Source organism: Coptis chinensis, chromosome 4 (assembly GCF_015680905.1).
Source record: "Coptis chinensis isolate HL-2020 chromosome 4, ASM1568090v1, whole genome shotgun sequence".
Classification (NCBI taxonomy): Eukaryota; Viridiplantae; Streptophyta; class Magnoliopsida; order Ranunculales; family Ranunculaceae; genus Coptis; species Coptis chinensis.
The window spans coordinates 74,045,667-74,117,755 of NC_141459.1; the positions used below are offsets into that span (position 1 = coordinate 74,045,667).

The 72,089-nt window shown below is 39.1% G+C and overlaps 2 long non-coding RNA genes and 2 pseudogenes across 3 annotated transcripts in view; 1 reads left to right on the plus strand and 3 right to left on the minus strand.

Moving 5' to 3' along the window:
- Positions 1-21,984: 21,984 nt before the first annotated feature.
- Positions 21,985-27,868, plus strand: LOC147504769 (uncharacterized). Its single transcript, XR_015193134.1, has 5 exons — positions 21,985-22,643; positions 22,938-23,086; positions 23,292-23,446; positions 26,817-26,886; positions 27,535-27,868. It is a non-coding gene; the product is annotated as an uncharacterized LOC147504769 (long non-coding RNA).
- LOC147504770 (expansin-A11 pseudogene) lies at positions 23,521-24,950 on the minus strand (annotated as a pseudogene).
- Positions 27,869-30,531: 2,663 nt separating the features above from the next.
- On the minus strand, positions 30,532-42,837 carry LOC147504771 (F-box/FBD/LRR-repeat protein At2g26030-like; annotated as a pseudogene). The gene is made up of 3 exons (XR_015193133.1): positions 41,658-42,837; positions 41,385-41,555; positions 30,532-31,079 (listed from the first exon to the last, which is right to left on the minus strand). The product of XR_015193133.1 is annotated as an F-box/FBD/LRR-repeat protein At2g26030-like (transcript).
- A 21,133-nt stretch (positions 42,838-63,970) lies between these two features.
- LOC147504772 (uncharacterized) overlaps positions 63,971-72,089 on the minus strand; it is a 13,089-nt gene continuing 4,970 nt past the window's right edge. The window contains exons 2-3 of the long non-coding RNA XR_015193135.1: positions 64,296-64,457; positions 63,971-64,108 (exon numbers count right to left, since the gene is read on the minus strand). This is a non-coding gene — a long non-coding RNA (uncharacterized LOC147504772). The remainder of the gene's footprint in view (positions 64,109-64,295; positions 64,458-72,089) is intronic.

The window sequence follows — 72,089 nt, forward strand, 5'->3', positions numbered from 1 at the left end:
TTTTCCCCAAAAACTTTACGTGAGAAAACCCACCGAAAAATAAGGACAACACTTATCTATTTACCTACGGGGCTTTTATCCTTATCTGATAGTTATCATCTATCCATTATCTATTTTCATTATTATTATTATTATTTATTTATTATTATTATTTTTTATACTAGGAAAACAAAAGAAAAAGCCGGGGTGTTATAGTACTCGTCGTCATCGGAACCCTAGTTCATCATCAGCTAACCCTGAGGATTCACAGTAGCAGCTTGTTCCTCTTAGTCTAAAAAATGACTCTGTCATTTATTTCCCTTATGCACTGTATTTTTATTTTTCTAGTGATGAAAAATGATATATCGTTTTATTTCTCATAATTTTGTATCTCCATCCAGTTTGAATGAGAAATTATTTATGTTATGCGATTATTGTCTTTCCTAAAATGGTAGCTTGTTCCTTGATGCACTGGGCCTACTCACTAAGCCCAATGGTCAATACCCAACGGACTGATCCAAACGGTGAAATACCCAACGGTCAATACCCAACGGTTAGATTTTCCATTATAAAACCAACTCTCATCTTCAACCTTCACTCATCCCCTTCTCTCACTCTCCTCAAATTCAACTTCACAAATTCTCATTTTCTTCAACATAATGAATCTAATCGAGCGATTGAAAATGGAGCAACGTGAATGGGCTATCACATTATTTGTAATAACAATGTTTATGATTGTTCTACTGTCGTTCATGCATAGCATGCTCCAGAATATCTAGATCTATGTAACCGACATTTCTCTTTCCCTATGTCGTTTTGTATATTAGTATGGTGTGTTAAATAATTCTCACACATTTGTACGGTTTACGTATTAAATGGAGAAGTTCCCTATTTTATATTTGTGTGTATTAGTTGTATTTTTAAATTTCTTAAAAAAAACAAACAAACAAAAAAACAAACAAACAAACAAAAAAACAAAAAAACAAAACAAATAAGAAAAATTAATACCTTACTAAAATAATTCAATCTCAACTCATGGTGTTCATAGAAGATCGTACACGCTACACGATACGCCTAAAAACCATCGAGCACGCTGCTCGATTATTCTTTTTATCTTCCATTATTGAGGTATGATCAACAATTCAGAAATTACAGCACTGTGAAACCTTCATCCGTATTTTCTAACAATGAAACATCTCATTAATTGTTTTTGGAAATCTAGCATGAAAAGACTTACTATGGATACCCATATTTGCTGTTCTGCAAAGTCCTAAATTATTATTAAGGGTAAATTAGTAAAGGACACTTGAACCTTAGGGGCGATTACGTACTGGGCCAGTCGGATAGACGGTTAGCTGACGTAACGTAAATTAATTTAACACCGACCGAGGAAATCCAATTAGTTCCGGAAAACCACTTGAAAAGTTCTTAGATTTCATATAATTGGTTACTTAGAATATACTAAAAATCGAAAAGAAGATAAATAAGAAGTGATAAAGTAATTCGATACGTAGTAAACTCGTGGGAACCTAACTAAATAATTTAATAGTCAATAAAAGTCCGTCACCGCAAAACCCGAAACCGTAAAATCGACAAGTCGCCGACGACAATATTGCCGCGAATTACGGTATCGCTGCGGCGAAACTTAAGGCGCTGCACGCCAGAGCGGGATTCAAAACCGGGTTGGATGCTAAATTAGAAGGTAAGGGCAGGATGGCCTTTTGACAAAAAAAATAGACAAAATCGCACCAAAAATCGCACAGAACAAGAAATCGCACCTCTTTAAAACCCTAGGAGAGAGAAACTCCCTTCTCCCCAAATTCAGTGATTCCAAACCAACAATTTAAACACCCAAACCTTAGAAATCGTGGAATTCGAAAGTGTGGAGATGCAAGAACTCTTGGAATTTAAATGATCGCAGAGAAAGGTGAGTCACGATTCGCCTCTATTAGATAATTAGCTTTACATTTTGATGGAATTGGATATATCGATTGTAACCGATTGTATTGGGGTGTTTAATGCCCATTGATTGTTGTTGGTGGCGATAGAGTGGAGCGATTTTGGTGGAGCAAAAATGAGCTAGGAGCCGATTTTTGTCACGACTCGGTAAGAATTTGGTTATTCATTGCAAATTCGAGAGATTCATGTCGATTTATAACCGTTAAGGTGAATTTCGAGAGATTTAATATGAATCGAAGGGTGTGGATTGGTTGTAGTTGAAATTTGGAATTTGAATTGAGATGTGATAGGATTGGCGTCGATATGAGGGCTGCCATGGCCCGAAATAGTCAGAGACCGTCGAGTAATAAAGGTCCCGAAATGGCCTCAGAGCTCTTGACAAGAGTTATAGGAAAAATTACCAAACCAATTTCTTAACGCCGAGATTTCTTCTCCGCTTACACTAGTTAAGAATTCCTCATTGCTCGATCAATTCTAACAACCGACGATATGTATATGATGTTATAGGAGTGAATTCGAAGTTGATTCGGTTAAGCTGGCTCGATTTGGTTAAGTGGGCTTGAGGAGAAGGAGCTTGCTAAGGTAGGAACCTACATACCAATATATAGCATGCTTATTTTCATGCATGATTTGAATTGTTTAAATAGGAAATAGATAGTTCAGCAGAATAACCATGCATGTATATATGATATTCATGTTTTGCAATCAGATTTTCTCGATATAAACCGATATATAGATAGCTTTCGTGGTGAAATGGTTTTGGTAAAATCGGGTAGCGGGATTTGTTTTCGGTATTAAAAGAGAAAACTGGTTTTGGGAAGGGTTCGCCTCTCTTGTCTCAGTAAGGAGACAGAGAGATGGATTTTGTATGTGGGTGAGGATTACCCGGTTGTTTGTAAATATGTGTAAGGTTCTGGATTGTCCCCGGGATAGAGTTCGTTGTTATTTACGATGATTCGCTGTTTGGGAATCATCGGTTGTCATTTACTATGACTGGCCCGTTTGGGAGTCATAGGTTATATGTGATCGATGGGGGACATCCCGGAACTCACACATACAGGACCAACAGTTTTAAAAGAAAATCTAAATATGTAGCTATAGTATTTGGAAAACAATCGGTAATAATGAGTATATATATAGATATTACTATGCTTATCACGAGGGATTTAGAAAAGGAATTGTGAATTCCTAAAAAGAAGGAACCGTTGTCGTATTTTCGAGATCGCAGTCATTTCTAGATTCCAACCGTAGTGTACACCTTTCGAGGTGGTGGGCCACCTTTAAAGGGATGCATCAATGGATGTAGTCCCGAATTCCTTTTCTACTTTTCTAGATAACCATGCTTGCGCGGTCACGCAGATGGTGATTAGCTTGTGTGGGGTTACATGCTACCTCGATGAGGTTTAGACGCCGGAGTGAGTGAGAGTTTAGTCCACTCGGATGTGTGTCGATCCCGAAAGCAATCTGCAGTCGCCGAACGGTTGACCACCGTAGTTAGGTGACGTTCGTGATGGGGTCGTGGTCACAGGCCCACCCGAGCCCTAAAAGCTTTGGGGATTTTGTGTGTACGAACACAACAACGGCATTTCAGCTCCCTCACCGAAAATCAGAAAACAACGTTGCATGGTTCACAATTGGAAAGTATCAATCGAGATTGCCCGCGGATCGGGCCGAAAATACTACCGCATTCCCCTCACCATTCTAAAAGGATGCAAATGACCACAATAGTTGTATGATGATTGTGAAAAACTATATTTTGTATATCAATGAAGCATGTCGAGATGATTTCTGCTAGTTAGTGATGTATATATACATAGTCACAATATTTGAATACTATTATAGAAACCCTACATGTTTTAAATGTTTTCTATAAGTAGACTATTTATTGGTTATGTGTGTTTCTACTGGGCATTGTTGTTGCTCATCCTACTTAACATTTTAGACGAGCCAGTTGCGGAGGAGGCTTTTCCTAACCCTAGCGATGAGGGTTATGGGGATTTGGGAGGATTCCCTTATGCTTGACGAGACACAGAGTCAAGTTTATACTTTTAAATCAGTATAGAGATAAGCTAGGTTATTCTTTTTGTCAGATATAATGAGCATAGCTCTTTTCTTTTGGTTGTATATTTATAGAGCTCCGCTCCTTTTGATGTATTTATTTGATGTATTCGAGTAGCGCTTACACTTAAAACAAGGTGGATGTATATAATGTTGTTTAGAAGGTTGGGTTGTATATATATGGTTGTTGGAAGGTTGTAGTTTAGGATTTCCGTGTTATGATAGGTTTATGACGGGTTTTAGGGTTTTACGGGGTCGATTAAACAAAGGAAACTCTGCCGAAATTTCGGTAGAATTTTGATGGTGTCAGCCTCGAGATTCACTCCTCGTTCTTGAGATGTGTGATGGGGTCTCGGGGCGTGACAGAAGGTGGTATCAGAGTGTCCACTATTAGATCCGTCTGAGGAGTCGAAGTGGGGAATCGGTCACACGACGCGTTCGAAAAGTTTCGTCGGAACCCGATAAACCCTAGATACACTACCCCTAGTTAGTACGTTAAGCGTTAATAATAGCTTAGCAATGTCGAGACGTCGTACGGTTAGTCATCTTGTCACAGCGGAGAGCGCGGACACGAGTCAGAAAAATTTGACGAATCGGACACTATAAGGTCGGAGTGAATTTTCATTTCGAGGTGGAGGCTTAACTTGCCCTCCTTTAGGAGCGACCGCTGGCCATCTCTTGAAATTCTACTCGCGCTCATTTTGTGCATGTGAGTTCCATAGTATGCGACTGCGCCTCTTTGCATAATTTTGAGAAATCTCTCTCTAATGTATCATACAATCGAAGTTGGCTCTTTGTGTATGTGCGTAATAGTCACCATGGATCCGAAAGTACTAGTGGTGATGATGCTACGGATCGTGGTCGAGGGACCGAATGGATAGGCTCCTCACTATGATGAATCAAATGGCTCAAGCCACGTAATGAGATGAGAGTCGATCAAAAGTTTGAGGGCTAGTCGAACGAGCCCCAACCTCTTCTAACATCCACTGTTATTCCACCTGGTGTAACACCAGAGGTAGCATCCCCAACCACAGTGAGAGTTGAGGAGTTCAGGCCACCAGTGCAAAGTCAATCAGGTTTTTCTGCTTGCAAATTTCATCAGGTTACGTCCACCTGAATTTGTGGGGTCTTCTGAGGTTAAAGTAGTCGAAGACTGGTTGTTAGACATGTCTAGTATGCTGGACTCCATGATGTGTACTGATGCGGAACGGGTTACTTTGGCTGCCTTCATGCTTAGAGGTGAAGCCAAACACTGGTGGATCAGTGTTAAGGATGTAGAGACATTTCCTATGAGTTGGGCTAAGTTTGAAGAACTTTTCCTTTTGAGGTATGTTACAGAGGCGGCGAGAGATAAGAAGCGAATGGAATTCCTCAAGTTAGAACAAGGAAACATGACAGTGGGGCAGTATGAAGAGAAATTCACTGTTCTTTCACGATACGGGAAAGAGTTGATTTCCACGTAAAAAAAGCTAAGGCTAGGAAATTCATTGACAGCTGAAACCGTGATATGCAGAGCAAGATGTCGGTCCTTCGATCGATTCTTATGCCGAGGCTGTGAGAAGGGGCTCAAGGTATTGAAAGAGTGGATGATCGGGCTTATTGCTACAGAGGCAAAGAGGTTGGAAGCGGTAAGCGATTCGGCATCTCGTGGGTAGGCGGATACCGGGAAAGAGGCGTTTTACCAAGGTAGTGGTTCGTGGTCGCAATGATGTATAGGCCAGTCATTCAAAGAGCACAACAGCTGGAGGGCACCAGCCGTACATTGGGGGTTTGAATGTGGTTAGGCCAGCCACGAGTCTACCAGTCATGGTAGACCGATGAGTGGATCACGAGGCCACCGAGGGTACCTCCTCCTCTTCAAACCAGAGCACCAAGTCGCAGAATTTGAGGCCCGTGGGTCGAGAGCTAGATTGCAATCTGTAATACCACGAGTACACAGTCGGGAGAGAGAGTGTGGTTTGCTATAGTTGCGGTGAAGCCGGGTATATCAAGCGGTTTTGTCCCAAGTCCACTTCGGGGTGGAACAGAGACCACAGCCAAGGTGTATTATCTAGTGCCAGAGGAAGAAGTTGTGGATCCCGCATCACCAAGAGGAAGCCACGGTATATAATGTTATGGGGCAGATATCGCTACCGATCAAGTGGTGGAAGGTATGATATGTTTGTTTACTCATAAGGTGCATGTCTTGTTTGATACGGGTGCTACTCATTCCTTCATTTCTAAAACTATGGTGGAAATTCTTGGGTTGGAAGTAGTTAATACAGGGAGGAAGCTTATTTTATCTACTCCTCTAGGAAAGAAAACTATGTTCTTTGAAGTTTGTCACCATTGTGTGATAAAGATAGGTGATAGGGAGATGATAGTCGATCTAACGGTGATAGACCTAAAAGATTTCGATATCATCGTAGGGATGGATTTGTTAGGGAAGTACCATGCCCATGTAGATTGTTATGCCAAAACAGTGACGCTTAGAGTACCGGGACAGCCTGAGGTTGTGTTTGAGGGGATTAGAAATACGGTATCTCGAGTGGTGAAGGCCAAGTCCGACTTCAAGTATGATAGATAATGGATTGTTAGTCGGGTCTTAGTCTCCAAGGGCGGGTTCGAATCTTCGAGCTTTGTTCCCTCAGAAGTTAGTGAGTTCTGCGTTGTTCCCGAGATGCATTGCCGGGATTGCCTCCCCGGGCGTGAGATAGATTTTGTAATAGATCTAATGCCGAACGTCGCCTATTTCGATGATTCCTTATCGAATGGCTCCTCTCGAAATGAGAGAACTCAAGTCCCAATTAGATGAATTGAAAAGATTGGGGTTTATAAGGGAAAGCCACCACCTTGGGAGCACCAAGTGTTATTTGTGAAGAAGAAGGATGGGTCATTTCGCTATGTGTGGATTATCTGAAGTCGAATAATGTGACTATCAAGAAAAAATATCCGTTGCCTAGGATCAATGACCCATTTGATCGCTTAAGGGGTGCAAGTATTTCTCGAAGATAGATCTCGCAAACAAAGTTACCATCGATGAGAATTCGAAGAAGATATACGTAAGACGACTTTCGAACACGGCTAGGGCATTTTGAGTTTTGGTGTTACCATTTGATTGACCAATGCTCCAAATGCATTTATGGATCTCATGCACCGAAAGTGATGTGGAAATACTTAGATCAATTTGTTATCGTATTCATAGATGACATCTTGATTTATTCCAAGACTAAGGTTGAACACAAGGAACACTTGAGGATTGTCTTCCAAACATTAGTTGATCATCACCGTATGCCAAGTTCGCCAAGTGTGAGTTCCGTTGAATGAAATGAGGTTCTTAGGGCATGTCAGATCGGAGAATGGAATCAAAGTTGATCGCTCAAAGATAGAGGCAGTGAATAATTGGCCGAGACCGACGTCAGCGACGGAAATCAGAAGTTTCTTGGGATTGGCAGGGTATTACCGTCGTTTTGTAGAAGGATTCTCTAGCATAGCGTCGTCCTTAACTAGATTGACACAGAAGGATGTGAAGTTTGAATGGACGGAGGCATGCGAAAAAGCTTTCCAAGAGCTAAAGACGTGATTGATAACATCGCCAGTTTTGACTATTCCAGATCCGGAGAAGAGTTATGTGATTTATACTGATGCCTCTAACACCGGGTTAGGATGTGTCTTAATGCAAGAAGGCCAAGTGATAGCGTATGCGTCTAGACAATTGAATGCCCATGAGAAGAATTATCCTACTCATGACTTGGAGTTAGCGGCGATTATTCATGCTCTAAAGATATGGAGGCATTATGTGTATGGTGAGAAGTTTGAGATATTCTTTGATCACAAGAGTCTCAAGTACTTGTTCTCGCAGAAAGATTTGAATATGAGGCAGAGGAGATGGGTTGAGTACATGGAGGACTATACATTCACATTGCAATACCATCCGGGTCAAGCAAATGTAGTTGTCGATGCATTGAGTAGGAAGCGAGAACATGTTTGTGCTCAGATGATGATGAAGGAGTGGCAATTGCTGGAGTCTGCTGCTTCTTATGGTTTTGAAATCACGGGAAATGGAAGTGGAGATCCTCGAAGTGCTGTTATTTAGCACGGATAGCTGACGCAGAAAAACACCTTAGTCCAGGGAGATTGTGAATGCCCGTAATACATCGAAGGATGGATCTAGGTACCGAGGATATGTGAATAATCTTTGAGGATGTTGATTGGGAAAAATCGAGGACGGAAGCATCGATTCGGAGGAAGAATTTGGGTACCTTTTGATCACTCTTTGCGGAATAGTATCTTGAAGGAGGCACATAGATCGGCATACCATTCATCCCGGTGGTACCAAAATGTACGAGATCTGCATCGCCGGTTTGGTGGCCGGGCATGAAGCGACACATCATGGAATATGTTAAGAAGTGTGCCACATGCCAACAGTGAAAGCCGAACACCATAGACCACCCGGTCTTCTTAAACCTCGGAGATTCGGAATGGAAGTGGGAGAATATAACCATGGATTTTGTATCCGGGTTTACGAGGACCGATGAGGGAATGGATTCTATATGGGTCATTGTTGATAGATCGACCAAGTCCGCCCATTTCATACACCATTAAGACTACTTACTCTGCTGAAAAGCTAAGTAGAATCTACGTGGCGATGTACCGAGGTTGCATGGGGCACCACTCTCTATAATTTCAGATAGAGGTACTCAATTTACGGTTCATTTTGGAGAAGTCTTCAAAGGGAATTGGGGACCAAACTGAAATTCAAGACACAGATTTCATCCGCAGAACGATGGGCAATCGGAAAGAGTCATCCAAATCATAGAGGATATGCTTCGGCTTGCGTGCGGTTGATTTTGGGGGTAGTTGGAAGACTCATTTGGCGTTGGCGAAGTTTGCTTACAACAACAATTACCAATCTAGTATTGGTATGGCACCGTTTGAAGCGTTGTATGGCAAACCTTGCAGAACACCTCTCTGCTGGACTGAAACCGGAGATAGTATTATGTTGGGGCCAGAGATGGTTAGTGACACCACCGAGAAGATTAGAGTGATAATGAATCGGTTGCTCACAGCCCGTAGTCGTCGAAAAGTTATCGCGGATAGGCGTGAACGTCCCTTGGAATTTTATGAAGGTGACAGGGTATTCTTGGAAAGTATCTCCGAAGAAGGGCATTCAGAGGTTCGGGATGAAAGGGAAACTTGCACCTAGATACGTGGGACCATTCATGATTATTCAGAAGATCTCTGAGCTAGCTTATAAGCTCGAGCAACCAGAAAGGCTATCACGTGTCCATAACGTGTTCCATATCTCGATGCTACGCAAGTATGAGCCGGATCCACTACATGTTGTCGATTTGGAATCATTGGAGTTGGAAGAAGACATTACCTATCCGGAAGGGCCAGTTCAGATTCTAGATGCTGAGAGAGAAGAGATTGAGGTCCAAGGTCATTCCATTGGTAAAGGTTTTATGGAGAAATCACAACGTGGAGGAAGCAACATGGGAGAAAGAATCCGATATGCGGCAACAATATCCAGAATTGTTCGAGGCCTAAGGTATGATTTAATTTCGAGGACTAAATTTTCTTTTAAGGAGGGTAGGATGTAAAGTCCTAAATTATTATTAAGGGTAAATTAGTAAAGGACACTTGAACCTTAGGGGCGATTACGTACTGGGCCAGTCGGATAGACGGTTAGCTGACGTAACGTAAATTAATTTAACACCGACCGAGGAAATCCAATTAGTTCCGGAAAACCACTTGAAAAGTTCTTAGATTTCATATAATTGGTTACTTAGAATATACTAAAAATCGAAAAGAAGATAAATAAGAAGTGATAAAGTAATTCGATACGTAGTAAACTCGTGGGCACCTAACTAAATAATTTAATAGTCAATAAAAGTCCGTCACCTGCAAACCCGGAAACTGTAAAACTACACAAGTCGCCGACGACGGCGGCCGCATCCCGCGATCGCGTCGCGTCTTGGGCGCTGCTGCACGCGAGGGCGGGGGATTCAAAACCGGGTTGGATGCTAAATTAGAAGGTAAGGGTAGGATGGTCTTTTGACAAAAAAATAGACAAAATCGCACCAAAAATCGCACAGAACAAGAAATCGCACCTCTTCTTCCCCAATTCGCACCTCTTTAAAACCCTAGGAGAGAGCAACTCCCTTCTCCCCAAATTCAGTGATTCCAAACCAACAATTTAAACACCCAAACCTTAGAAATCATGAATTCGAGTGTGGAGATGCAAGAACTCTTGGAATTTCGTCGGATCGCAGAGAAAGGTGAGTGCGATTTCCGTCTCTATTAGATAATTAGCTTTACATTTTGATGGAATTGGATATATCGATTGTAACTGATTGTATTGGGGGTGTTTAATGTCGACAGTAGCTGTTGGTGGCGATAGAGTGGAGCGATTTTGGTGGAGCAGCGAGCTAGGAGCGATTTTTGCTGCTGACTCGGTAAGAATTTGGTTATTCATTGCAAATTCGAGAGATTCATGTCGATTTATAACTGTTAAGGTGAATTTCGAGAGATTTAATATGAATCGAAGGGCGTGGGATTGGTTGTAGTTGAAATTTGGAATTTGAATTAAGATGTGATAGGATTGGCGTCGATATGAGGGCCTGCCATGGCCCGAAATAGCCGTAGAGACCGTCAGAGTAACAGTGCCCGAAATGGCCTGTAGCTCTGTTGACAGTACTTATAGGAAAAATTACCCGAAACCAATTTCTTAACGTCGAGATTTCTTCTCGGCTTACACTAGTTAAGAATTCATCGCTGTTCGATCAATTCTAACAACCGACGTATATGTATATGATGTTATAGGAGTGAATTCAAGTTGATTCGGTTAAGCGGGCTCGATTTGGTTAAGTGGGCTTGAGGAGAAGGAGCTTGCTAAGGTAGGAACCTACATACCAATATATAGCATGCTTATTTTCATGCATGATTTGAATTGTTTAAATAGGAAATAGATAGTTGCGTAACAACCATGCATGTATATATGATATTCATGTTTTGCACTGTATTTTCTCGATATAAACTGTATATATAGATAGCTTTCGTGTGAAATGGTTTTTGGTAAAATCGGGGTAGCGGGGATTTGTTTTCTCATTAAGAGAAAACTGGTTTTGGGAAGGGTTCGCGTCTCTTGTCTCAGTAAGGAGACAGAGAGATGGATTTTGTATGCGGGTGAGGATTACCCGGTTGTTTGTAAATATGTGTGAGGTTCTGGATTGTCCCCGGGATAGAGTTCGTTGTTATTTACGATGATTCACCGTTTGGGAATCATCGGTTGTCATTACTATGACCCGGCCCGTTTAGAGTCATAGGTTGTATGTGATCGATGGGGGACATCCCGGAACTCACACATACAGGACCAACAGTTTTAAAAGAAAATCTAAATATGTAGCTATAGTATTTGGAAAACAATCGGTAATACGAGTATATATATAGATATTACTATGCTTATCACGAGGGGATTTAGAAAAGGAATTGTGAATTCCTAAAAAGAAGGAACTGTTGTCGTATTTCGAGAGGCAGCGGTTAAGCTCTAAATTCCAATCGTGGTGTACACCTTTCGAGGTGGTGGGCCACCTTTAAAGGGATGCATCACTGGATGTAGTCCGGGAATTCCTTTTCTACTTTTCTAGATAACCATGCTTGTACGTGTCACGCTGTATGGTGATTAGCTTGTGTGGGGTTACATGCTACCTCGATGAGGTTTAGACGCGAGGAGTGAGAGTTTAGTCCACTCTTGGATATGTGTCAGGATCCCGGAGCAATCTGCAGTCGTCGAACGGTTGACCACCATAAGTTAGGTGACAGCCCGTATGGGGGTCGTGGTCACAGGGCCCACCTGAGCCCTAAAAGCTTTGGGGATTTTGTGTGTACGAACACAACAACGGTATTTCAGCTCCCTGCAGGTAAAATCAGGAAAACAACGGTGCATGGTTCACACTGGAAAGTAATTGAACCGAGATTGCCTGCGGATCGGGTCGCTGAGTACCGTCGTTCACCATTTCTAATAGGATGCAGCGGCCACAATAGTTGTATGATGATTGTGAAAAACTATATTTTGTATATCAATGAAGCATGTCGAGATGATTTCTGCTAGTTAGTGATGTATATATACATAGTTACAATATTTGAATACTATTATAGAAACCCTGCATGTTTAAAATGTTTTCTATAAGTAGACTATTTATTGGTTATGTGTGTTTCTACTGGGCATCGTTGTTGCTCATCCTACTTAACATTTCAGACGAGCCAGTTGCGGAGGAGGCTTTTCCTAACCCTAGCGATGAGGGTTATGGGGATTTGGGAGGATTCCCTTATGCTTGACGAGAGACAGAGTCAAGTTTATACTTTTCAGTATATAGAGATAAGCTAGGTTATTCTTTGTCTGTATATAATGAGCATAGCTCTTTTCTTTTAGTTGTATATTTATAGAGCTCGGCTCCTTTTGATGTATTTATTTGTTGTATTCGAATTAGCGCTTACACTTAAACAAAGGTGGATGTATATAATGTTGTTTAGAAGGTTGGGTTGTATATATATGGTTGTTGGAAGGTTGTAGTTTAGGATTTCCAGGTTTATGACATGTTTTAGGATTTACGAAGGTCGATTAAACAAAGGAAACTCTGCCGAAATTTCGGTAGAATTGTGATGGTGTCAGCCTCGAGATTCACTCCTCGTCCTTGAGATGTGTGCTGGGGTCTCGGGGCGTGACATGTTCATAAAGGTATGTGTCAAAACAACACATGAGTCACTTGTGTTTTCACATAGTAATTCCGGATTTAACTACACTTGGAATCCGGATTGGTACAGACTCATAAATTGGCTATAAATCTCTTCTTTTCAACCATTCTCATTTCAAGCATTCTTCGCTATCCTTCCCTCCGTAATACTTCCAAATGGATCACCCAAGAAAAATAATGCTTGAGAAAGACTACCTGAAAATGTTTGATGATGGCCGGTTTTCTCCTTATTTTGACACAGAAATTGTAAGTCGAGGATGGATGCCTCTTCTATACCATTCAGCAGTTGGTTATTCCCGAGAATTGGTTTTGATGTTCTACCAATTTAGTGGTCCTAAAGATGGAAAATTCTACTTCAATGCCTATGGACAACGATTTGAATTGACTAGGGAAATTATCTCCGACATACTTCAAATTCCAATAAATACACAAGAGTTCCTTTTTCAAGAGTCAACATTTGATTCCGTCAAAACTTTACTACGAGCTACCGTATCTTGTAGCGAAGTTGGAAATAGACATCACGTTGCTCTTCAACGCTCTTTGAAACAAAATCAACGAGTTGTGCTCCACTGGTTGGGACACAATGTGGTAGGTACATCACACCAATCAGAAGTCACAAAGCCTCAACTTGACCTACTTTGGATTTTGCAGACTCAAAGGGATAATTTTTGTCTAATCCAACATCTCTGGAACGCGATCACCAGGAAAACGAGAAGGTTAGCACCTATACCTACTTTAGTCACGAAAATTATGATATGTTGGAGTTATCCAGTAATTTCTCTAGAGACACCCCTTCAAAGAGCAAATATTAGTGCACTCCACACTGACTACTCCGTTGGTTATTGGACTCCTGATAGTCTGACAGATGAACAGAACGACCCAAGCTTAAACTCTAAACATTTCTTTGATGAACATGCTATGCTAAACATTTTTAATCCCATGGAAGGCATTCAATTTCTTCATCAAGGCATGCGGGAACTACACACTCGTCAGGAAATAATCATTAAAACTCTTAAGGATTTCCAAGAACGTCAAGCAATGCATGATGTTGAACAGGAGGAAATCTTAGAAAATCATTCTCAGTCCTTGCAATATCACGCTCTCCTAATGGAGAATCAAACGACACTCTCTACCAGCCAAGGGAACATTCAAATGCAGCTCAGCCAACAAATTGAAGAACTAAACAGTGTGGTGCACGATATGCGTCTCCAGAATCATCATAATAATCCGTGATTTTCTTATTGAATAAAAATAAAATAATAATATTAAGTCAATAAATAAATAATCGAATATATCATTATATTTTTCGTCATATTATGAATTTTGTTGTTATCTTTGTGTCTTCTTTTGTAAGAAATGCCTACTAGAATTATTATAATTCACGTTGTGACAAGAACAATTTTAACATGTGATTTTCAATGTCATTAAAGGAGGGTCTATTTTCTTCCATACTCATTTATCCATCCAGTTTGATATGGAAGACACACCAGCTTTCAACCATGTGCATGACTTTTTTTTAGACGGGTTCACAATCATAGTTGGTGGCACACATCATATTTTTTCTAAACAACAGCCTGCCCTAACTTTGGAGAAGCATGGTATTACAACTTCCATAATTCTTACATGTCCTTTTATTGGCCAACTTTTTGCGCAACATACGGTGATGGTCTTGAAATTAAACAAGTAGGAATTGAACTGATATAATGGCGAGCCATCACCATTCCCTTAGCAAGCATGACCATGAACATGGGGACTGCGATGTTGTTTATACTCCTGAACATCATGGGAGATTGGCATTTTTCTACGGCCAATAAGGCTACCTGTGTAGTATTCAATGCACTTGCTCAAGGTCATACATTCTTTGATATCTTAAACTGTGTCATCTCCAATCTGAAACGAGCTTGAACTGTTCAGGATCAGTATATACTGTTGCCAGTAACTGCTTGCCGAATCATGAAGGCACATTTCCCACAGTTTTCAGCTACATTTCATGACTGGGTTAAGGTTGATTCTATGTGCCTGGCAAACAAAATAATCCGCTCATTGAGGTTTCGGTAATGGAGACGTCCTGCTAGATACCTGAGGCATGTTCGTTGTTACACGAACGACGAAAAATTGTTGGCACATTTGAACAACTTCAGAGAACAACGATGGGTAGAAATTTGGCAGCAAATTATCTTTTAGCGTGATGCTAAGGAAATGCATTTCATTCAAGAAGACGCCAGACCAGCAAGTCCTACTAGATGGTGACTTTGTAGGACATTGTACATATATCTAGTTATAAATAATAATGTTTCGTGTGCTATTGTTTTTCATTATTTCTTTCTGAATAATATATTATGTTCTTCAATCTTTTTGTTCCAGCAATCCAGCCCTAATTTTGCTCAAGGTTCTCAGGTACTTTCTTTCTTTATCTATTGATACTTCGAGGACTAAGCATCATTCAGTTTGGGGGTGCTTTAAACCTGTAGCAAAAATTAGGCAAATTGTTGCATGTATATAGTTTTTATTTTCTTGTTAATAATTGTACTTAGTGGCAAAGTCTTGTTTCCTTTTCAATGATAAAAATTGTCTAGAAATCTCACATTAGTACCCGAATTAGGATTTGTTTTTAAGAAACTTAAGATAATACGTATGCAATAGTTTATATATCTTTTCATGAACATTCATGCACTGAGTATCATCGATTATACATAGCAGTAAGTTTCTGGAACCCACGGTTAGTTACTTAAACGATCAATCCTGTGAGAATCTAACCAAAAAGCCTCGATATGTGTGATATGTGAGTAATGACATAGATGAGTAGTTTTTTCGAATAGAGAAAATCACGCATCTACTTACTTGATCACCATCCGAACCCTAGGCGAGAATTTAGGCCATCTTTGGATAGACATAGCCAAAAGTTCATACCTGTTAAAATTTTTACTGCTAGTCAATCTACTAAACCTTTCATCAAACCTTTCATTTTCACCAAAAATCCCTTACCTGTTTAGTAACCCTAAATAAATTAAACCTACCCAAATGAGGAGTATGAGAAATAGAATGAAATGTAGAAAAATAAAGAGAAAGACTTGTCCCAAATAAAAGTCAGATACCTGCTTGTATTCAAAAAAAAATAAAAAAAAATCATCATCAGTATCCTAAGGCTTAAGAACAAGGTTGGGAAACTCAGTTAGAAGAAGGAAAGAAAATAAGGATTTCTCTAGTGTAAATATCTTGGAGACCCTATTCTCTCATACTCGTAAATTTTGATTATCCATTTCCATTTTCTTCTACACCATCACCTACGCCCCATAATACCTAATAAAAACCTCTAGCTCAATTAGGAGTAGGAAGGTGTGAGAATAAGTAGTAGACATGATTGATCAACTTCGGCTCCTGAGACTGTCATTGAGTATGTGAGGAAATGTGTGCCCACTGCACACTGGAGTTAGCAAAACCTAAGTGGGAAAATTATGAGTGAATTTGTGTTTCGACACATACCTGTGAGAACCCATTTAGGTACGCTCTCCAAAGGATCCAGAAACGACCTTGCTTGTACATTTCAATGAAGAGTTCATTGTATGCATGATCATATGTAGATATTTTAATTATTGAATACATATTAACTTGAGTTTCAAAGAAATCAATCCCCGTTCCCTGCTAAGGAGATGTATGGATATCTGAGATTAATTTAGGAAACGAGTTTTTGTAACTGAGTCGTTGTAGTATAAATGAAGTTTGTGAGTATCTTCTCTGGAAAACTTTCACGAGGCTATAACTTGTCCACTAGGGAATTCCTAGTGGTTTAAGGCCTTGTTACATATGGTCAATGCAACTGCACTCTGCAAAACGAGAATTAGTTAGGACTACACATTTTTGGCTACTTATATGTTTTAATATCTCTTCTTTGCTTGATGACAAGCAAAGTGCTGTTTGGGGGTAGTGTGATAAGCACCCAAAACTGTAATATTAAAACCCATTGAGGCATATAAATTTGGTTAATTATGTGTTTAATAATCATGAAATAAGTATATTTTCGTACTTTTGCAGGTCTTCGCAGTAAATATGAAAATATTGGTTAAACCTGCGTTAAAGCACGGAGAATGATGTATATATGAATTCTTCCAAATCAGCCATGTGAAGCTAAACAAAGACAGATCAAAGCCTAGGACTCAAACATGATAGAATCGAGTCAGAACGGGACTATGTAAAGGAAAGCTTAAACTTTCGGAGCTCATATCTCATTAACCTGGACTCCGACTTCGGTAAGTAAGATGCCCAGATGATCAGCATGACTAGCTCTACTTTAGGCCAGAAATTGCAGAAATCGATGTCCGGACCCACTAATGGACATAGCGCATGGACCCACCTTTCGGGCCCACAAGAAAAGATGAGTCATCAATCATGGAGCATGTCAAGACAAAAGTGCCAAATTATTGGTGCAAAGTTGACACCTTGCATGTAATTAATAAAATTACGTGTTAATAGTGAAAAAAGCAAGGTGTCACTTTGTTTTAATGTGGTGGATAAAAGTGAATTAAATATGTGTGTGTGTTTTCACGTGGGATGAGGGAGAGAATTCTAGAAAGGAAGAAAAAAAAAACAAAACAAGGGGGGATGCACTTCATTTATTCCCTTGACTTCTTTTCTTTGACCATGCATTTTTTGTTTTAGCTCCTTAGTAGGAGAAGAAGTTTAGTTTTGAAGTTTTAGTTTTTAGTTTGGAGTTTTTATGAAAAATCTTGTAATAGTTTTAATGGTAGAATTTTTTGTGTTCTTGTTTTAAATGTAATCTAAACTCCTTAATGCAAGTGAGTTCTTTTATTATTATTTTTCTTCTTCTTTCTCATTTAACATGTCTATTTGCTTCTTTCATTTATATCCCTAGGATCATGAGCTAAATCCTTCCCTTTGTGGGGGGTTAATAATGCTCATGTTGGGATAACCTTAGTGATGTGATTTTAGTAAGTTGTTTAGGGAGAACAACTAAACCTACATCCTATCCCAAAATGGTAGTTGGTGTAAAGTCTAGTTTGGAATCAAGGTGATGATCTTAGAGATAAGTCATTGCTTTGCTTCTACATGTTAGCAATATGAGCTTAGAGATGAGTCATAGTGTTAGGGATCAAGTTAATCTTATTTAGGACTTGTCTATGAGTTCTAGGAAGGTTAAAATGCAAGAACCTAAAATCATACAATAGAGGTTATCTTCACATGAGGAGAACTAACTCTCCACACCTATCTAGAAGTCAATTTTTATCTTTGTTTAGTTGCATGTTTACGTAACTTAAAGTTTTTAGTTTTTGCATTAAAAGAAACCAAGTAGTTAGTATTAATTCATCCATAGTTTAAACTTACTCACTAGTTTCCTAAAAGAGCAAAAACAAATTGTAAGTTGTCTTAGACTTAGGATGGTTCGAAATCCCTACTCAAAGCTATACACATTAACATCGTGAGTAAGGAAAAATCTTTGTATTCGCACTTTGTCAAATTAGATAATCAAATCTCTAACACTAGCAAAAGGTGAACATCAGGTGGTAGTATCACCTCCCAAATTCTTCTCAAATTCTTCAAATTTGCTTCTAAAACTCGAAATTTCATGGAAATCCAACTCTTGGTGGAAGCAAATTCGGTCGCATCACCTGTCCAGCCACATCCTTGTTCGTAAATTTGGGATTTTGGATGCGGATGAGGAGGGACAGTGGTAATGTCACGCACTATTGCAAATGTCACCCCAATTTTTTTTTTTTTTTACTTTGACCAGCACACCGCGCCAATGGTACTGTCACGCGCCATTGCTAATGTCGGTGCGAGTTATTTTTTTTTTACTTTTTAATTTGATGCGACAGTGGGAATGTCGCATGAGTTATTTTTTTCAACTTGAGGGCGACATTGGTAATGTCGCGCAAGTAGCCCTATTCCAATTTTGTAAATGATATTTGTGACTACTTAGAGTTGGTCAAAATTTGCGTCTAATTTCTCCAAATTTGGAGGAAATACTACCACCATCCGGAGATGCTCTAAGGCACATATAACTTGTAGCATCATGGTATTATAATTACCACGTACCAGTAGCACCATAATGACCTGTAGCATCATGATATTATAACGAAATGCATGGAATTATAGTAGCACCATAATGACCTATATCATCATGATATTATAACGAAATGCATGGAATAAAAACTAGGTAGTGAGGTGTTTGATGAGTAAGCTAGAAACTAGGAGTGCAAAAAAAATCGTTGACCTATCACCCGATAGGGCACCCGGTCTTCACCCGAAACCCAAACCCGCACCGACCCGAAAATAGACCCGCCCCGCCCTGCCACCGTTTCTACGTGGTTGGGCTATGGGTGTAGGTTCTATGCTCAAACCCGACCCGTCAAGCCGCCCGACCCACACCGTGCCATAAGCCGTTGACCCACACCGTTTCAAAACTTTAACTCCAATATTTTTGTATTTTGTTTATATTTTCTTTTAACTTTTGTAGGAATTTGAGATATATAAATACAAACTTATGAGTTCAACATTAATTTCAAATGTTCAAGTTTGAACATTTGACAAATATCAAGAGTTCAAATTCAACTTTCGAATTTTGGGGAAGATGAATAATTTATCCTTGTATTAATTTTGAATTCTTTTAGTTTATATTTTATTGTTTTGTACCATAGATCATCTCATCTTCATTTTATCTTGCTATGGAAGATAATCAATTTACAAATGGTAAATCATGATAAAAAAGTTTCAAAATTTCAAATATATATGGTTTTGGGTTCAAGTTATAGTTTTTTATTTTTGTTTATTTTTCATTGATTGATTCCATTAATTTTCTCGATGTTGTGAATTGGAAAGATATTACTTGCAGAGTTGGGAAGTTTTTGTTTTTGGTGTAAAATTGGGTTAAAATGACAATTTCCATCCAACCTGAATGACCCGCCTGAAACCCGCCCCGGAAGCTGACCCAACAAGCCGGGTGGTGGTACTAAGACATGATACTTCAACCCATCCCGCTGGAGACCACTAGATTTGTATCCCCTAGACCCGCCCCAACCTCGCCCCATACTATTTAACTTGCGGTTGACCCGACCCTCCCCGTATTACACCCTACTACAAACTATGGTGTTAGACAGATGAAACGTCTCAGCATTCTGTTGATAGGGGGGGGAGGTTCAAACTCATATGTACTAGAAAAGAAAAGGTTCAAACTCATATGTACTAGAAAAGAAAAGGTTCAAACTCATATGTACTAGAAAAGAAAAGGAAACCCGAAAATAAAAGACAAAACTAAATAAACAAATAACAGACTTAAAAAGGAGAAGAACAATTGTTGTGGGCATTTCTTAAGATGGTTGCTCTTTTCTTTGTTATAAAATGACCTAAGAAGGCTAAGATCCTTAATACAGGTAGGGGCCTGCCTGACCGCAAAAACTTATTAAAAAAAAAACGAAGGCTAAGATCCTTCTAAAGAGATGGTCAAACGGTTCAAACCTTCCTCAATTGAGGTGACCCTTACAGAAATTTGCTTGCATTTTCATTCAATTCAACAAAAAAATAGTACACAACAAGTATGCAAAAGCCTCTAGACTCACATTTCTAAATACCAAGTGATAATACGAAATAGATATTTAAGATATATTACACCCTTATTAGTATAGAATTCACCAATCACCATATTATCGAAAAAAGTCTAGAATCAAATACCATTAATACTGAGTAGTTGAGAATGCTCCCAGTGACCCACGTCAGCCCCTTTTTTTTTCTAAAGACTGACACATCAGATTTTTCTTAAAAAAAGTAAATCTACGCCCTTTTTTCCATATTTCAATTGTTCGTAACCCAAACAAACATAATAAAACAAAACTCTTCGCCATACAAAAAAAAAAACCCCTAATGGAACCATCGATCCAATGCTAGCACTGTTTCTTCTAAAGCAGAACTCTCTCAGCATCAAAGTTGTCCATGAAGTTCTTGATTTCCTTTTGTAGGCAATCACATAAAATAGGTTCGTTTTTTTTTTTCCGTTGTCTTCGTTTGTCGTCTTCATCACTTTCATGTTCCACAAGATTTTTTTTTGTGCCCGACCGATAAGATATATTTATGTTGCCTAACAAGGCAGCAACAAACGCTACCCGCAATTTCTCCACTCATCTCCTCGATAACAATACATTAATACTGCTTTTACTCACGAGGAATCATCATTCTCAATTTCCTTGGAAGATCTTGCGTAGCGCTTTGTTATGAGTGAAGAAAGTGCAATCTTTATGAAAGAAAGTTCTAAATGAAAGTTGTATATTTATTTCTTTCTTGAGTATGTTGTAGCCTTTATCTCTTGTAGCTTTCAAGGTGATGGTGGATCTTACTTTTGGAAATTGATGCTTATTCCCCGGTACTCCTTATTCGCAGGCCCTCGGCTGCAAAAGAAGATTTTGTCTTATCGGATATCAAGCCCCACCAATGTCAAGAACATAGTAAGTTCTCCATAAATCAAAACATCAAAATCGAAGAAATAAAAACAATGACCAAGAAATTGGGTTTAGAATTAGTTGTCGGAAGTAGAATAATTAATGAGTTCAGTTTTAGAAGTGAAATTTGGTTTAGAATTCGGTTTAGGAAGTTGAATAATTAACCAATTTGGTTTCAAAAGTGAAATTTTTTATTCACATTTGAATACATTTGAATTCACATTTGAATACAACGACCGACCGATGAGCTTGATTCCACAAACAATGGATGTAAACAATGTATAAATCCATCAACACATTTTCATTCACATTTGAATTCAATGGATGTAAACAATGTATTAGATTTTGGCGATGAATACAATCTCATCACGAAATATTTTTGGTCTTTGATAACATAGGTTTTGACTTCTCCTTCATCATGCTAGAAAGAGATTTATATATCTACTCATTTCAAAGACTACTTTTGCTTTACTTGATTATAAAGATTGATTTACTAACTGATATTTGTGGATACCGCTAATGTATTATTGATCTGAATGTACTTGAAGGTTCAAGTATATCTGAACTTAGCTACCGATCGAAAAGAAACTCAATTTCATGTATAGGCCATGAATTTGAGTCCAAGGTAATTTAACACCGAGGAACAATAGAAGACAACGAAGGGATGTGAACTGCAAGAATATTGTTGATGAACCCGGAGGGACAAGTAATGAAACTCACACTATGTATATGTTTATCAAAGCTATGATTATTGATACTTCTATAGTATTGTGATTGCAGTCTGTAGAAATGATACGATACTCGATAGTGCGTGATACTCACATTTTATTAATTATGAAAGTGCGAGACATTTTTCTAATTCATATGGACAGTTGCATGGATTGTGAAGCCTTTCTTTAATAGAAAGAAACTGGAGACCAAATGTCTAAGTCCCATCACGCATGATCATGACTAGAACACATGAAATGGTGACAGATTATTTATGTATTAGTTGCTGAATATATAATTTGGCCGACAAAAATTCACTTGGAGTCTGCTGTCGAAATTGGGAGCTAGATTGGAAGTTAATCAAGTGTACATAAATCTTTAGTAGAATTGATTAAGATCCAGTTGCATCCCAATTTAGGCACCAAATGTTTTAACATCAAGTAGATAGTGTGAAGTCGTTTTCTTCAAGATTCAGATAATAGCACATCACCATGCTCTTTGCAACCTGACACTAAAGTGAGGACTGGTGGAAATGAGGATCAACCTGGAGGGAAGGCCAGTAATTTGTCTTCAGCACTTATTGATGTCAAGCTGGATAGCACAGAGAACTTGGATCCACATCTTCAAGATTTCTGTTTCTAAACAGCCATTTGAAGCTCTTCGGTTTCCAAGACGGTGACTACCAATATACCATTTGATGAAGATGCCGCCAAGATGTCAAAAGCATTAAGCAATTCTGATAAAGTTGACATGATCAAAGGTATGATTTCCATCTCTGGTGAACAATTATTTTTTTTTATTCGAAAGAAGGATGGATTTGATCCATATAGTGAAACCACATGCCCGTCTGGGTGATATTTGAATGGCTTAATTACCATCCCTTGACTATGGTTTTCTTTGCATTGCTTATTGGTATGCTTGCTCAATTCGCTTGGTCAAATGCATCAGGGTTAGTAAACACTCAAGTAAATGTATGATTACATTTCCCATTATTGGAATGAAATAATTATGAAAAGTCCAGTGGTTATATAGATATACTTTTTTGTTGAAATAGGACCCCATCAAAAGTGCCTCGCGTACGTTTGCCAGAGGAGTTATTTGCCAATATAGGTGTCTCAATTGGTGCTGAGGTTAATCTCTTCTTGGGTTATCTACAGAACGTGGCATGTGGCATGTGGCGGAAACTTAAAGCAATTTCTCATGGTATGTTTTGATATTGAGTTTATGGTGGCATGTATAATTGAGTTCAATGTGTGTGATAGGAAACCACTTTAATTTTGTAGAAAAATCGTGAAGCATAAAACTGATTACTTTGATTTTAAATTTTAGTGATGGAGTTATACATGATTCATTAAGACAAGAAAATATATATATAGTCAACTCGATTGATTTTCCATCGCTTTGGTAGCGCGAATAAGATATCCGATCACGGGACACATGAATGGTTCTCGACCACGGAAGCACTTCATATGTGAAACACCTTCAATCCTATAGACCCTGTATGGTTCCTAATACCTCCCACCAAAACATGGAACCCATCTGTGTTGATTCCGAAGAATCACGGTATGTAGGTCATATCTCCATCAGTGATCGCTCCTTTTTATGATTCAGTTTCTTTCTATTTTATATTTGTTGTTTATTTTGTGGGTGCACCTAGAAACTAAAGTCGAGATTTAGAATTTACATTTATTTAATACTTGATAGATTAATCTAATTAAAGGTGCATCTGCATGGATTCGGAAGTAACTATGGCGGCTTCTGATCCCACCGATGCGTAGACCTTCTTTCCACAATGATAGGCACCAGAATTAGCTCCTATTGATGAAGAGGAGAAGTTGATCCAGGTCACCCTGTGTTTCAACTTTCAACCTATTCCAGGACTCCACATTATGATCATTATCCTTTTAGAATGCTTTACAGAACCACCAACACCTCTCTAATCTACAATTGTGTTTTTAAAATAGATTTAATTCACATATGTTAACCATTTTGAGATCAACCCATGTCCTCAGTTTGGACGACACTGGGTTTATGATAGCCTTTGGTTCACAGGTTCAATCCCAGCTTTAAACAAGAATACAGAAATTTCATCACTTTTACATGATCAAGTAGAGCATGTAAGAGTGGTGGGCTGCTTCATTGAAAAAATATTAAGCACGCCTCTGCCGACTTAAGATCTCCAGTGAGCTAAAATTGCACCCGACTAGAGAAGGTCTCACCAAATTGCCAACCGATGGAACAATGTTAGGGAAGAATCGAGTCTCTCCGTCGAGTAGTAATGACCTTGAAGGAGAGTGATTGATCATTGAGATAGGAATTTGACCGCCAATTAGCTCCCCAATTCCTTGACATTGTCACCATCCAATTTTGAACCTTTGATTGACACAGACTGAATTGATCCACTTCCTCCCACATTGCTTACCAATACAAGTTCAAAGTAGTCTCTCCCATTAATTGTGAACCTTACACCTCCATGCTTCTTGCATGGCACCTATGATGTCACACAAAAATTGTGAGTTACATGGTAGGCTTATACAAGAGAAGAAACAATGTAGGAAAGATGAAAGTAACCAACCTTTGGAGCAAAGATGTGGCACGATTCCGCCTCTGTAAATACCAATCTTTTCCCATGCAAGTTTGAGCCATATCGAAATGCTGGAGTGGTGGATTGCACCATCCACCGTTATCGCTTGCTTGGGCAAAATTTGGAGGACAGAATTTTGGTGGCGTGGCGATTCTGAGACTTTCCTCTCAAACACCACCTTGAATCTGCGCCATAGTCACATATGATCCTATAGCATTGCCCACAAGAAGCCCCATCGTTGAACAGAGCAAGATTTAATGCTGCTGTCACCGTCCCATATCCAAAGAGAATATAGATTACCATACCCACAAGCTCCTCCCAGTAAACAACCGAGAATTGAGCTACATGTCTTTTCGACTTTAAATAAGGAAAGGAAAAACTTAACCGTATATATAAAAGGTGAAATTTTTCCTTACCCATTGTTCTTGAGGCCTCACCGCCACCATAAAAGGTAGCATGGGCTTTTGTCCATCCGTAAGCGAAAAGGCATCAACAATGGATATCAAGCCATACACTACTATCAATGCCGAACGATCTTCATTGCCATTTCTCGACTTCAAATGTAATGGTAGACGATAGAAGATGGCTTATGTTAAGTTTGTAACACTTTCTTCCTCTATAAATAGGAAATTCACATTTGATAGTTGATACATTAACTCACATGTGACAACTGCAACTAGAGAAAGTTATATTTGTTTTTGTTTTTGTTTTTAATTAGTAATAAATGTATTCTTCAACCATCTATATTACCTCTACAGCTTTGAAGATTTCTGGAGCTAATTCAATTATTCCCACGTTCTCCTCTCCTTACACCCCACACCCACATGCTTGCCCAAACAGAAGAGCCATTGCACAAGGCTCAATCCCCTATCATCATAAAAAAGAACTCAAGAGAGTCGCTAAAACCAGTTATTCCTTTGTTCAATAGTCAAAATCCATCTACATCGCCTAGACGAGGGCCTTTAAGCAGCTATGCACCCTCCTTACAAATTCCTCACCATGGTGCTTTCACAAGTGCTCCGGGCACTCAATGTCAAGTCCTTCTAGGAGTCCTATGAGAGGCTTCAGCCCCGAGCAAACGGCTCGCCTTTCCGGGCGGAAAACCTTATCCGGATGTTGCTCTCTTGGGGTTATGGTCACCTGTTCGATCTGGTTCAGTCAAAATTCTGGACATAATTCAATGGGAGGTGATATGTCGGGACAACTATTTTGGCAAAGAATGCCGGGGTAGTCTTTGAATGTTCTCCTATACCCGACCCTAGAATGACAAGTCCAGGGCCCCACTCTAGAATTCAGAGTGGTGTGTAACTCCTCTGCATCCGCCGTAGTTTGGAGCAACTACTGAGAATCATCGGCAAGTCGGGCTTGATGACGGAAAACAACAAAGCCACTTCCTCCAAATTCTTCTCCTTATTCTCCTTCAAATTTAACAGCGGCGACCTCACCTTCGGTTCCACGAAGTCCGGAAGAGCAGAAAATCCAACAAGTCCCGGTTCACGCGAAGAAGAAGGGAAGGCTGCTAGGAAGAGGCACATTTGGACATGTTTATGTTGGTTTTAACAGTATGTGTATTAAGGTCCGAGTTCCTACAATCGGTCGTGCAATTTAGATAAGTAACGAGATTGCTCACAAGCAATGTAGAAAAGCATTTGAGAGTTTGAGATTGCTCATGAGCTTACTTCATCCTGCCTTATCTATATTTATATCTAAGTCTCATTTTCCTGTTCCCTATTTCTCAACACCTTTGTCAACCATTTATTGGTTAAGTTATATGAAAAACCACATCCATCTATTTTTTAAATAATAGGACAACCCTCAAAGCCGTTATATTCATTTATAATTTAATATGTTGAGTACTCTTTATATGTTAGTTTCTCGCTTCAATTGTTTGTATACTTTTCTTTTGTAAGCATACACCATGTTGCTATCAGATGAAAATTATGCTACTTAATATGGATTGATCGAGGTGATAGAATATGTTTGCTTAAATCATTTGATCTGAATCACATTGCATATTTGCATGCTATCTGTTTTTGACCCATATGATACATATTAATCGTCTTGCACATGCTCCATTTTGACAATTGCCCACCATGAGTCATCACTTTCATGTTCCACACGATTTTTTTTGTGTGCCTGACTGATAAGATATATCTAAATGGCACTTCTTTCTAACTATCTGCGTATATGGTTTTTATTCAATATATGTATTCCAATTTTTTTATTAGTACGTGACTGCCCCATGGTTTTTTATTTCACATTTTCATTCATTTATTTATTTTTTCCATTATCATTTATGATTTTGTTTAGATCAGATTTGTATTTAGAGTGATTTTGTTGTACTTTCAGATTGTAATAGCACTATCAGGCTATCTACAATTAATCCAGGAGTGTGTGTTCTACGACTCCCATTTTTCAGGTGTGTTAAGATTAATCTTCACTAGGGTGTCTGCTACATACCATTCTTTTGTGGGTCTTTGTATATCCCTCAAGTGTTGACTCACAATGTAATAAGACATCTCTTTGGTGGATGCATTACTTTTGACATCATTTCAGTTTACCAATCTTAAATGTAGCGTAGCCAAAAAGTTCTCCCCTTCTTTACCTTTTATAGTCCGTAGCCTATTTAACTTTTTCCTTCGTTTATGGTCATTCACTTTTACATTTATGTTTAGCAATGTTGTTGTTTAGACGAAATTGTTGTCTAAGTTAATGTATATAGTATTATGTCATGCTTAGTTTCCCTACACAAGGTTGTAATTTTTTTTTTTGAAAAATGGCAGACAATGGGAACATTTTTAACCTCTATGTTTACATAAAAAATGGCAGTCGTTAAATTGTGCTTCAGTAAGTGATTGCTGCATAACTCTATGTTTCTGTAGCACCGTTTCGTGTGTCCTCACCATGCATCTATCTTTGTGACTTCTGGTTTTTTTAACCTTACCTCGGGCTTTGCATATCAAACTTCACAAGTAGCATGTCCCATGTATCCATTGTTGTATTTTCATCCTATTTTTGGACTAATCTGTTATGTGATATTGACTCTGATAATGATATTTTGTTACAGGTTGATGCAGGGAAAGACGAAGTTTTAGCCAATGGGGCATTGAAGCATGAGGAAAAAGACATCAAAGAGCTAGAAGAGGAAAATGCTTCGGAAGGAGAATTCATAAAAGTGGAGAAAGAAGCATTAGATGTGAAGGACTGTCCCCATACAGATGAAGCCACAAGAGATTTGGAAATTAAACCATCTGTTAAGCACTTTACTGGCAAGTAGAGACCTTTTGGAAGCCCAAGAGAAAACAAAAGAACTCTGGGTTCTTTAAAATTCCTTAGTGGTGTTATTAACAATGTTGCTTATCCTGTTCTCTGTGTTGATTATATGAAACGTCTTTTCCCAATTCTCAAAAGTGGTACGCCTCGAACACTCTCAATCACGGGATCGACATTGGTATTATCTTTTTTTAAGAAAAGTGATTTGACTATATATATAAAAGATTATTTGATTTGTATTTGACATGTTATATCAGTAATGGCTATGTTAGAAATTCTGCTAATTGGATACTTATTCAAGTGGATTTTAGGCTTTTGAGTCTTTAGCTATCTATGTAGCAAGTCCGGCCATAGGCCGGGCCAAATGGCTAGTTGACCATAAAGAAGAGGGATACACTTACCCGAGTCCATTCAACAAGTAGTGTTAAATTCGTGACATTGTAGATCTCTTTGAGAATGTTAACAAAATATTAAACCCTCCGTTCCACATTGACAAGACATTCAAGGGTAGCATCAACCAAAGAGGATAGATTCTCCAAACAGTAATCTTCATACATGTCTCCTCGGCATTGAAACGAAGTGAGGTTCGGAGTGCATATCTTGATCTTACAAGACCAACAGTTTGAGCAATCTTCATTTCGGATCACCAAGTTCTTAAGCAGAACACCACATATATTGATCATGACCTTGAGATGCCTATGAATCTATGATCACAGTGACTACTAAACACAAGTACCCCATCCGAATCACCTCTAGGTAATAAAGCCGATACCAACTTCAATGTTTTAAGATGGGATGCGGAACACAGAACTCGGAAGTTGGAGTGCATAAGCATTGCAATTCAAATCCATTTCAAATTTAAATATCTCTATTCTTGAAATAAAAAAACAATGTGGCAACTCAATGGGTTTTGTTGAGAAAATATTGAAATCGACTTCTTGAGGATCTTTTCTTGCAACAGAAGTAATCAATTTATCGAACTGTTTCTCACAATTTTTAGCAAAAAGATCTAGACTAAACTTTTTGATATTGGAGTTGTCGCGAAAATGTAGTACATTATTGATAAACCCCATTAAACTATAACCAGCAGTTGCATAATCAAAGCGCACACCACCTCTATACAACTTACAATCCTTTTGTGCAACTTTCATTTTTATCCAGCTACCTTCTTCAAAATTTAAGGAAGAGATACCCAAACATACCTCCATCATTTTGAAAGAAGTGGTGTTTCCATAACATCACACTCATGTCAAGAAATGACATGATATGGTGGACAAGTGGTTCTGGTAAACTACTTAGTCTATCTTCATCAAGAGTTATGGTTTTTTCTTCTTTGATGCCTGATGGTTTTAACTTCTTACTTGAACTTTCTGCCATTGATGAAGATTACTTTCTTTCCCGTGTTCACTCTTTTTAACTGTTAAGCGTTGAGGAATGAGGACTACTGGACTAGTGGAGTAGTGGCTAGTGGGGCAGTTGATGGGTCTGCCCAAATTTGATCCAGTAAGAAAATTTCTTGATCTAACCTGATTGATCTAAATTGTTCTTTGAAAAAAAACATGTTTGGGAATAACAAGGCCAAAATATAAATCATTCGGACAATTTTACTCATGGTCTCATGCTATCTATTTTAAACACTAACTTGATTTCTTGTTAAACAAAATATATATTATATTTGAGGAGAAGAGATGGATTATCGAAAAAAATAAATGATAAATAAATTTATTTAAAATATGCTTTCACAAATATATTTTAACGGTTTATTTTCATATTTTGTTTATTTTCATAATATATATATGTAATTCTATTTTTAACAAAGTGGATATCATTCACCCAAAAAAATAAAAAAACCCAACATCAAATTTTGAAGAACCTATTTTGAAGCCATAAAAGTTTCAAGTATTAGAATTCAGCATTCGGAATAATTTTGGTCTTTGAATCTTTGTCTTAAACTACTTAAAAAACAAATAAGTTTTTGAGCCTCTTAATGCTTAAAACTTAAGTTTAAGAGGCTCTGAATGCTTAATTAAAAAAAAACAAACAACTGATCTAACCTGATTGATCAATTGTCAAAACGGGGAACAAGGCCAAACCTTTCCGGAATCGCGCAAACAGTAGTAGAATAGTCCTTAGTCCTTACTCTACCCTTAAGAATCAAGTAAGATGTTATCGTACCAGCCAGGGACGCATAAAACGACTTGTCCGCAGATTTTTGTCTTTGAAAAAAAAAAAAAAAATCCGCTCAGAAACTCTTCTTCTTCCACAATATGGAGTGCTAAGGTCTCAAGTTGAGAACGTAATCCTGACTGGTTTTCCCACTGATAATTTCACCATTCAAATGGAATAAGGCAGACATAGCATCTCCTAAGGTTTTGCAAGTGACATAACCATGACCAAGACAAAACTTCGTGGGCATGATCTCTGAAAACTAAAACGGATGAAACTTCAGCAAGTCTGTTGAAAAACTCATAGATTTCAGCATTTGTTACCCAAAGATCAAGATTAGAAACAAATAGATGAGGTTTGGTAACTGTTGGTCCTGGTGCAGCATTCTTTTCGACTTCAAAATCTTCTGAAAAAAAGGGTTTGATTGGCTGCTCAAGAAGACACGCCATTAGACCGCCAATAAATATCTCTGGAAATGCAGGCATCAACTTCAGGTTTGAGGGGATGCAGAAAGTGAGAAAACGGGGTTTGAAAGTGTTCGAGAAACAACTTTGTGAGGCGACTGCCTTTTGAGAATTTCGTGTAATAGAACAATAATCACATAAAACACCAAAAGACAAGCATGTGTTGCCGTACACCAAAACCTCTATTTATAACTTGAAAAATAAAAACGATAGGAAAGCAATGGTCGAAACTTAATTACAGCATCAGCAGCAAGAGTCAATTCAAAGGTGAAGAAGATATTCACTCTTAATAACAGCATATATTGTCCAAATGATAGGCAGCACGCTTATGTTTGGGGCATAAGCTAGTATCAACTTCCCAATGCTCAAACAACAATATCTGAGCATCTGTTGACGCCTTTGGCAATTTGAGCAGTTGATCGTGGAGTATTCTTAGTGGTACATTACAGTTCTCGGACTGAGATGCAACACCATCACCATCCTTTATATTGTCGATGTCCTTCTCCAGGTGAAAATCGGAAGCAACAACTAATACCAAGGACTCCAGTACAATGGCCTTATCCAGAAAGAACTTGACCATTTTCATCTCAGTATCGCTTCCTCGAAAACTAGTGATCTTGACTATCTGGAGATTATAGAAAAAACAGCTAGAAGGCTCTTCTGCTTCTTTTGCAGTGTCAGGTTTCCAGGGAGCATATGAACCAGAGAGCTGTAGTCATACTAAAGTTAGAGTAGCAAAGATGGTCTGTCTTAAAATTAAGCAGAATATGTGAAGAAAAAGTTAGGGAGTACAAGAAAGTTACTACATGCAGGTTTTACATTAATGGTGTGCTTGGTAAACAGAAACGGCCTGCAGTAAAAAGCGCTATGAACTTACAAATACATAGGAGCATCAGTTTATGTCCTGATTGAGACAAAATCTGATTATCCAAGACTAAAGAGAATTAATTACGTTTCTCCAGGATCATACTCATGTTTTGGTGCAAGGTCCTAAGAAAGATACAATCAGATTGGTGCTAGCAATGAAAAACAAAAACACTAACGACAGAACCTAGATTCTTCTATGCGCAGTTTTATTTTACCAAGCAGAACCTATAGATGTTGGTTATTTTGGGACTACGACCTGATGATCTGTTGGATTAGGAAATGGCTGCACTCTTCTTGGGACAAGAGTTGTCTACGTATCAAGTTTCTCCAGGTAAACTTGAATCAAGCCTTACGTAGTTTATCTCTCTCTAGTTGTAGATGTGTGTCTGAACCGTTATGGATTGCAGATCCACCTTGTATGCTATCTTGATGATTTGCCATTACTCTGATGTTACAAAGTAAATGACTCCTTGATTGTTGCATTGACTGAGCTCCAGGATTGCGCTAGTTGTTATCCTTCCATACATGGCTGTAACTGTTGCTAGTAACGACCTGGGTGTTGGGTCGTTGGTACGGTCTGATGTTGTGGGACGAGCTGGAGTAAGACGTCTTGCCTTGTGGACACGTGCTCTGTAGTGTAGAACGAAGAGTACTTACACAGCCCTTTTACTTTTTATTTGTTCTTGGGACAGTTGTTGCATGGAACAAGAACAAATAAAAGGTAAAGTTTTAAAAACACGTGTCTGACAGCCGTTTTGTGGGCGAGTAATTATTTAAGTTTTGGGAACACGAAACGTTTTGATTGTCTCGAGGTGTTTGGGCAGTTGAGGGGTTTTTTACTTGTAGAAAGTTTTTGTTTGTTCACTTTTCAACCAAAGGGAAAAAATAGTCTAGAGTGAAAGAGAGAAAAAGAGAAAGAAAGAAGGAAAAACTTCTCGTCCCTCTTAAATCAGGTTCGTCTTTCCACTTTAAAAATTTGAGATTTCTTTCTTTCTTTTTTTGATTGTGCCATGTCTATGACTAGTGATAGTGTATGTGGTGAGGTTGAAGTTGGTAAATAGACAGAGAGAACTGTAAGTGAAGAAACTGAGGAGAGGGTTCGTAGTGGTGATGAGGCTTCGTTGGAGACGGTGGATGAGAAGAAGCCTAAGTTGGTGAATTGTTATGCCGCTTTGAGGAGGGAGTTTGGTTGGGTGAAATCCGACCTGGTCATGTACGATTTGGCTGGGGAGAAGAATTTGTATACTAACAACTACGTTCTTTGGGTGGAGGAGTAGTTGTTTGTTATGGGCAGTTGAAGGCTGGAATGAGACTGCCCTTTTCCCGTCTTACTGTGGAGGTGTTGAACTTTTTGGGGAAAGCCCCTTGTCAGCTTGTGGGGAACAGTTGGAGGGTTCTCCATGTGTTGGACTTGTTGAATGACAGGGGCTACAACATCTGTTGAAACGATGTGATTGAGCATTTAGTTTTTAGGAGGTCTGGTGTTATGAACTTTAGTTTTCATGTTTATAAGGGGAAGTCTCCTGTTATTGTGGGGGTGAGCAAAGAGGATTGGAGTTGTAAGCCGTTGTTGGCTGCGGGTAGATATTGTCCTCCTGGCTTAGAGATTGATAAACGTGTTGTACAATCTCGTGGTAGATCGTTGGTTGTAGGTCGTAATGTGTGTGTTTTATATTATAATTTGGACGTTCTGATTTATTGTTGGGTTTGCTTTTGCAGAGATTTCTATCCCTTCTCGTACGAAGAACGGTATGATTGAAAAGTTTGCTTCTTTGAGTTTGGAGGATAAGCAGGCTTTGTTGGGGGAGGTTGCGCATTACTTTAAAAGGCGTGGAGAGAAGAAAATCAACCGTAAGAGGCTGGAGCAGAAAACTGGGGCTCGCAAGGTGATGGTTGAACTTTCTGATTCTAGCTTGGAATCTGCCATGGAGAGGGAGTTACAAGAAAGCACCTGTTTTTAAAGTGAAACGGAGTGGAGGTGCTGGTGACAGCCGTTCTAGTGGAGCTAGGACGTCTGGTGGGGTTGCTGAACACCGCTCTGGAGCGGTGAGGGCGGCTGGAGGGGTGACGCCTTCCAGACATCCTCGAGTTGGGTGATGCAAATCGTTTGCTATCTCAACGTTTTGAATTGGGTGATGCAAATCATTTGGCACCCCAACGTTCTAAGCTGGGGGTGAAGAGCGCTCTGCGTCCAACCGCTTTTCCTCTGGTGATGCAAATCGTTCTGCATCCAACTACTTCTCCTCTGGAGATGTGGGTCTTTGGAAGTCTTTGCGGTGTCAGCGGGGTGGTAGTCTTTGGTGGGGGAGGTTGATGCTCCCACTTCGTTCGGAAGCCTAATCTGAAAAGGCGTTCCAAAGTGGTTGAGTCGGAGGGGGTTAAGAATGCCCGAATTGAGTCTGGAGACCGACTGGGGTCTTTGTTGTAGGTCGTTCATCTTGGTCGGGCTCTCTACGAAGATGAGCCCGATTGATGTAATGTTGGATGTTGGGGCGGTTGAGGCCCGGATAAAGAGAAAATTGGTGATCTTGAGCCATTCTTCGAAGCGAGGGCAAAGGGTCGGAAAGTCTGGACCAAGTAAGAAGAGTGATAGTGATGTCCTTGATAGACTGGTTACGTATGAAGACCTCTACAGTTTGTTACCGAAGTTTGTTGTGAATGGTGACTGTAGCTTCAAGTCTCCCTTAGTTGGTGGGGCGTTGTTGGAGAGTATTAAACTAGATTGGGGATAAGGGCTAAACCGGATGGTAAGAGTCTGGATGTGAACTTTGTGGAGATGGAACGGTCGTTGTGCTTTGTGAGTATTCTTCCGTTCTGAGCTTGCTCCTTTTTGGTCTTGTTGATTTTGATCCCTTTTAATGTCTACATTTGTTGTCTTATTTGTTAGGTTATGGCGATGTATCGGAAGCTGAAGGATATGGCATCTATCTCCGACCGTTAGAAAAAGGAGCTAGATGTCGCCAGCGGAACTTGTATAATCGATAAATTGTGGGAGAACGCAGTTCGGGGGGAGGATCGATCTGAACTTGGTGGTAAGGTGGCTCTGTTGCAACCCGCTCTGGATTCCGCGAAAAGGAGGTTCAAAGAATGAATTGATGAGTGTAAAGAGGTCAGCATCATCAAGTTAAACGAAAGGAGATCGCATCTGATGACTTAGTGGATACGGTGGAGAGTGACGATGTGTACGTGTTATTGGATGATTATGTTGAGACATTGGATAAGTATGATCGCCTTAAGATGTCTATTGAAAGTGGGGCAACAATTATTCGTGATGCTAATAGACCATCCGACCAAGTCGTTATGCCTTTTTATTCCTTCGAAATTGTTGTTGATCAAAGGCTACCGATTACGTGTTGCGAGACGTTGATCCGACCGCTTTGAATGTGGATACTCTCTTTGTGTGAATTAATTTTGAACGTCTTGTGCTTGTCTTTGGGTTGGGAGGTCTTTGAACGTCTTGTGCTCGTCTTGTTCTTGGTTTGGGGGGTCTTTGAGTAATATTTAAACAGCTTTTTGTTCTTGATACATATGCAATATTATTTTTTTGATGGGGATACTCAGGTTGTTTTCTTGGGATAACCTGGGGGCCTTGGTATATAACCGATTTTGTATTGAAATAGAAATGTTTAAATTACTTACTTGTTGAAGTTGGTTTGAAGTATGCATGTGATTGCTTTTGTTGCTACTGATCTGTTGTTTGACGACCTGTGCTACATAGTGCTAGTCCTGATGTACTGATTGATTTTGCTAGGTCATCTTTAAGGTACAGGTTGTAGAGCGTTTGAGTATGACCTGATGTTTTTGCGTAGTTGGCACTTAGGCTTCGTCTTGTGTCAGGTATACGCCCTGATTCGTTCCTTTTGGGGGAACTTTTGATTAATATAATTAGCCTTTGAGTGGCCATTATATTTGAGTCTGTCTTAAACCCTTTGTGAGGTTATAGGTTGACTTGGGGTCCTTTTGGGGGTCACCTAGATTAAATTGTCTGATAATTGGCCTTTGAGTGGCAATTACAGTTGAACCATACCTAACCCTGGCATTGGTGTTAGGTTGGTTTAGGGTCCTTTTGGGGGGACCTTGATTTGAATTGAATGAACTTAACCACTGCGTGGCTGTTGTTGTTGAGTCGTTCTTAACTCCATCGTTGATATCCGTCCTGATATTGTGATGTTTTAGGTCGGGCTGTGTAGTGTGAAATGTAAAGTGCTCATGTAATGCAAAAAATGGTAGCTGCACTCAAAATGTTGATGAGATTTAGTTCATATTGACTGATGTACTTGGAGGAAAAAAAAAATTTATTGATAAAAACGCTTGAGGAAAGCTGTATTCCAAGGTCGGGAAAGCCTATCACCAAGCTGGATTTTGATCTAATATGTGCTATTTCCAACGACTTTGTCAACAATGTAGGGGCCCTCCAATATTGGGTCGAGCTTGGCTGGTGCTAAAGTCTTTTTGAGGACTAGGTCGCTAGCTTGGAAAGATCTTGGGACGACCTTCTTGTTGTAAGAATGTTAGATTGTTTGGTGATACCGAGCTAGGGATATTGCGGCAGTTTCTCTACGTTCTTCTAGGAAATCAACTTCTTTTGCAAAGATGTTGTCATTGACTCCTGATTCAACAATGTCAGAACGTGTAGTTGTGATTGTGAGTTCGATGGGATCACCGCCTGGATTCGAAACAAAGTGTGAAAGGAGATTCATTTGTCTTGGATCTAGTAACGCTTTGTTGTATGCCCATAGAATATTTTCTAGTTGCTTTCGGGCCATTGGTTTTCTTGCTCTCGGCTTTTTTTGAGGTTTTCTTTGATGGCCTTGTTGGTGGCCTCTGCTTGCCCATTGCTTTGAAGCATATCTAGGTGTAGAAAATACTTGAGTGATCGCCATTTTGTAGAAAATCCTTGACTGAAAGTGTCGAAAATTGCGTTCCATTGTCCATGACTAGGGTGTGGGGTAGACCAAATCTAGTGATAATATTAGTCCAAATGAAGTTGATTACGTTGACTTCCTTGACTTGGACTAGTGAGATTGCTTCAACCCACTTTGTGAAGTAATTTATGGTACTAGGACATATTTGAGCCCCGATTTCTTTTGCGGGATGAATGGTCCCATAATGTCTAGCCCCCCACATGGAACGGCCATGGGCTAGCTATGTTGATTAATTCCCTTCTTTGGACTTAGGTGATTGTGGCCAAAAGTTTGACATTGGAGGCATTTAAGAACGTACTTTTTTGCCTCGATATGCATGCCCGCCAATAATACCCTTAGGCGATTGCTTTGTGTGCGATGATCTTGCTCTGCATGGTTGCCACATTCACCTTTGTGGATTTAAATCAAAAAAATGAGTTGTCCTCTCTTAGAATTATGCATCTTGGAGGGTCCTCCTATTTGATTTGTGGAACGCGATCTTCCATTGATCACTTGTGGTACCTTGTGGCTCAGAGTTGGATTGCACGGGCATGTTTTGCTTCTGATGGGATCTCACCATGTAACATGAACTTGAAGAATGGACCCATCCAAGATTGACTGATTTCTTCTTCAGATGAAGTGCACGAGTCGTTCCAATGTCAATGTAGATTGTGGCCGGACATGCCTCTTGTGTTTTGGAGGCTAGGAAAGTCAAGGTCTCTACATGTCCGGCATTCTCTCGAGGAATATGATCTAAAGAGAACGTTTTGAACGAACTGATTATGTTATAAACGACTTGAGCATACTTTGCCAAGTTTGCTCCGTTTGTGACATTCTTTTGTGATCTGCTTAACGATTAGCTGGGAATCGCTATAAGCTTTAAGCTTTGAGGCTTGTAGTTGATGTGCCATTCAGAGCCCTGTGATCAACGCTTCGTATTCTACTTCTTTGTTGGACATTGCGAAATCAATTTTTATTGATTTCAGTAGCTGGGCTCCCTCTGGTGAAGTTAATACAACCCCCAGTCCACTACCACTGTTATTGCATGCGCCATCTACGTGGAGGTGCCATGTGTCTGGAGTGGTTTGTTGATGGAGTGATGTGCTTGGCTCGGGTTCCCAGTTGATATCTTCGACAGGAAAATCTGCCAAGAAATCGGCAACGACCTGGCCTTTACGAGACGTTCTGGAACGAACTCGATGTGATGTTCTCCTAGTTCTTCAGCCCATTTGGCCATGCGGGCTATTTTGTTGCTAGAACTCAATACGTCATTGATGACCTTGATGCTGTGAGATTGGAAGTAAGGTCGGAACTTTCGAGCTGAGTAGAATAAAGAAAGCATTGCTTTCTCCATCAGGAAATAATGTTTTTCTGCATCTGCCAACGTTTTGCTGGTAAAGTAGACCGGCTTCTCAACTCCATGCTCTTGAAAGAGAACCGAAATTCAAGTTTCGGTGTTAAAGGTACATCCCTAGTGTCTCTCTTTCTTCTGGTTTGGACAGGACGGGTGGAGTTGATAAATAGGCTTTCAGGTCAGTAAAAGCTTTGTGACACTCGTCTGTCCAAGTGAAAGTTGCTCCCTTTTTGAGTATTTGCAAGAATGGTCTGCATTCGTCAGATGCTCTTGAGATGAACCTATTGAGGGTTGAAACCATGCCAGAAAATTTAGATTTATTGCTTTGTGGTTGGATCTGACATTTCAAGGAGAGCTCGTATCTGTTCTGGATTTTTTTCAATGCGTCTTTGTGAGACGAGGTAACCTAAGAATTTTCCTAAAATTTTACTCAAATCTGGCGTTTGGTACGGGTTAAGCTTCATCTTGTTTTGGCGAAATCGTTCAAAGGCCTCTTGTAGGTGGAAGATGTGATCACCTACCTTTTCGCTTTTGACCACCATGTCGTCTATGTAGCCTTCCATAGTGTCTCTTAACAAGTCTTTGAACATTTTGGTGACAAGTCTTTGGTAAGTTGCTCCTGCGTTCTTCAAGCCGAAAGGTAAGACATTGTAGCAGAACGTACCTTGATCCGTTATGAAAGACATCTTTTCCTGATCTTTCTCTGCTAGTGGTATTTAGTTGTACCCACTGTATGCGTCCATGAATGACAAAAACTCATGGTTGCAAGTTTGATCTACCAATATGTCGATTCTTAGTAGGGGAAAGCTGACTTTTGGGCAGTGCTTGTTGACGTTGGTGAAATCTATCGCAGAAGTCGTACTGACCGTTTCTTAACTTGAACGGCTACTATGTTAGCAAGCCGTGCCTGCTTGACGACTTCTCGATGAATCCCACGCTTTTTAAGCTTTTCTATCTCTTTATTGATAGCTTTTTAAAACTTGAGTGCTAGCTTCCTAGGTCATTGTTTGATAGGCTTGATGGTTGGATCTACATTTAACTTGTGGCAAGCGACCTGAGAATCGATTTCTGATATATCGATATACGACAAAGCAAAAACACTTTTATCGAGAGATAGAAATTTGACAAGCTGCTCCTTGAGCATGGGGTCTAAGTCGGCCCTATATATACAAATTTTGGGTCATCGGTTGTGCCCAAATTCACTTTTTCTCCTGGTTCTGTTTGAACTTGTTTTTCTTTGAGCTTTTCTGATACCGCTGCTGGAGGGCTGGATGTTTGAGGATCCTACCTCTTTAAAACGTCTTTGGTTTCGACGACCTGAAGCTTGGGTGAGGTCATAATGCTGACCTGATTGCATCGGTGAGCTTCTAGTTGGTTGCCTTTGAGCTTCATGATGTCTCTGGGGCCAGGATATCGTAGGACCTGGTGTAGGATTGATGGAATAGCTTGGATTTTGTGGATCCAACGGCGTCCTAGAATGGCAGTGTAGAACGACCTAACATCGATAACACTAAAGCGTGTTGATGTTTTGACCATGTCCTCTTTTTCGCCAATGGAGACTGGTAGGATTACGTCTCCAATGACATCTGTTCGATTTCCGTTGAACCCATAGAGCGATGTATTGGACTCTATCATCACCGAGTCTGACAAGTGCACGTCTCTGTAACTTTGATAGAACAGTATGTCGCATGAGCTCCCTGGATCGATGAGAACTCTTTTAACTGTCCAACCGTTGATCTTGACGTGCACTACCAAGACATCATTGTGAGGTAGGCACACTCTGTCTAAATCTTCTTCTGTGAATGAAATCGTCGTTGTCTTCTTAGGGTTTGTGGGGTTGATCATCTCGGCTTTGTGTGAGAGATGGTAGATTTCTTGGATTGCTCCCACTCTTCTGTGCTTCTCCCGACCTGAGGTTTCGTCGTTTGAAGTGTTTGTAATCATGTTAATTATTTTGTCCTCATCTTGGTCGGAGGAGTGTTGTCTCCTGTTGTGCCTTGACCGACCTGGAGACTTAGATCGTCCTATTGATCGCGCCTCTACTTTTCGTTGTTGGCGGTCGCTCATTCCAGCGCTCCCCGCTTCGTGGTATTTGGCTCCAGCAATCATTGGTGTCGTGGTGGTGGAGTTTGTGAAAATGGCAATAATGATGTTCTGATATGGCTATCACCTTGTTGATGTTTGGTTTGAAGTACGGCGATGTTTATATCTTTTTCAGGATTTGACTTGGCGTCCTGTAGAAATTGGAGAATTCCCTATTTGTGTATGAGGGTTTGTTGGCGTTGGATCTCTTGTTGTTATTGTTGCTGTTTGAATATTGCTTGCTTTCCTTGGGATCTGACTCGTTAACTACGAGGACCTCTTTGCTTTTGCGCTTGGCCATCCACTCTTCGTACTTGATGTATTTGTCGACTCTGTGATACAGGTCGACTGAGGTATCTAGCTTGTCATGTTTAGGGACCCCCGCTAAGCTCCGAGTCGTCCAAGAGGGCATTTGTGAACGCAGAAATTGCGAAACCGTCACTGAGTCCTGATTCCAGCGAGAGGAGGTCCTTCTTAATACATCCTAGGAAGGCTCGGATTGTTTCGCCATGAGCTTTCTTGAGTTGGAACAAGTAGTCCAGGTCGGCGCACTTTTTTCTGTTGTAGACAAATTCTGCTACGAACGTCTCAGCAAGACTGTCTAAGTTGTTAATCGAATCTGGAGGGAGTGTGTAAAACCAGTCTATTGCTTCGTCTTTTAAACTGGCTGGAAAAAATTTGCACTTCAGATAGTCGTAGTCAAGATGGTCAGATAGTGCTTGATTTGGTTGTATGCTCTTTGCTTTCGAGGTACCGCCGCATAAACAAGAACTTTGGTTGAATGAACTTTGAAGGAGGTTGTTTGTCTCTGATATCTTGGATGAATGGTGATGCTTTGTATGTCTCCAGCATTTTCGGAGCGATCTGGATCGCGCTGGCTCTTTCGCTTGACTTCTCTAGTTTTTGCGTGAAGTTTTCTAAACCCGATTGGTGGTGTTGGCTAAACGCAATAAAGTTGTGCTCCCCGCTTCGTGGTGCCATTGTTGGTGTTGGAGTTGCATTCTCTCGCATTGTCCGGTTTTCCTGTTGCAAGTGATGAAGGCTTTTGGAGTTGTTTTCATCCGTGCCGCCAATGCTTGTAGGTTGGGCTCCATTGTGGTTTTGCTGACCAGCTTTGTAGGCTTGAGAAAAGAGTGGTTGTTTTTTTCTTAAAGAAACAAACCGGCAGACGGCGCCAATATAGATGTTGGTTATTTTGGGACTATAACCTGATGATCTGTTAGATAGAAAATAACTGCACTCTTCTTGGGACAAGAATTGCCTACTTATCAAGTTTCTCCGAGTAAACTTGAATCAAACCTTACGTAATCCATCTCTCTCTATTTGTAGATGTGTCTGAACCGTTATGAATTGCAGATCCACCTTGTATGCTATCTTAATGATTTTCCATTACTCTGATGTTACAAAGTAAATGACTCCTTGATTGTTGCGTTGACTAAGCTCCAGGATTGCACTAGTTGTTATCTTTCCATGCATGGCTGTAACTATTGCTGGTAACGACCTGGTTGTTGGGTCATTGGTACGATCTGATGTTGTGGGACGAACTGGAATAAGACGTCCTGCCTTGTGGATACGTGCTCTGTAGTATAGAACGGAGGATACTTATATAGTTTTATCGACGGATTTGAACTTAAACCCCGGTTATTATAGTTACTATACTGCAACTTTTACCTAATAAATTCAGTATCTTGCTTTGTTCATTTTGGCTCACTCAAGAAAATAGCACTATAAAAATTGAGCACATTAAATTTGACAAAAGAAAGAAAAAGAGCCACATGTAACTAGCAACCAAGTAAGGACTACATACATCTATGAAGAGTTTCTCCAAGCAAGGACAGATTGTATGCTTAAAGAAGCAAAAGGTGTAACCAAGATACTCTTCCCCGATCTGTCCCCCAATAATAATTTGCAACTCCTGCAGATTCGGTAGAGAGAGCGGCAGATTATCGGGAATATACTCCTCTAACATAGCAATATGCTGGTAGAAAAAGAAGTCATGGTTTGAGTACACAGTCATCAGTATAATTTCAATGAAAACGATAAATTTGTACACTAAATTTTTTGAAATAGAAATGCATACCATTGGAGGAGCAATGCACATTGTAAGAATCTTGATATGAGAGACACCAGAGAAAATTTGAATAAAATCATGTTCAGGTTCCGTATGCTCATAACCATCTGCACTGATGAAAACATCTTCCAAAGCAGAGACATTTCTGAAATCATACCCGTACAAAATATCACCATGAAAATGGACTGATTTGAGATTCGGAGCAAAGATATCAACCGCATAGGCATCAGTAACAATCACACTCAAGGTTTTCAATTGGAGGTTTGGACCTGCAACCTTTATAGACCCCAAATTATTGCAGTACCTGAGATACAAGTTGGTGAGAAGTGGGCATTTGGAAACTATGCTTTCAAGTGTATCGTCTGTAATACTAACTTGACTAAGACATAGTGTTTGAAGGGAACTGAAACCAGTGAAATCTATGGGTAGATTCAGCTCAATGTGACTTGTTCTTAAATGAACCAAAGAATCATAACCGAGTAGAATAGCAAGTAAATCAATTTCTACTTTATACTCCACGATTTCTACAAGTGTGTACCTTTTCTGTTGCTTTACAGAAAATAAGATCAAGTTCCTCGACTCCTCTCAATATTGCAAACTCTATCCACTTCTCAACATTGGCCTTATAATGCTCTCCCGGATAGAAGTGGAGGAGAAACTTTTCGATCTTATTGCCACTGTGAAGCTGAAGATATTGGTTAACAGTATTAACAAACTGTTCTTGTGTTTGATCCTTTGCAAATTCTTTGCCAAAGTCTAAAGTGGTAGCATGAATCCAAAGATACTTCCAAAGGTTTCTCCATCTTTTGGACAGAACACTACTTCTTAAAGCAACTTTCATAGGAAGGGAAGAGAGAATGGATTCAAGGATACCATCAGGTAGCTCACTAATTCTGTCACAAGATTTTGCCATGGATTCTTTCATCGCCCTCTGAATTGTAAGTACCTTGGACTGGAAGACTTAAATAGCTCTATACATTACACTATTTTGTAAAATAAAAACAATGGAAAGTATTAGGATGGGGTTCTTTCTTTCTTAGCTTCCAACGGAAGCTCCAAGTTCAAGTACTTGGAAATTGACTGCTCCAATAAGTCATGTTCCAATAAATTATCAAAGAAAAATATTAAAATAAACGAGATAAAGTGATTGAAAAGGATGGGCAACTCTTGAAAAAATAGTTTTCCTTGTGATCGAAGCTAACTGACCAGGGATGAGGTCAAAGGCTGTGATTGTACTATTGTAGTGGTTGTGTTTTAATGTTTTGAAGAAAAGTACCGTTCTTGCAATGGATATTCGATATATATTAGTGATATATCGAATATATCGGTGATATTTTGGGCTTTGGATTAAACTACTTGTATGAATTGAGTTTTTTTTTTTTTTTTTAACAAAAAAAAAAAAAGCTCAATTCATAAAGTAGTTTAATCCAAAGCCCAAAATATCGCCGATATATTCGATATATCGCTAATATATATATTTTTTGGTACACCGACATTGATATATCGGATATATATCCACCGAATATTGAATTATTATTTTCTTGATATATATTGGAATTTCCGATATATAATTTTATATCGCCGATATAACCGATATATGTGATATTTACGATATATATCGTTTGACTTTTTGACCATTTTTTAATATAAATATCTGATATTTCCGATATTTCTAATATTTTATGACTTTTTTACCGATATTTCTGATATTTTAGATAGTTTGGACTGGTCACAAAAAAAATAGATATATCCAAAATTTCTGATATATATCGATTTTTAGGTACACTGAAATATTTACCGAATTCAATATTTTGGGCCTTGGTTTATGTCACACCCCAAATTTCGACAGAATTCGGAAAAAACATTATTTGTTCCCGACTCTTCGATCTCCGAGATGTGACGCACTCTCCACTTCCAAAAACCCATAAATAGTTTAAATATGCGGATAAATAAAAACCAATAAAAATTTTAAACTTAAACAAAAGTCATCTTCATTACAAAAATTTACAAAATGAAAATGCAAATAACCTTATCTCAACTAAAAATATATATCACCTCAAAGGAAAACAAGACTTATCTTAAAATGCGACGCTAACGCAAACCACAATCAGCAACCAATCTTCTTCAACACTAAACCTGTCAAGACTTATCAACTGTGTTCATTTAATAAACACACCCGATAAGCAAACATACAAATCGGGTCAGCATTATAAAAATGCTGGTGTGAGTAGCTCTAAAATACAACATATACTTATACATATATTTACCTGATCTATAAAGGAAGTTAGTTCCTCCACCGAAGCTTTTAACTCCCAACAACTAATACGACATTCTTAACTACAATAGGTAAAGGCGGTAGTTCCTCCACTTAGAAGCTTTAACTTCCAACAACTAATCGACATTCTTAATTACAATAGGTAAGGCTGTCAAGACTTATCAACTGTTTCATTTAATGAACACACCTTAACTTCCATACAACTAATTATAAAATATCAGTAGCGAAAATAAAACATTTAGTTCCTCATATATTTACAGGTTCTATAAGGAAAGTTCCTCCACCGAGGCTTTTAACTCCCAAAACATATACAATCATTCTTAACTAAAAAAGGCAGATAGTTCATCCACTTACCAACTTCCAACAACTATATTACATTCTTAACTACAATAGGTAAGGCAAGTGTAGTCCTCCACCGGCGCCGTTAACTTCCAACAACTAATACAACATATCATACCCAGATAATAAAAGGCATTTAGTTCCTCCACGGGCCACCTTAGGTTCTAAACTAAACTACTAACCAACTAAAACATATACAATCATCTATCTAAAAATATATCATTTACCAACATATTACCATAATTATATTAATTAAGGCTTTCTTTGTGTGTCCCTAAAATCACGTAGATCTATGTCTTACCTAGTTTCCCCCTCTACCATAATCGCTACCCAATGCGAACATGTACATCCACTATGCCTCCCCTTACATAATGTACCATTCAGATTCAACTACCCGGAAATGGGATGGGCGCAACCATAACCCTTACTTAAGTCATTATGTAAGTATTCCACTATTCGCATAAAATATCGCCGTCTCGCTCTATTTTGGCCAATCAATATTATTTCGCGCCCGAAGGCCATTCAGATTCACTAAAACGCCCGTAAGGGCCAATCATATTACTTACGCCCGAAGGCCATTCAGATTCACTGAAACACCAGAGGGGCCAATCATATTATTTACGCCCGAAGGCCATTCAGATTATGAGTTGTGGTAGCTAGGTTCTAGGATTTTCGTTACGTAATTTATTCAAGTGTCATACATTAATGACTCATAATAAATTTCACTATATCACGTGCATGTCAAATACATTATTGCACTAAGCCACAATATATAGAAATATCTCAATTATATCTCATAACCACTTTCATTCTTTCATGTGCCAATACATTATTGTACTACGCCACACTCCCGTGGGAAATATTCACAAATACTATACTAGCATCTCACAGATAAAATAATGGAGTGTCTATACATTTATTTCTCCAAAACTATTGCATTTAATATATATATATACCAACATATGATATAATGTCACAATATCAACGTCAAATATTAATTAGATAATGACAACCAAAATTATACAATCTTCCACAGCATTTTAGCATTTGATTTGTCCATACAATTTACAACATAAAACGTAACACAATTAAACAGTCCACAATTAAACGTAGCACAATCAAAGCCTAATATATATATGTTTTACACACTACTCACGTCAAATCTTAATTAGATAATGACAAACAACATTATATAATTTTCGATAATATTTTATTACAATATTTGTCCATATTCTTAAATATGAGAAAAACTGGAAAAAATCAACAGTCCACAGTCAACGGTCAAAGGTCAAAGTCAACAGTCAACAGTCAAAGTCAACGATCAATGTCAACACATCATGGTCGAAGTCAAATTGTTAGTGTTGTCAAACTATCGTTTCCATGTTCGACAGGTTCATGGTCATAGCCATGGTTCATGGCTAAGGGCAATGTGCATGGCTCACGAGCTCATGACCAAGGTAATGGTTCGGACCCAACTGGCCAAGCCCAAACTTTAGAACCCGAAAGTCTAAAACCAACTTATTTATTCTACCTGACCCAATTGGGATCTATATTAAGTCCTATGGACTGGCCCCAAGCAATATTAGAAACTGGCCCAAAACAATTAAGTGGTTCGGTCCAAAAATTAAACTGAAATCGGCCCAACAAAACAATCTAAGTTCTGGCCCAAAGACTTAAAAGAAAATGGACCAAACCAACTAAAATAGAATCCGGCCCATCCAAACAAAACAAGCTAAGGCCCAAGAATTGAAACCGACCCAGGCCCAAGTCGTCATCTTCTCCATCAGTTCCAGCAACCTCTTCCACCACCGGCCACCAAATCACGCCGGCCACCCACTCCCATTTCATCAAGTCGGTTCGACTCCTATACACAAACCCTACAACTTTAATAAAGCCAATAACTCTAAATCATTCAATCCAAACATCACCAAAACTAGATCTGGATTTCGGCCTCCATTAATGGCTGCTACAAGCTTTCAACAAATTTCCACCACTCTACAACGCCAACCCAACATCCACAACCAACAATATCAACTAAAACCGCTTCAAACTGCTTTTATCAAGTGTTTGGGCAAGCCGCCATTAATGTTTTCTCCGAAGCTTCCAATGTTTTCAAGAAACCGATTACCCCCTCCACCAACAATCACCACCCCACTATCACCCATCATAATCCCACTACTCCAAACAACCTAACCCAACAAAACAAAACAACCAATTCAAGCCGACAAATAAAAAAAAACCAAACAACAGGCGACGCCCTTAGTGTCGGATGCAAAGCTTCGACAGCCCCAACACCACACCACCAATGTCAATCTCGACAGCACCCAATCCACTCAACAACCTACTTCAAATACCACACCCCCGACATCCATCAAAAAAATTCCAAACCACAGTAAGTAAAAAAAAAGAGTGCAAACAGAGAAAACAAGGAAAAATGACGATTTCTATAGATTGGGCTTTAACTGCCCTTAACGCCCATAAAGCTTGGACAGTTCAATCTCAATTTTCAAAGTTTCAACAGATTTTAATCAGTTTTAATAACGACAGTTTTACCAATGACAGGATGAATATTAATAACATAATAATTAACATATTTCGTGAAATAGAAAACTAATCTACTCACCTGTATTAAAACCCGACGAATCCCTCCTAGTCCAAGCCGTCAAACGCCGAAAGCAAACAAGTTTCTAACTCTGCTTCCATTTTCATTATTTTTTATTATCTTAAAAACCCTATTCTCTAGAACAATGTGTTTATATACTTGGGTTCAAAACCCAAGCCCAAAACAGACTCGGGCCCAAAAATCAGGCCCGCGTATCCCAAATCCAATCCAGCTAATTTTATATAAAATTAAATTAATTAATCAATAAATAAATATGTATTTTAAATACGGGCGTTACAGTTTAATTGGGGGATTTGGGGCACTCATCAAATTGCATTGTGCAACCCCCAAAAAAATATATATATATATTACAAGTTTGTCATGAAAGCTCAGGCCCAACAACCAATTCAACCGTCGTTTGAGTGCCGAGTCGTTTCAGTGCACACAAAAGCGGTCACCCCATGTCATTTGAGAGTTGGCTCTTGGGTTTTTCCATATAACGGTTTGAGTGTGTCGTTTGTATGTAGATGCAAGCGGTACCACCGGGTCATTTGGGGCCTCTATGGGGCGTCTATGGGGCGACATGAAGGAGTCGTTTGGACTAACATAATTAAGAAGTTCCAAACCAAGAAAATTCCTGATTAACCCATAATTAGCCTGATTAACCAATAAAAATTGATTACATAAACTACAATTACACTTTTCTTATACATAAACACCGAACATTTTTTCTTATAATACAAATCATTAATCGACCATAATTGTACAATAATTTATTTAAACAATGATCTGCAAAATTGAATTAGCAATGATCAATGATCAACACACCCCAATTGAATTAGTAAAATTGAAATCCGATTTAAAAAATTGGGTTAGGAACAACACAATTAGTTGCACCAACACAATTATATGCACTAGATGGGAAATTAGGGTCTCCCCCCCTAAATGCACACAAAAAAAAATCTGTTAACCCAATTTGACTTTTTTTTTTGTGTATTTAGGGGGGAGACCCTAATTTCCCATCTAGTCAGCTATATTGGTTAACTCTTTGTTTTATATCTAAACTTGTTATTTTCCATTTTTTTTTTTTTTTATCAATTATGAATTATAAACTAGTTTGGGGTTTAGGGTTTACAAATTTCATTAAACATATTTCACTAAATTATCTAAATCTAAAATAATAATTTGTTTTATATCTAAATTTGCTATTTTCATTTTAATTTTTTTTTTTTCAATTGTGAATCATAAACTAGTTTGGGGTTTAGGGTTTACAAATTTGGTACCAACATATTTCACTCAATTATTCGAAATAATAATTTGTTTTATCTCTAAATTTGTTATTTTCCATTTTCTTTTTTCAATTGTGAATTATAAACTAGTTTGGGGTTTAGAGTATAAAATTTTCGTACCAACATAAAAAAAAAATTAATTTCAAACATATTTCACTCAATTATCCAAATCTAAAATAATAATTTGTTTTATATCTACACTTGTTATCTTTCAAATTTTGTTTTCAATTGTGAATCATAAACTAGTTTGGGGTTTGGGGTTTAAGGTTTAGGGTTCAGGGTTTACAAATTTCATACCAACATATTTCACTTAATTATTCGAAATAATAATTTGTTTTATATCTAAACTTGTTATTTTCCATTTTCTTTTTTTCAATGTGAATTATAAACTAGTTTGGGGTTTAGGGTTTAAGGTTTACAAATTTATTAACATAAAAAAAAAAAAATTAATTTCAAACATATTTCACTCAATTATCCAAATCTAAAATAATAATTTGTTTTATATATAAACTTGTTATTTTCCATTTTTTTATCAATTATGAATTATAAACTAGTTTGGGGTTTAGGGTTTACAAATTTCACAACATAAAACAAATTTAATTTCAAACATATTTCACTAAATTATCTAAGTCTAAAATAATAATTTGTTTTATATCTAAATTTGCTATTTTCATTTTCATTTTTATTTTTTTTCAATTGTGAATCATAAACTAGTTTGGGGTTTAGGGTTTACAAATTTGGTACCAACATATTTCACTCAATTATTCGAAATAATAATTTGTTTTATATCTAAACTTGTTATTTTCCATTTTCTTTTTTCAATTGTGAATTATAAACTAGTTTGGGGTTTAGAGTATAACATTTTCGTACCAACATAAAAAAAAAAAAAAAAAAAATTAATTTCAAACATATTTCACTCAATTATCCAAATCTAAAATAATAATTTGTTTTATATCTACACTTGTTATCTTTCAAATTTTGTTTTCAATTGTGAATCATAAACTAGTTTGGGGTTTGGGGTTTAAGGTTTAGGGTTCAGGGTTTACAAATTTCATACCAACATATTTCCCTTAATTATTCGAAATAATAATTTGTTTTATATCTAAACTTGTTATTTTCCATTTTCTTTTTTCAATTGTGAATTATAAACTAGTTTGGGGTTTAGGGTTTAAGGTTTACAAATTTCGTACCAACATAAAAAAAAAATTTAATTTCAAACATATTTCACTCAATTATCCAAATCTAAAATAATAATTTGTTTTATATATAAACTTGTTATTTTCCATTTTTTTTTATCAATTATGAATTATAAACTAGTTTGGGGTTTAGGGTTTACAAATTTCGTACCAACATAAAAACAAATTTAATTTCAAACATATTTCACTAAATTATCTAAATCTAAAATAATAATTTGTTTTATATCTAAATTTGCTATTTTCATTTTCATTTTTATTTTTTTTTCAATTGTGAATCATAAACTAGTTTGGGGTTTAGGGTTTACAAATTTGGTACCAACATATTTCACTCAATTATTCGAAATAATAATTTGTTTTATATCTAAACTTGTTATTTTCCATTTTCTTTTTTCAATTGTGAATTATAAACTAGTTTGGGGTTTAGAGTATAACATTTTCGTACCAACATAAAAAAAAAAAAAAAAAATTTAATTTCAAACATATTTCACTCAATTATCCAAATCTAAAATAATAATTTGTTTTATATCTACACTTGTTATCTTTCAAATTTTGTTTTCAATTGTGAATCATAAACTAGTTTGGGGTTTGGGGTTTAAGGTTTAGGGTTCAGGGTTTACAAATTTCATACCAACATATTTCACTTAATTATTCGAAATAATAATTTGTTTTATATCTAAACTTGTTATTTTCCATTTTCTTTTTTCAATTGTGAATTATAAACTAGTTTGGGGTTTAGGGTTTAAGGTTTACAAATTTCGTACCAACATAAAAAAAAATTTAATTTCAAACATATTTCACTCAATTATCCAAATCTAAAATAATCATTTGTTTTATATATAAACTTGTTATTTTCTATTTTTTTTTTCAATTGTGAATCATAAACTAGTTTGGGGTTTACAAACATATTTCACTCAATTATTATTTGAAATATATCAAAATTCCAAATATCTTTACATTGAATACTCAAGTTTCTCATTTACTTCTTACTCCTCTTTTCATACTCAATCAAAACCAATCAAATACTCAAGTTTCTCATTTACTTCTTATTCCTCTTTTCATACTCAATCAAAACCCAATCAAATACTCAAGTTTCTCATTTACTCCTTACTATTTTCATACTCAATCAAAACCCAATAAAAATCCTAAATGGAACACGGAGATGAAGAAGAAGCATTTGAGGTAATGCTTGAGGTGCAACAACAAATTAGAGAAGGAGAAATGAGAATAAATGTTGAAGGTGAAGAACAATTAATAGAAAGTGAATAAGTGGCAAAAAATGTTGAAGGTCAAGAAGTTGTAATAGAAAATGAAGAAATAGAAGATGCGACTAGTCGGGCAAATGAGATGCCGAGAAATCATCGGCGACGAAGATAACCAAACCTAAATAATGAGGTAAGCAATTACAACTACAATTTACAAACACATTAGAATTAATACAAAACACTTGATTGATTGATTGAATGAATGAATCTACAAGAGAGCATTGATTAGAATGAATGCAAAATACTTGATTTATTGAATGAATGAATGCAAAACACTTGATTGATTGCAAGTACAATTTGGTATCAACAACATTTAGAACCCAAGCCCAAACAACACTGCTAGGTCATTTGGGGACTCTATTAGCTGACCTGCCTGGGTCGTTTAGATCCTCTAATGAATGACATACATGGGTAGTTTAGGGACCCTATTGGCCGACATTACTGATAAGGTTATATACTAAAATCATTACTTTTGTATTAACTCTAATTATTTATATTTTGAATGAGAATCATATGGGCAAATGTTATGTATATTTATATGTTATTAGTTATATGCATGTGTCTAATACTTTATGTTGTAGATGATATGGTGTGTGGTGACACATAGAAGATCATATCATCAGTACCTTATAAAGTATAAGTAAACGTTCACAACCTATATGGATTTGGACAAACCATTGGTACGGTTGTAGTATAATCTGGTATTAGTCTATCTTGACTACAAGATTATACTAGTACACTTTGTGTGTATTAAACAGGACCAAGTGAGGTTTTTTCTCTTTATACTGACTATATAAAATAACAAACACCTCTGTTATTATGGATGCTTGTCCTCTTAATCCATATACAATAACGGACACTTGCGTGCATTGTACATTGCTTTAAATCATCAATGAGTGAGATTTATTTGTGAATCAACAAACTCGATGGATTGGATAATGACATTGTATGTAAGGTGTACTGTTGATTATAGAAAGAATTCGTGACCCGCAAGAAGTCAGGCTGATGATGTCCCCCTGAGGAGCTCATAAGGATTGTCATGTAAACCCTGCAGGTGGATTTAATCCGACATGACAATGAGGTTGAGTTGTACTACTCAAGGACATAAGAAGTTGATTAATATAGTTGTCAATAACTTGACTTAATCAATGGGCATTCGATATCTTAAACACGGGGAGATCAACAAGCATATAATATGGATCCCATAAACGTAACACGTAATTTGGGATTAGGGCGATAATGCAACAATGGCCTTTAGTGGAATACGCTATTTGTTGACGGACTTAGGCCGTGTGTTCTGGGCGAACATGGGAAGCCCAAGCCCGTCAGGAGACCTAACCCTGATTTCTCCTCATGGTCCCTGTTGTAGCCTATAAATAGAAACCTCTTTCTCTGGCCGTTTTTTACACAAGAAAAAAGTCAGGTTTTGCTCAAGGAAAGATAGATCCAAAATCGGTTCTAACTTTGTGAGTGAGATAAGCCAAGAGAGAAAGAAGAGGTTGGAAGATCGTTGCCCACACAACGTCCATTCTAAGGATAGGAATACAACAGAAGATCAAGAGGTTGTTGATTCATAGATTTTGGATTCTCAGAGTTATCTTAGCCGATCTAAAGGTATGAATTCCTAAACCAAAACCGTGAGAACCCCTTATTCTCGTGCATGGGTTTGTAGTAAATCATTACTGCGATCATAACGGTTCCTACAATTACTAGTATTGGGGTTGTTTGGGAACTCTATGGGCCGACATTATAGGGTCGTTTGGACAAAATTTAATGAGAAGTTCATTTTTGTTTTGGTGACTTTGAAATCCTTCAATACACAAATTATTTTAGACTATTGTTTTATTCTATATGTAGGATCCTTTGCCGCAATCTAATAACCGATCCTCTGCAAACTTGAATGACGTGGATGATTGTCAACTGATTTTAACTGATACAACATAAATATTTACTATGGAAGAGGTATGATGGAGTAGGCATTGATTTCATTTTTTTTTTCTAAATGAAATTTTATTAGTGTATTAATAATAGTTGTTGTTTTTTATGTGTTTAGGTCTTTTATACACGTAGTGAGGCAATTGGTTGGGCAACCGCTAGAGGAAAACAAGTTAATATGGTTGTGGTAATTGAAAAGTCGGAGTATGCTAAGGGAAACCAAGTAGTAAGGTTGAATTTGGCTTGCGAGTGCTCGAGTGTGTATTGGTCACACAAGAAAGAAGGCGAAGGGGCTAATAAGATCGAGAAAGTCGGGAAGCAAGAAATCGGGATGTCCATTTAAGTTAAATGGTGTTTTCCAATGCGGCACTGTCGATAATTGGAAAATAAAAGTTAGAAATGGTATTCACAACCATGTATTAATTGGCGAAGACCCTTGAAGGACATGATGCATTTGCTACTCGTCTGATCGTTCCAGAGTTTGAGTACTCGTCAGAGATGAGTAAGTGTGGAATAAAGCCTAAACAAATTTTGGATTCCATCAAGAAAAGGTATCATGAAAACCTATCTAGTATATCCCAAGTCTATACTGCAAGGCAGAAGGTGCAATGAGGAGATTGGATATGAACAGTCTCACACAATTGCAGAGATTGCGTGAGTTGTTAGCAAAAAAACATTATTTTGAGGAGTGGAGAGAGGATGAGAATACCGAGGTGATAACGGGGTTGTCATAGGCCCATCCAGAAGGTGTTAAGATGGCTCATACTTTTCCAACAGTTTTCATATTAGACGTCACCTACAAAACTAACAGGTATCGGTGGGATCTCATACAGTTTGTTGGGGTGAGTTCAACGTGAAAGTTTTTCACCGTGTGTCAGGTGCTGCTTCAGTATGAAATAACAGTCTACTATGAGTGGGCCCTACATCAATTTAGTGGCTTGCTTAGTGACAAAAGCCCATCCATGATCGTGTCTGACAGAGACTTGGCCCTAATGAGTTCTCGATGATGAAGTTTTCCCTAACGCACACAAGCATCTACGTAGATGGCATATCGCTACATGCGTCCTTACAAAATATTACGATATTTTTCAAGCACAGAACTTGTAGAGAAGGCCCAATTCTCGTGGAACACTATAGTCAAATCAAAGACAAAGATTATTTTCCAGTGTAGATGGGATGCTTTGGAAAAATATTATAGGGTTGAGTACTCCAATTTTGTTAGTTATTTGCGAGAGACTTGGTTTCCTCATAGGGATCGATTCGTATGTTGTTGGACTGACCAACACATTCACTTTGGGAGTACAACAACCAATAGAGTTGAAGGGTCTCATACTTAGGTGAAATGTGTACTAGAAATGCAAATTGTCATGATTTTTTGAGTATGTTTAGCTTAATCCACCCGATTCTAGAGATCCAGATGTCCGAGATTAGAGCTACCTTCGAGAATAGTATGATTGTAACTCAGCACCACCACCAAATTCCTTTGTTTTGTGAACTCAGAGGTTGACCTTGTTTTGCGCAAATGTTTCGACTTGCTTTTTGAAGAAATAGATACCCGCGTAAAACGTGTTAAAGATGGAGAGATCAGGTGTTGGTGCTATTTGCGCACGAGCCATGGACTACCATGTGCTCACGAATTAATTAAGTTTGAAGAGCAAGAGCGGTCCATCCCTTTGACTACTATCGACCCCTTTTGGAAAACATTGTCTACTTCTCCCAATGTGTCAGTGGGTATTGGTCCCGATGTTAGACCTTCGATGGACTTGTTCATGAAAAGGTTTGCAATGGTTTCTGAAGAAGAGCATAGGGTTATGATTATGAAGCTTATGGATATTGTCGTACTAGAAAGTACATGGCTAGTACCGCCTCATGAGAAAGCAAAAACCAAAGGTCGGCCGAAAAGTAGCTACAAGAGAAAGCTTCCAACTAAAGATGAGAACTCTTCAAAGCAAGATCCATCTCGTTTTATTTGAACATTCCCAACATGACCATGAGGAGTGGGTCTCATCACAACAAAACACTACGCCCACCTAAAACACCCACACCACACCAAGAAAAAAGGCTTCTCCAAAAATAACCACCTAAAACACCACACCACACCAAGAAAGAAGGCTTCTCCAAAAATAACTACACCACAAAATGTGAAAGATGGGATAAACTTTGGAAGGACGAGGGGTCTTAAATATTACGAGTTGGATATTCTTGAAGAAATGCACAAATACATTGTTAGAGTCAATGACCCTGTTGGCAATGGTAAATGCGGGTATAGAACTTTCTGTATTGCAATAGGAAGAAGTCAAAAAGATTGGCCGTAGATGAGAAAAGAGTTGTACCAAGAGCTTATTGACCACCTCCCCCTTTATTGTACTTTGTACATTCAAAATGAGGTTGTTTTTGTAAAGAAAACAATCCCACATGAAGAAGCTTACGCACCTTTAAATAAGTGGATGAGCATGTGCTTTGTTGGATACCTATTTCTTCAAGATTTAATGTTGTCCTCCTGCATTTAGGACGTCATCAGTGTTTCCTTATCTGCCGCTGAGAACCCAAGCAAATTCTGAGAGTGAAAAAAGTGTTGGGTAGCGCACATGTTGGTGGAAATCATTTTGTCTATTTTGAACTTCTTGAAGATTGTCTGATTCCTCCAGTAATGTGCCAATGGCTTAGAGCTCGATATGATATTGCTGAAAGTTGGAATTTGGCATTCACAGCAAGGCAATTGCAATTTATGGCATTGAACATTCACAATCTAATATGGGAAGACGAGCCCATTGAAGACCCAATAGTTTACTAAGTTGTTCAATGTTGTTTTCATGTAATTTGGAACAAGTATAATTTGATTTTATGATATTTTGGAAGACGAGCCCATTGATATGATATTTTGATGTAATTTGGAATAAGTGTAATTTGATTTTATTTTGATGTTATTTGGAAATAATGTTTGGCATGTTATTTTGATGTAATTTAGAACAAGTGTAATTTTATTTTATTTTGATGTAATTTGGAACAAGTGTAATTTGACATTTTTTACCCTAAACGACATAGTCAAGTCATTTAGGCTTCATACCAAGTGGTCTGAACTGGTTGTTTGAGATTCCAAACGATACTTTGAAGTTGTTTGAACTTTGAACCAAGTGGTGTGGTGGTGTTGTTTGAGACAGAGCTCACAGGTTATTTCATGGAACGATCTGAAGAGGTCGTTTGGATAGTCTCTAGACCGACATGGCTGGGTCGTTTGGGCACTCAAGGGGATGACATAGCTGGGTCGTTTGGACAAAAAAAATTTAGAATTTCATTTTGTTTTTACAACACTTTCATATCCCAAACACAAACAAATTCCACTTTCAAATTCATATACATCAAATTTCATTCCAATACATCAAATTCATTTTCACATCAAATTCAATTCCAATACATCAACTTCCACTTCAAAATACATAAATTACATCAAAATAGGAAGCCGCGTTCAAAAATCAACTTCGACTATTATACCGCCCACCACTGTACTTGCACCTAGTCAAGTTGTACGCCTCCTGGAACTCGGACCTTGCTTCCTTGGGAATATTATTCTCACCCAATTGCAGACCTCTCTCTAACAAGTGACTTGTTTCATCAATGATGTTGTTTTATCAAAATAAAAATGCAAAACAATTATTAATTACCGTTTTAAAATAACGTACACAAAACACAATTAGAAAATCATAATACTCACAATCGGTGCACAAGTGGGAAGTGTATGTAGGGAGAAATGGATATGAAGCCACTCAGGATTTACCAATCGAATATGAGAATGCCTCACATACCACTCCATGTAGTTTGGATGACACTCCCATGGATAAGTAGAGATGGGTCCTCGACTGTTGGGTTGGATCATGTGATTCTGCCATGACTCCCAATATACAGGCCCAACAAACGCCCATCTCACTTCATACCCACGTCCGGCTATAGTCCTAGTCGTCCAATTTGGTATTGAAGGAGCTGCGGGAATAAACTACACATGGCCCAACTGACACATGACCCTTGCAACAACGTAAACCTCCACAATGTCAAAAAAAACATATCACTCCCTCAAAAAAGGCAATGTCATTGACTAGGCGTGTAGCTTTGACATTATTGTATGGATGCTAATCAACCTTAAACAAAATAAAATGTGTCATTAATCACATACTCTAATTATCAATTACTAAAAAATAGAAACAAACTGAAATAATACTTACATTGAACACCGTCATATCATCAAGTATCGCTTGATAATACTGTAATGCATGACATGTGTCCTCATAGTGCAGAGCGGTAACTATGTGTCTAAGAACACGCGACTCAGACACCTTATACTCCAAGTTTTGAATAGGCCTGAATAACGGGAAGTACTTATAGATCCACGCCTAGATATATACACACACAGTTAACATTAATTCTTATAAAAAAATATAATTACCTACCATTAACATTAAAAAGAATCCGCAAAATACTTTAAGTTTTACCAGTAGAAGAGTCAGGAAGCCTGAAACACCTTTCACCTTCGCACACATGGCAGTCCCAAGTCCTTTATACAAAAAGGCCAAAATTGCTACACCCCACGCATAATCACTGATCTCACTAAATTTCAGCAACAACTTCAAATAATAAATAGGCACTCCAGTCCCAGACTTGTCGGTGAAAAGAGTACATCCAAAGAAAAATAGTAGATAAGCTCTTACAGCCCGTTGTACCTCCGTCAAAGTTGACACCTTCCTCTTTGACTTCCCATATTTATCTTTATCGTGGACCTTTCCAGCAAATTGGCTCGGCAGGAATTCTAGCCTTACCTTTGAAATGAATCGGTTCGCATCCATCTCCGCCTTAATCAAAGGCAGCGAGATACCTAGAGCATGGTGTAGAGATTCTCCGATTGTTCACAACTCAACTTTATTTTCCCTTCCACTATTTTGCCTCTAATCGCAACGCCTAGGATTTGGGAGACATCATCCAAAGTCACAATCATCTCCTCCCCAAATGGAATATAGAAGTGTTGGTCTCTGGATGCCACCTCTCCACAAATGCAGAGACCAACAACGGATTATGACATCTAGGAGAGTTTTTGAACTCATACTCAAATACAAGATCATAAAATCCAGTCCTCTTAAGCTCTCTTTCAAATCTGGGAGAGTTTTTGAACTCATTCATGACATCCCATTGGCTTAACTTGGATAAATGTGGAACACACTTCAATATTCCACGGTCCGGCTGAAACAACAAAAACTCAATAAGGAGAAGCAAAATGTTTTGTAAAGGCAAAGAAAAATCAAGATACTAAGTCTATGATTATTTTTCCAAACATCGCGAGCCACATGCACCGCATAGTCATATAGAAGCTCTGACTCATTAGGGCCACCACCATATACACATCATGTGTACTCCAAATCATCCTTGGATTTTCTCACATAATCTCTCAGTAGAGGTGCTTCGACTTCCACCGGTGCTTCAACTTCCACCAATTCTTCCAAATCATCATCCTCTTTATCGTTGTCATCCTCTTCATCACCAGACTCTTCCCCAGACTCTCCCTCCTCACCTGAGTCTTCCCCATCATCATCCCCATCACTTTCAACTACACTCTTCCCACGATCCATATTGTTACATCTACATCTAAATCTTTATCTACATCATCTAAATCGATATCTACATCTAAATCTTCGACATTAATATCACCCTCACTCTCAGTATCTACATTATTCGGAACAATCTCTTTGTGGTCCCCTCTACACACTGAGGCTGAGGTGCCCTCTCCCCTTCTCTTATTCTCCCTTCTACATCACCTACATTATTAGGATCAACATCATCCGCTTTTCTATTGCCTCTACAGATTGAAACCGATGTATTCGACCCCCTAACTCTCTTCTTCTCAGCTCAGGCGCGTCACCGCGACCAAAGAGGAACCACCGTTACAAAACAACTTTTGTATACCCTTGAATGTAGATTTAGCTACATTCTTTACATTATTTGATCGATGACCTATTGCTACAAAGAAAAGTAAAACAAGTGTTAGTAACTATAATAAGTTTAATCAAATCTAAATCATATTCTGATTTTTAATATTACTATTACAGTTCAAAAACTTTCAAACTTCCAAAACTTCCAACAAAGATTACTTCGCAATGAAACAAATGCCATAATTAGTAATGGAATCGAACTAAAACTAACCAACAAAACTAATCGAACAAATGCCATAATTGGTAATGGAATCAAACTTATTGCTACTACGAAACAAACTTCCACTAAGATTATTAAAAGAAAAATCAAACACTATTAAATTCAAACAATTTCCAATAGATAATGGAATCGAACTAAAACTAACCAACAAATCTGATATTAAACCAGACATTGCATTACTGCTAAAATTAAGTTTTCATATATTTTTTCTACATTTCCAGCTAAATTACAATGCTTTCTACATTTTGAGCTAAATTACATTTCTTTCGACATTACAAGAGCCACAAAATACAAACACTCTAAGATATAGATAGTTGAATAACACAAACGCTCAAACACTACAATCACTCAACTCTATTTCTAACTGATTTCAACATACACTCAATGCAATCTACCCATAAACATTCTAAATGAAATTGAATAAAATAAATTAAAACGAATAGAATGAATAGAAAACAAACATGTAGTATTTGGTATTTGATGAGAGCATAAAGAAAACTTCACTTTCTTAACAATGGCGGTTGCCCAAACTCAAATTAGATGAGAACAGACAAGTGTTTTTAACAATAGCGCTTTCTTAACAATGGTTCACTTGTTAAGAATTCTTAATTTGGATCTTCTTAACACCTTCTTAACAATCAAAATTAAAGTATTTGGATTGAAACTTTCCAGTGTTGACCCAATCAGAATGAGCCACAGGTTACCATCACTACTGTCACACCCCAAATTTCTAGAAAATTTAAAATAAAGAATTATCCACACCCTATTCCATCTTCTGAAAATCCGGGATGAAACAAAACCCTAATAACCCATTAACAACCATGATATTAAAATATGAGATCAAATTAAAACCAAACGAACAACTCTTAATGTACAATTCAAGAATTTACTAAACCACTCTATTACATCTGTTTCAAATCAAAACTTTATACTTCATAAAATTTATACCAGTAAGACTCCAAGAGCAAATCCTAATCAAGCGTCTTCATCCGCTGCATTCCACCATCTATGTTCCCAATAATACACCCACGTTGCAAAACAAAGTAAACATGGGTCAGCAAATTGAATTTGCTGGTATGAGTAGACTAACAACAAAATATATATAATAATCTTTCAAATTAATAACTATAACATTACCAACCATTTCAACTTGGAAGACAATATAGTTCCGTTTTCTAAAATGGCGTGTAATTTCTTCCCAAGTAAGATTTCATCCCCAATATACAAATTCCAATAATCTCATATAACAGTACTCATCATTCCCAATTTCCAAAATAACTCACAACATAAATACCACTTATATTCCATTTATTAAATGCACATATGATAATCTAATTAAATATGAGTTTAGTATACCTTACCTTTAAGCCAACACCTCGCCTTAGGGTAGGATATTTACGTCCTTGTAGAAAAGATTAATAGATCCTACCCTCCTGCAAAACAGAGTTAGACATCACAATAAAATGATTTATCTCAGCTAGTCAAATTTCCATTCATAACCAAACCTCATTTAAGACATTTAAGTCTAATTGATATAACCTGGTTCGTCCCTCATATTCGGGGAATACTACTTATCATACCACCTATATCAAGGGTAGTCATTCACATGACACCATTACGTCATAAAGTTTCCAAGTGCATAACTATATATCTCAGACTATTACAAGTCATTAATGCTTTCATAATAACATATCATTTTAGAGTCATTCTACAATCACAGAAAAGATCACAAGCATTTAATAATATTATTCTCATTCACACTTCACATCCATAACCTCACACAAATCATATAATTTTACTTAAAAACCATTCGTCTACTTATGAGAATGGGGAAATATCACACCCAAGGAGTACATTCATCCCTTGTGAGTATCAACTCATACAACTACGTAAACATTTCTCATAAGAAATCATATATATTATATGCAATAATTCCATCACACGTAAAGTCAATATTTTACTTTGCTTATTAATTATCTCGTTGACTTATTTATTAAAAGACACAACCCAACCTTTTAGTTCCTACTTCACAATTTGCACTACACACATTTGCCAAATCACACATATCCGTGTGCCTTACTCACACCGAGTACCACTACAAGACATATGTCCCAAGCGGGATATCGCATCCAGGAAACATACTTTCATCTTGTAAACTCGTAACTTGTGAGTCACAACCATCTCTGGGATTTCCATACACATAATCACAAAGCCTCCTTTGGGCATAACAAAATATCAGGTCATTCACGGCACATTCAATGAATACCTTGGGTCATTCCCGCCACATTCAAGGAATACCCATCATAACACTAACGGGCCATTCATGGCACAATCAATGAATGCCCTGAGTCATTCCCGCCACATTCAAGGAATACCCAAACCTACATTCCCGTACATTCAAGGAATACGACCAACCCACAAGGTGAATACCTTAGTTCCTCTCTAGGGCAGTCCAAACTATTGGGTCATTCATGGCACATTCAATGAATACCCATCTATCACATGACATCACAAGTCATAATATCTCATTACCAAATCCTGAGGCGTGGAGAGTTCTAAAAATGTGGGCGACACATTAAAACATTATTGTCATTTATAATTATACTAGCATTACTCATGTCAAAACAGACCATACATGCAGAGAGTCATTTTCGCACGTCAAGGCAAATCAAACACTTAAATATCATTGAATGTAAACAGACTTATAATCAAACAAATACAATTTACATAACCACACTCATATACACAATATCGTAAACAAATAGTTCATTAGCCCAAATTCAAGTCCACACACACTAATGTCCAAAACAGATCCACATAAATTAAAGTTTATATTCATATATAACTTCTATTTCACACATATATATTTATGTAGTCTCAAAACAACAGTAATTTCTAACACAATCATATAGTTATCACACAAACTAATATATATATTATAGATATAGTGTAGTGGCTGTACTTTTGCTCAAAGCTGCCTATGTATCCAAATCTTTCAAGATTGGAATCAAGCCTTTGTAGTTCTTACCAGCCACATAGTCAATGCTATAGTTTTTCCTATATTCATCCAAAGGACATATAACTTAATTATTTAGAAACTAGGGTATGTAGACATACTTTTTCATGTAGAACTCGAAGTCCCAACCTCAGCCTATCTAGAAGAAAACTTAAGTTGAAAACTGTAAAAATCCTAATTTTCAGCAAACTAGATTTCTGACGGACTATCTTCCGAATGACACAACACTTTCCACAGGTGTCCAAATGCATCGAGGCTTTTTGCGTTGAAAAGATAACACACAGAAATTACTTTCTTATGTTTTACAAAAATACTCAATCTCATTCTAAATGTTCGATAACTAAGCTCGAACACAGTGCGCAGAAACTGATTTCTGACGCACTGTTTTCTGCCAGTCAAACTTCCAAACACAATAATTAATTCCACGGGTCTCGAATGCGATGAAGCCAATTGGAATAGAAAGAAGACTTCCAAATATTACTTTCTTATGTTTTATAAAAATTCTAACTCTCACCCTAACTATTTTTAAACTGGACTTGAACACAGTGCGCAGAAACTGATTTCTGACGCACTGTTTTCTGTCAACCAAACTTCCAGACCTTATCTATCTCCACAGATCTCGGAATGCGTCGAGGCCAATTGGGTTGGAAAGAAGACTCATAAAACTTATTTTTTCATATTTTGACGAGAGTTTGAATCTGACTCTAACTATGTGAAAACTCGATTCCAAACCAGACACAGACTGGATTTCTGAAATCAGAAAATTTTGACGTGCCAACTTCTGAATACCGTAACCATATCGACAAACCTCGGAATGCAACGAGGTTGATTGGGTTGGAAAGAATACTTCCATACCTTAATTTTTCATGTTTTAAAATAAAACTAGTTCAAACTCTAACTAAACCAAAATTGAGCTTGAAATCAGACCAGCGCTAACCTTTTTTAAAATTTCAACAAATCTATTCTTACCTTCAATAATGTTTTCACATCAGCTATAGCTATACCGAACTTTTACATACATACTGAAGACAGACATTCAAATCAACCAATAGTTTCTTCCCCAGCAAAACCTTCATTTTATTATAAGAATCAAAGATTCAAATATATATTAAGGGTTTCCAAATAATCAATGCCCTACAGACCACCAACGACAATACAATCAAACCCATATATATCAAAGTGTAGAGAGAATCCATGTCAGACCATAAGTAAAACTATACTCACATGTAATCAATTCCTTGGATCTATATGGACACACTTTTTCTTGGATTTTATAACTATTTTGTTTTTTTGTAGAATCTATATTATGACAGTCCATTTATGTCAGAGAGCATTTAAACTATAGCCAAAAATAGTAACTCCACGAAAAAGAAATTGAATTGCTTAATAAAACTTTTAAGTCTGTAAACACATAACTAGAGTAAACAATTATTGTCAATCAACTGTATATAAAGTTAGTCTACTCACTCCACGAAAAAGTGATAATGTTCCTCGCCCAAAGAAATCCCCTAACAAGAAACCTCCATTTCTTCTTTGAGTAAAACTCTCTCTCTCCACTCTAACACTCTCCTCCAGTAAACACTTTTTCCCTTTTTTTCTCTTGTACGTCTCTCTCTGTTTTTCTTTTGTATTTCAAAAACAAAAAAAAACCCAACAAAAAGAGAGTTCGGTTGTAACCAAACCCCTCTAACTCTCCCACGTTTTTATCTTATCTTATTTTATCTTTATCATTTTCTTTTCTTTTTAATATTATTATATCTTTTTAAACCCTAATAAATAGGAAAAACAAAGAAAATAAACGGGGTGTTATAACTACTTCCACACGGGATGCTCTATTGTTACCTCTCGCGTTAATTGTTTAAACTACCTGTCTAAGAGTCACATACTCGCCAGGGTCATCCTTCTACTATTGAACTGCCAAAGAAAATAATCTTGGATGCGTTAATTTCCGAAGTTTGATAACATAGAAAACTGTGCAGTCAAGGGGAACAATAGGTATGTCTTATGTAATTCCAGTTACCCTAAGACCAAATTAGAGTACAATCAGAACCAGATTAAGTTTTACTTCTTAACAGGAAAAATATATTGACACTCGATGAAGATCTTGATAGAGATTGTAGCTTCGTACTGAATTCTTCCAGCTCCTTTTCCTTTCCAGAGGATGCTGCCTTAGTTGTGGAGATAGAGAGGTTCTCTAAGAAGAATGCATTCTTTAGAATACATTCGAGAAACTTGAATTCTTTGTCACATCCGTTGAGATTTTGGATCTCAAAATATTTGAGGTGATACAACATGCACTTGGACGGTAAATCTACTGTGCATTCTCCTCCCTTATCTGCTGGTCTGGTACTTATCTGCCAACAAGGGGAAAAAATGATGAAGCGGGAACTTGCCAAAAATTTTAAACTGAAAATATATGAATTCAAGAAAGGGCTAAAGTATTCTGAACCCTTCAGAATACTTCTACCATAGACACCAAGACATAGTAGTGTTAAATTTTTCACTAATATTCTAAATCATATGAAAATGCTTGGAGAGTACCGCAGACAATTTCCGGACAACCCTTTGGGCATTAGGTGAGAGTTCGAGTATCTTTACTATTGCAAAAGCATGATGAATGCTCCATCCAGTCAGCTTCAAATTCCTTAGATTATGAAATCGGTTGGGAAGTTGCTCCAAAATAGCTGGGGGTTATGACTTACTCTTGCAAATGGAAAAAAAGGGACATAAATATATCAAGAAGACATAGAATACATATTCGTAGTTACAGATAATACAGTATTACAATCAATGACTCTGTTTAGGAAGAGAAAGTATTCCACTGCTTAGCGGCGGAACTTCAAGAATTTTAACCAAATAATTACTACAAAAATTCCAGAGAGAAGTACGTGGGGAGAAGAAAAAGGGTGAATGGCAATCCAAGAATGCATGATCTACAATAATGTGATGAAAACTAAAGGTCCGTACCTCACTGGTTTTATAACCATGATTGGAAGCTCTCGGTTCATAAACTATTTACTAGTGCGTGGTAGCGAATAGAGACGTGTAGAGGGGTTACTTATTAAACTAAATTCACCAGGTAAAAGTCATTGTCAGATACCACCAATAAACAATTGATGAACTTAAATTGGGTTTCACATCGAAAACATCAAGTAGATGTATTTTAGCGGCAGAAAATAATCGATACCATGCATAATTTGGGTAATCCGTTTCAGTAGTAATACATATCAAGCTCAGGTCAGCACAGGTATGCAATCCTAGGACCTAAAAGACTTTTTTACCAAATTAATTTATATGTTTATATTTTTCGATTGTATTGTCTTTGGGTGTCTAGGACTTTCTGACCAATTAAATAAAAAGAAATGGCAGTGCAGTTAAGGGTGAAAGGAACCTTAAGGCGACAATGCCTCCTAGCGCCTGAGGCGAAAGAGGAAAGATACTGGGGTGCCGAAAATTGGATAAAATGTCCAAACTAAATTCACTAAGAGGACATTTTATTTAAGCGTAAAAAGCATTATACACTCTAACAATATATCAAAATAAGCTTGAATATCACTTGGAGTACTTCAATTATAAACTACAATAACTAGGAATACTATTACAACCTTAATTCTCTTACGAGCACTATTCCCTAGCCCTTAAACACTATTCTCCTTCTCAGCCCTCTCACTCTCCTTTCTCTCCTAGGTCTCCTCCTCCCTTAGGTTAATGGATCCCCCTCTTTTTTTCTCTCCCCCACTATTACTCTTTATACCTTTCTTTTCATCCATCATGGCCCTCCACCTGTCCCTCCATCTCGTGGTCCTCTTAGCTCCATGTGTAGGGTTTCCATACAGCCACCACCGCCGTTTGTCCCCGATCCGGTGGATCGCGGATTTATGTGCTATCTTGACCGGCCCATCTCACCATTAATATCCCGTGCTACATCCCGCCACTACGATGCCCCCCCTCGAGTCCGCTGATAGTATCTCGATCGGGAGTCGAGTTCTCCACATTAAACTTTCCAACCGTAGCCTTCCGTCTTCCTTTCACCGCTGGATTCACGAAGTTTCCACGTGAGTACAACTAAGCGCCCCTCGTTTCTTGTGCATCCACGCGTCCTTCATCGGCCGGTTCTTTTCGGTGTCCCTCGATTTCAGCTCCCCTCAAATTACTTTTTTTTTACCTCCTCTTATAAAAGCCCGCTCGATTTTTCCTCTCTCACCTAGCTTTTCTTTTGCCTTTCGGTTCCTCTCAACCTCTCCTACTACCTTTCTTCTTGTTTCCCAAAGACCGGTCGCTTTCCGCGGTCGTCTTCTCCGGTTTTTCTCATGGAAATCCCTGCTCCGGCCGCTTTCCTTTTACCTCGGGTTGGTCTCCTCTTCTCTCTAGCTCCGTTTAATTGCTATATTACGCGCATTTCTCCTTTGTCCTTGGTATTAGAATCTGTTCATCTCCCCTTCCTTCTCCGCTTTGTTGTGGGCGTGTAATCTTCCACTCCGACCACGATGTCGGCTCGGATCCGCCACTTCTTCCTCTTCTCGATCCCAGTAGCCATGCTTCCCCACCTCTCCCGACCGGACCGAGGCCCCTTCAATCTCGGGCAAGCTTTTACCCTCCCGCCCCCCACCACCACGCCGTAGACCTAACCTTGAGGGTCATTAAAGCGGCTTCTTACGGATATACCACCGACGCCATCTTAGAGCATGTGCGACCTAACTTCGTTTCCCGCGTCTAGTTCCCTTTATAGGCGGGGTGCCTCGTGGCCACGGTGGAGACAGTTGTTGTTGCCCGCTTTTGCCCTCCCCACCCGCCTTGATGTCAAGGTGTGTAATCACTTTAACATCCCCCTTGCCAAGGCATTGACAATTTCTGGAGGGTCATGTATGCCGCGAACCACTACAACCGTTCCGAAGTACCCAAGATAGCGGTTCGCGACATGACCGCTCACTTCTTCATCAAAAAGAGCACCAAAGATGTCGATTAATGGCTATCACTCCTTTTGTGTCCGCCTCTAGAAAGCGGCATTTTATTCTTCGTGTCACTTCCTCCGGATAAATTGTGGCATCACTACCCTCTTTATATCTCGGGCAATTTCCTCTCCGCGGATCTTCCATCCGAATCCGAATCTTAACCACTTGGCTTTTCTTCCTAGTGGTGAGTGAGTCTTTTTATCTACACCCATTGATGTATATCTTTTGGTTTTGGTTTCTCATCCTCTTTTTCAGTGACGCCCCGACTTAAAAGTCGCGACCTTTACTAACACATTTCCTCCACCACTTTCCGGAAGATTCGCGACTGGACTCGCTTTCAAACCCGTGATACTTTCGGGATTGACCACTGCGAATCGCTACTCCCTACTTGTCCGACCCCAATTGAAATCCATAGGAAAATACTTGCTCCCCTTTTTCCGTCCTCCACCCAAAGAAAGAAAGCCACGTGACACCCCACCTCCTAAGGGAAAGCGCCATACCACGAAACCCCCACTCTGTCCCAAGCTTGTTCGCAAGACCACTTCTCCCTCCGCAGTCCCTACTCCCTACCGATCCCTGACCACTTGGGAAGATCAATATTCATCCTCTCATTCCCCTTCCACCACTTCTCGAGCTTCGGACATGGGTGTTAACAAACACAAACTCTTCGACAAATGACTTCGGATGAGGATGTCGTCCCCATTGCCCGCCCACCACGCCGCTCATTTCTCTCCTCCCCGGCCTCCAAACGCGTCCGCGCCCTCGGCTCCGAGAGGGTCCCCAGCTAAGAACACATCTCCACCTACCGCCCTCCCCATGCGGAACAGCCGTCCCGGGAAGGAGGGTAGCACCCGGACCGATAAAGGGGCGGGGACCCGTTCTTCCGTTTTGCCCCGCTTTCAAACTTCGCGAACCGCATTCTAATCAGCGGCGACTGCGCTTTGGAAAATCCGGCATGGCTTCCTCCCCCTTCTTTTGGGTCTCATCTCCCCAAAGATATGGCGTCTCTTGAGGGGGCTCCTTTGAGTCTCACCGGACTTCGCTTCTACACCGGGCCGGAGAAGGTAACATTTTCTTTTCATTCAAGTATCTTTCTTCTCTCTCTCGAAAGTATTCTAACTCCTATTCCCTTTTCCAAATGAGTCCGACATCTCCTTCATGATCCGCGACCTTTGTTGGTGCCGGGGCACGATCGATGATGGTGGACAAAGAAGTCACCCATTTAGAAAGAAGAAGAATGCGGCCGCGGACTGGACAAGCTCGGGGCCCGGGACGAAGCTTAAAACTGCAGAGGCCGCCCCACCTTGCTACATGGACAAGGTTAATGACCGCTTGAGTAATCGGTAGCGAGACCTCTCAAGAGAAGCCGCCGCCGCTCGGACTCCCTCTCGAAGCATCGGGAGGAGGTATTGGCTCTCCTTAACCAACATGAGGCCGATATGGACGAGCTCGAACGACTTTCGAGCCCGAGCCGAAAAGAAAGCCAAGAAGGTCGAGGAGGAGTTTGACCGCTCACCAAAGAAGGCCGTCTCTTTCCCGAAGCCCCCACTATCCGCCGCGGCCCGGACTCCACTTCCGGACGGGGCGGGGGGCCAAGGTTGGTAAAGTGGGGCGATAGATGAAAGTCGCGGATGAAATCATAGCGAAGCCCGAGTCCGTGATCCGCGAAATCTTTAGCGGCTTAAAATAGCTTGTTTATGCCACGGCTAGAAACTTCTTTTGATGCTACTTTGTCATACTCTTTATGCTACATTTTGTTGTATTTTCACCCCTCCAAATTGGGATGTTCATATTATGTTTTGCTTGTTTGTGCGGATTGTTTTTCGCTGATACTCTTTTCGTTATATGGATCCAAAGAATAACCGCCCCCATTAGTGTATTTACCCCATTGGTTGGGAATATTTGATTTGCTTGCCCCACGCCCGGACCTCCGGCCTCTCTCTCTACCTCTGCGGTAGGGCACTCTGCTGCGGGCGCGAAGCCTCTTCGGCTTCCGTTTGCCCCCTTATCTCACATAGGTCCGGGCAACTCCTCTCACCCCCCCGCATCGTTGGACCCTCATCTTCGTGTGGCAACTCTTTTTGCCCCACTAAAATTTGGACCTCTCGCCCCGAGGGCTCTCACCCCCTCCCTTCCCTTCACTCGAGGGCAATGAAAACTCATGTGCAATAATCTTAACTCAAAAGTGCTACGGTTTTATATATGTACAAATAGCTCATGCCATTTTCGGTTTCTCTCATTACATTTACTCGTGAAAATTTTTCAAAGAACTTTACATTCCACGGCCTATCCACCACTGCCCTCCACGGTTTGTAACCTTGTAGGTGCTGTTCCCCCACCTCGACCACCACGTAAAGGCCGCTTCCCATGTCGGATGACTTCCCTCGCTGGCTTTCTTGGTCTTTGGGGTCATTCGTCGAAGCACCTTGTCTCCCACCTTAAATTTCCTCACTCTCGGTTTCTTGTTGTCTTGCGCTTTGCGGTGGCGGTGATATTCTTCCAGTTTGATCGCGGCGTTGTGTCTCTCCTTTCTTACGCTAGATTCATGTCTCGGCGAGAATGCCCCGGTTTGACCCATCCCCCCGACCGAATGCCCCGGTTTGACCCGTCCTTGATACCCCGGTCCGAAAGTGGTTGCCGCCACCATTTCTCTTCGGTATCCGCGGCCTCTACTCCATCCATACGCAACGCAAAGGGGTCTCCTTGGTGAGGGTTCGGTGGGGTTGTCCGATAGCCCAAAGCACCGATTTAGTTAAATCGCCCGGTCCCCTTCTTTGCCTCCAATTTTCTCTTGAGATTGTTAAGTATGGTCTTGTTAGAGGACTCCACTTGTCCGTTTCCCCGGGGTTGTAGGGGCCGAGAATCCCTCGTTTGATGTGATACGCTTGCAAGAAATTCTTAACCACTTGATCCCGTGAACCGAAGTTCCATTATCCGCAATGATAGAATAGGCACCCCCAAAACGGCATATGATGTTTTCCCACAAGAACTTGATCACTTGCACCTCTTTCACTGCTGCTGGTAATGCGGCCTCGATCCACTTTGTAAAATAGTCCGTCGCGCCAATAAGAATCTCCTTTTACCATGAGCCATGGGCGTGATCCCACTATGTCAAGGGCCCACATCGCGAATGGCCACAAGCTAGACACACCGTCGCGCAAATGGCTCTGCTGGGACCAATATCAACCGAAAAACCTCGACACTTCTCACATTTTTGGCGAATTCCATGGCGTCTCTTTTCATGTGAGGCCGAAGTAGTCTTGTGTTAGCAACACGCGGTCTTGTTGTTACGCCGAGAGTGGCTCCCACAATCCCTTTGTGTAAGTCATCGAGCACCTCTTGAGCCGGTTTAAAGAAGCATCTTAACAACGGTCCATTGAAATTCCTCCGATATAATTCCCCTCCCACCGTGTATCTTTCGAATGTCCGCTCCAACCTTCGCTTTCTGGAACAAATCCCTCACCCCTAAAAAAACGCTTGATTGGCATCACCCATCCTTCGTCACCCTCCGCGGTATTCATCACTCCCAATGCTTCCCCGATGCTTGGCTTGTCCAACTTCACCTTCGAGGGTCCTTTCCTCGGACCACGGCATGGCAGCGGCTACATAAGCGGAGCATCTGGCGTGGCGATTCTCCCCTGGTTCAAATGTACAAAGCGGATTTGTGCGAACTTGGGCCTTGACCAGCGGGACTCCCAAATATCTTGCCATCCCGGGGCATCTCGCGCCACGAACCCTCCATTTGCACCGCACACTACCAAATTGAGTCGAGTATCTGATGAGTTCCTTCTTCACCCCTGTGCCTTCTTATCATTCTCATGCCGGCGATTACGCCTCATACTCCGCCGTTGTTGGATCTTTGCGAAACCCAATTTCATTGTCGGCTCGAATTTTGTGTTGTGCGGCGTGACCAATACTACACCAATTCCGGCTGCCGGCATCCGTTCTTGACCATTGAACAAACACTTCCAACCGTTTCGCTTCGTCCCCACGGTTCAAGCTATCCTTCCTCTTCCTCTCCTCGGTTCCAAAACCATCTCCTTCCCCATGTAGGATCCTGCATGGAACTCGCCAAGAACTCCGCCATTTGCTCGAGCATTCTCCGGCCGTCCTAACCTCGATATTGGATGTCATACGAACTTAGCATCACGGCCCGTTTCAACATTCTTCCCGACTTCTCTTTCTCAAAGCTTGCTTAAGAGGCAAGTTCATGACCACGATCATCGCTGCGGCTGGGCCCCGGAGCCGGTAAAAATATCAAGGCGGTATGCTTTCCACCCGATCAGATCGGTTTACGCATCCAACAACGCCTTTACTCGAAAGTATCTTGGCCTTTCTATCTTATCCACTACTCGAGCGAGGACCGAAATATTCATAATCGGACCCCCGTGTACAAATATAATTTTTCTCCCTCTTCGGTTAAGCGACAACAAATGTACGCACCCTCTAAATACCTTTTAAGCCCCTCGAATGCCTGTTCACATTCCGCGTCCATGTGAAATCGCGTGGTGTTTCTCGATAGTCCATCTGCCTACATTTGTCGGATGATTTCGAGATGAACCCGCTGAGAGCCAGCGACCGCTTCCGGTGACCCAACCACACCTCCTTCAATCGCTTTGGTGATGGCATCTCCACCAATGATCTTATCTCTCTTGGTTGGCCTCTATTCCTCTACGTGTCCTGATATACCCCGAAAATTTCCCTATGGTGACTCCAAATGTGCACTTCTCGGGATTGAGTTTCAAATTGTGTGTTCCCGATTATCCGAAATGTCTCCTCCAACCCTTCCAAGTGCTCCCGTTACGACACATACTCTTCTCCACCATATCATCGATGTATATCTCAATGCCTTTTCGGATCTTGCCCTCGAACATCTTCTCTCCCCAAGCTAGAAGGTGGCTCCTGCATTTTTTAATCCAAATGGCATTCTAGTATAGCGAAGATGTGCCCCTTCCACTCTGAAGGCGTTTTTCTTGATCGAGTCCATACATTGCCACGATTGTACCCATAGACGCATCCATAAACGAGAAGAAGGCGAACCCGCCCGTCCCGCTTCTACCAACTCATCCACTCGCGGCATCGGATAACGCCCTTCTGGACAAAATTTACGTCCGTGGAAGTCCACACACATCCGGACCTTTCCATTTTTCTTCGGGACCGCGACTTCGTTGACAACCCGATCGTGAACTCTACCTCTTTATTATCCCCGCCGCTTTTTAGCCTCGCGACCTCTTCCGGATTCATTCCTCGCATATTTGGGTCTCATGCTTCATCTTCGTCTTCGGCCGCTTCGATCCCCCATGCGGTGATGACCGCGAACTCGGATCTAACCCAGGTGACATCCTCATCCCCACGCAAAGACGCTCTCGTTTCTTCACCAAGC